This window comes from Oreochromis aureus, linkage group 3 (assembly GCF_013358895.1).
Source record: "Oreochromis aureus strain Israel breed Guangdong linkage group 3, ZZ_aureus, whole genome shotgun sequence".
Lineage (NCBI taxonomy): Eukaryota > Metazoa > Chordata > Actinopteri > Cichliformes > Cichlidae > Oreochromis > Oreochromis aureus.
In genome coordinates, this window is record NC_052944.1 from 104870685 (window position 1) to 104942773 (window position 72089).

The 72089-nt window shown below is 41.1% G+C and overlaps 2 protein-coding genes across 7 annotated transcripts; both read left to right on the forward strand.

The window, feature by feature from the left end:
* The first annotated feature begins 9177 nt into the window (after window positions 1-9177).
* Window positions 9178-20807, forward strand: LOC116332144 (NACHT, LRR and PYD domains-containing protein 12-like). The gene is made up of 8 exons (XM_031754997.2): window positions 9178-9221; window positions 10860-11138; window positions 11226-11279; window positions 13002-14847; window positions 15141-15314; window positions 18489-18662; window positions 19550-19596; window positions 19766-20807. The coding sequence occupies exons 2-8, from the start codon at window positions 10865-10867 to the stop codon at window positions 20314-20316; spliced, it is 3120 nt and encodes a 1039-aa protein (XP_031610857.2). The 5' UTR covers window positions 9178-9221; window positions 10860-10864; the 3' UTR covers window positions 20317-20807.
* Window positions 20808-22951: 2144 nt separating this feature from the next.
* Window positions 22952-39350, forward strand: LOC116332148 (butyrophilin-like protein 2). 6 transcript variants are annotated; one of them, XR_005612021.1, is made up of 10 exons: window positions 22952-23045; window positions 28822-29165; window positions 29253-29390; window positions 29942-30271; window positions 31573-31899; window positions 32235-32401; window positions 32580-32645; window positions 32835-33938; window positions 34939-34983; window positions 39294-39350. XR_005612021.1 is itself a non-coding variant. In XM_039609048.1 (6 exons), the coding sequence occupies exons 1-6, from the start codon at window positions 22972-22974 to the stop codon at window positions 32312-32314; spliced, it is 1293 nt and encodes a 430-aa protein (XP_039464982.1). In that variant the 5' UTR covers window positions 22952-22971; the 3' UTR covers window positions 32315-32822. The 6 variants fall into 6 exon arrangements, 2 of the variants coding, with proteins under 2 accessions (XP_039464982.1, XP_031610860.2); XR_005612019.1 differs by having other exon boundaries at window positions 32235-32645; XR_005612022.1 differs by lacking the exon at window positions 32580-32645 and having other exon boundaries at window positions 33755-33938.
* The last annotated feature ends 32739 nt before the right edge of the window (window positions 39351-72089 follow it).

Here is a 72089-nt window from a genome sequence, read left to right on the forward strand (position 1 = left end):
TAAACATTTGCACATAAATAAGTGACATAATATTCAGTACTTACTTCTGACAGTTTACTCTTTGGCCGCCCCGCTTCCACTTCTTTGAAGTGTCTCCCAGTCCCAGTACACTTGTTAGCATGTTTTGGTTCGTGCAACTGGTCCGTCGGGTTATTGTCTCCCCAGAAACATTTCCGTTGTGTCTTGTGTCCTTTTGCAGGTGTTTTTCTTTTTGCAGGTGTTTTTCTTTTTGCAGCATTTTTCTTTTTGCAAGTGTTTTCTGAAGTTGCAGTCGGTTTGGCCTCTCAGGGCCACCGTAGTCCATGCCTAAAAAAAGGAAAAAAAGACACACAAACACACTTTCTTTTTTTTCAAATGTATTCAAAACTATTTTTTCTCAGACGGCCACACTGCAATACAAACAAATTAAATATAAAAGCAAGGACCAAAACCAAATTAGATCATATTTTTCCCTTCAAGCACATTTTTTAAACACAGCTGCGGTTGAATGACCTATGCCCCGGAAGTAGTCATTGACGAAAAGCCGTGTAGCGTGTATGTAAACATAGAGTGCATTGAACAGAGAAGAAAGCGGCGTTCCATTTTTAGCTGTCAAGGATCGGGTAACGCCACAAACCATCTGCAAATTGTGAGCAAAGAGGAGATTGATGGGAACAGTCACAGGATCGACAAACTGACGGTCAATGGCGAGGCTCCGCAGCGTAGCCTACTATCAGCGCAAAGGTAGGACTCGCCGTGTGCCAAAGTGCGCACACCCATAAATAAACACCCCGCTCCCACTGTCGAGAGTACCCACAAAGTGTGAAAAAGTGAAAAATAAGTATCGTTAATTACCATTCAGTTTGAGGGTTACAACAGAAAATTATATTTTATCTAAGTCTAAGATGGCCCGGTGACGTCATGACGACTTCCTTCCTGTGCCGTTTTAGTTGTTCACTTATTTTTTGCTCTGTTTTACATCCCCAAATCCTCTAGTTTTATAGTCTACGACAGCAGATCACTTCTTAACGTCGGTGACAAGGTTGCATATGTAATTTTGGACACTTTTAAACCCGACCCGTCCAGGCCGACTGAGATAAAATTGACTGAGATATTGTGGTGGACAACGTCCTCAGGCTTTCCAGAGCTCGGGTTACAGAGCCATCGGGTGCTGTGTTATTTGGAATGAAAGTACAACACAAATCCCCAAACATCGTGCAAATGCCCCCTTTTTCTCCCAGCGACATGTCTAACGCCATCAGATTTTGTACTGCCATTAAAGATGTGGACCCAACTGTTCAGCAAGCCCTTCAACTGCATCCCTGGTAAGGTTTGCGATCGTCATTTTCGCTAGGGGTTACTGGAAAGAATGCAGAAATTATTGGGAGATTTTTTAAATCCTCCAGCAATTTGGTCAGCTAACTTGAATTCATTGGGCACACCCCTAGGAACTCTAATGGCATTTATGTATGTTGGTGATCATCTTGTAAGGTTGAACGATCCTGGTGACCATTTGACCGTGCCCACAGGCCTATGTCGGTGCCGTAGTGATGGGTCGTTCGCGAACGAAATGGCTCTTAGAGCCGGATCTTTGAAGTGAACGATGCAAGCCGGCTCCTTATCGCGAGCCGTGGGTTTTTTTTTTTTCCTTCTCTCACCCTCTCTCTCGCACTTTTTTTCCCGCTTCACTCCGCACGCGAGCCTTGTGCTTTGCGCTGGGCAGAGGGGGGAGGGGCGGTAGTTACAGTGGCAGTAGCACAGGAACAGAGTGGGAGGGAGAGAGAGAGAAAGAGAGCCAGGGACAACAACGTCACATTAGAAAGGTGTAGTAATCATCCACAACTATTTTCAGTTGCGGATGATAAAGGATTCAGAAAGTTTATTCATGCAGGCCCATATGACAGAGAATATGCATCTTCTTTTTCATATTTTAATTTATATTTAATTGTGTTGTGGTTTGCAGTGTTTTGTGTTGTTTCATTTTAAATTTGTTTAAAAGGAAAAGCTGAAAATTTAAATAGTTAAAAGTTGAACAGTGACTAGTTGGTTTTTGTATTATATGATTTATTTATTACATTTTACGACGGAGGGAGATACACAGCCGAACCAGCAACACACACGAGAAAACACAGGGCTTAAATACACACAGGGCAATCAGGGAATGGGAAACAGGAGTGAGGCACGGCTGGGAGTAATTGGACATAACGAGACAAGGGGAGGTGAAACTGGAAACACTGACGGGAGACACAGACCTACAAAATAAAACAGGAACTCACAAATGCAAAGACACAGACTAAGAAACACAGACTTGACACAGGAATACACAGGCAGAAATGACACTTACACTAAACTGAGGAAGAACTGAACCAAAAACCAAAGAAATAGAAAACCAGAACCAAAATACATCACAAAAATAGAAAACACAAAACGCTGGTTCCAAAGACCCAGGATCATGACATCCAATCAGCAAGAACCCTGTTATTATGGTTCCGAAAAGGTAGATATCTTCAATGTCCTTAATCAACAGTTCCGCCAGGCACACGACCCTCCAGTTTTGCCACCCGTCCATCGTGTATCTGGCAGGGAAAGTACCTCCAGAACACTCAGGCTCACCCGAGCCCAGGCTTCTCATTGAGTAGAGGGTGTCAATTGTATTCAGGGACCAGTTGATGAAATCCATAATTCCTCTTTTAGGTTTTAGAGAACAGACTGTGAGAGAGTGTTCCAGGGAAAGAGTAAAAAAAGATAGATGAGACTCGACAAGGACACAAGAAGCTAAGCAGAAAAGATAAGGGAAGGGAGAGGAGAAAAGTGTGACTGCCTTCGCCAAGAGCCAGGAGCATTTGCAGCAACAAAAACATAATATTCCAGAAACACGCTTTGCCGATCCGATCAGCTGTTCATAACACTTCCTACATTGGAATAGACGTCAGCGCTAACTATCACATTTCCACCATTACCTTCCCGAAAATAGAAGTGACCTCATATTTCATGAGAAACATAGTTTTTTCCCTAAAGACATTTATAAAGATTTACTGGTGTTTTTAAAAGTCATGTTTGACTTTATGCCTTTCTGTGTATTTTCTGGGATGTTTAGGAAATACTTTTTGATCCACACGAGGGTTTTTTGTTTTTTGTTTTTTTTGGGGGTTTGTTTTTTTTAGCAAATTTGGATTATATTATTGATTTTTGTGTTTCCTTCAGTACATAAAAAGTGGTATATCTCAAAAATAAAACCATGAAGACTCAAAATAAATTTCCTGTGGTTGGAAACTATTTTGTGCAACTTTTTTATATTTACAGTTTTGAGGTATAAACCTCTTAAATTTAGTAACATATATAAAACAAGAAATATGTGCAAAAAAAAATCAATTTTCATTTTTTTTTCGTTTATTGCACTTTTTTTGCAATTTATGTAGATACTATGGACTTAATGCATACATATTATTAAAATTTGGGATATAATGGTTGCATTGATGTACAACAACTTGAAATGCTCCCAAAAATGGCACTACATGCTGTAGTGCCATTTAACGGGTGGTTTGTTTTAGAACGCACTTCTGAACTGATTCTTTGATAATATATGGCGTTTATATCGTGGTAAGATATAAACCAAAAATCAAGTTAAAAATTACTTACAGCTTAAACATAAATGAAAGTTAACTTAATCTGATGTCAGAAGTTCAAAAAGTGGTAAAAAAAAGAACAAAAACAACATTTTATTTCTCATTGTTCCACCTGACATTTGGCAATAAAATAACAAAACATTTCCACCACCAGATTCTTACTCTGGATGGCATTACCTTGGCCTCCAGTAACACTGTGAAAAATCTTGGAGTCATTTTTGACCAGGACATGTCCTTTAATGCACATATTTAACAAATATGTAAGACTGCTTACATCCATTTGCGCAACATCTCTAAAATTAGAAATATCCTGTCTCAGAGTGATGCTGAAAAACTAGTTCATGCATTTAGTACTTCCAGGCTGGACTACTAGCCTGTCCAAATCCAGTTTTGAGATCCTTCCCAGACACCTTAACGCCCACTCACACCCTGGGCCATCTGACCTCAGGAAATCACATGATAGGGTGGGCTAGGTTTCATTATGAGCTCATCCGAAACCCTGGCTGATTGTGACCCACACCCATTTTCACACCTTGGCTCATGTGATTAGGTAGAGGATCATCAGGGGGTTCTTTGGTCCCTCCTTTGGGGGATACACCCACGGGATTTAAATCTGCCCTGAAGGAGCTACCCCAGGACCATGATTATTTTTAGCAGGCAAGGTTTCTGTTAGTAGTGCATTTTTTAGGGATTAGATCTTTATTGACAGGATTGTTTTCACCACTTGTTTTGCATCTTTCTGAATACATCTTAGTGACATGGCAGCGGTCAGTTACATCAGCCCTGCAAACCCAGGTGACAGATGATGCGGTGGACAGTGGAAACGAGCATCCCTAGACCTTATGGAAATCACCCTGCATGATGCTCCACTGGAAATACAAACCAAGGTCTTGCTTGTGGCACCTCCTCCATCTCTCTGGTGCTGGTCCAGCACATTCAGCAGCACTGCCCGAGACTTCCTGCTCAGCCAAAGATCAGGCCTGGTTAAAAGTACCTGTGCTTACTGGGACACTCAGGTTAATCCTGGACTGTAATAATAAAAATGTTTTTTGTTTTTTTTCCCATTGTTACTCTTTTCAGACATTTTAATTAATTGTGTTAAGAAAATTTATGTTGTAAAAAGAAAAACAATGCAAATAAAGGTGAAACATTTACATTTTTATTTACAGAAATTTAATCTATTTTTTTTCCAACAAGTTTCTCAAGCAAACCAAACAGTCTGTCCATTCTCTCTTGCCTCCTGTGCTCTTCTTTCCTCCATTTCCCTCTGCAATCTCATGTCCTCTCTGATTAAATCCAACAACTCATCATCCCTGTCCTTCTTTCTTTTTGTCTCTCTTATTGCTCCACCTGGCCCTCATCCTCCTGCTCTTCTTCATCCAACACTTGGTTGCCCACTGCTGGGTCCTGGAGTGTCCTCATGGATGGAGGCAATTAGCACTGGAGGCCTGGTAGAAGGCCTCTGTCCTAACGCCTCATGCATGGGAGCAAACCAGGGCCATGTAGCAGCAGTGGGCTTCCTGCTACTCCCTTGCCTGACCCTGGATACTTGAAATCCTAAAGGCAGAGGAAATAAAGTGGCAGTTGACAAAAAAAGCAACTGTATAGGTTTACATGAATAAGTTAATAACTAGTTAAAAAACCGTATTTGAATACAGCTGTACATACTTTGTATTTCTTTTTTAATTGTCCCATTTTTTTGGGCCTGCAAAGGGGTGACTTTTCCCTGCAGACCCATCTTCTCAAGAATCGCCTAACAGACAGAAAGCAATAAAACATATCGCTCTTGTTAATTCCTGAACAGCATCCACAGCAAAATGTACAAACTTCGGACTAAAAGAAAGAATAAGCACGCTCCCTTATGCCTAACGCCACGCCATCAGACTGTTTAACTCCTCTCTGGAGGGGAGAGGGAGGGGAAACAGGAGGACAAAGGAGGGGGGAACAACTAAGCTGTAGTGCCTCTTCACTTCACTGTGCAATACTTTTGTGCAATACTTTTGTTAATTGTCAATGGTGCAATAGACTTCAATACTGGAAATGTGCAATTCACTTGTATTTTTATTTTTATTTTTATTTTTTATTCCTATTTATTCTATTATCCCCTTCGTATATTTTATTTATATATGTCTCTGTATTTATATGTGTGTATATATAATATTCTGCTCACGCTCTGTAACTTCTGTCGGTGCTGTGCTTTTGGAAACCGAATTTCCCAGAGGAACCCACCCGAGGGATTAATAAAGTTTTATCTTATCTTATCTCTTATCTTAACAGATTAAAAACGGCACACTGTTGCTGTACCTCCAACCCACAGTGGCACCGGTAAACAGGTGCTTATTGTCGCTCTGGAGTTCAATGAACTCAGTTGTCTGCTCTTTGCTCCCTAAAACATAACAGGACATTGGAGTACAATCAACCATATCACATTTCTGTTTAATGGATTTTCTGTTTGATGTTCATTCAGCTGAGTGAAAACTACTATAACTTTAATCTCAGCCAAACCGATTTACTGAGGAACAAATAAAACACTGAACATAGAAGTTATGTGAAGTCACTTAGAAGTTATTTAAGTGACTTATATATCATGTTTAAAATAGTAGCGAAAGATAGAGCGGGGTCGGAAAACTGACAACTAGCCAGTGTTCTCGCCGGCTCCCGGCTAGCTATCGAGCTGGTGGGTAACAGACGTGTCCAAAAACGTCGGAGCACTTTTGCAATTATGTGATGTCTTGATAAACCTTTATATTATTTTGTGACACAGAAAGAGTAATATTAACTAACCTTTTAATGTTAAAAATGAGCGGAACTGTACGTCTACGTGATTGATGTACATGTCATAAGTTTAACGACTGTAAAAATTACTTCCATTGAACTGCCTTATTAACTTTAACATCAAAGTGGTAACATTTGTGTCGCTACTTCAAAAACAACTTACATTTAAAAATGTAGTTGTCCTCGACCACTGTTTCTACCACCTCCATAGCTGCCGCCATTGCTGGAAACTGGAATCGGCAGAGCATATGAATTCTGGGATATGGTGGGCCACGAAGGACACACCCGACCCATCCTTCAAATTCGGGGAAGGACGCATTTGTCGGCCGCATTTGAAGGAGTCGACGAATTGGGACAGCCTTTGTCACCTGGCTATGATGTAATCCGCCTTCAAATGCGACCTCCAAAGGATTCAGCCTGCGTTTTGGGACACAGCTCATGTCTTTATCCTGTTTTCCTTCTCTCACCCCAACCGGTCGCAGCAGATGGCCCCGCCCCTACCTGAGCCTGGTACTGCTGCAGGTTTCTTCCTGTTAAAAGGGAGTTTTTCCTTCCCACTGTCGCCAAAGTTCTTGCTCATAGGAGGTCATATGATTGTTGGGATTTTCTCTGTATGTATTATTGTAGGGTCTACCTACAATATAAAGCACCGTGAGGCGACTGTTGTTATGATTTGGCGCTATGTAAATTGATTTGATTTGAAAAGCAGTGCCTCTAGAGCCTCAAAAGGAGATTTGAAAAGGATGCTCGCTATAAAGACGAATACACCGCATGTGTAAACAACATGCTGGAAGGATATGCTGAATTTGTGTCTGCAGAACGTACGAGTTCTCATCCGATTTAGACAAGAGCCTGTTGCACTAATGGCTGACATTGATGCCATGTTTCACCAAGTTTACATATTAGAGAAACATGTCAAGTGTCTCTTGCCTGTGGTGGCAACATGGTGACACTACAAGGCCTGCACAGGAGTATAGGATGAAAGTGCATTTTTTTTGGAGGAGTATCTTCACCAAGCTGTCCAAATTATGCTCTGCAGAGAACTGCAAATGATAATGCACAACAGTTTTCAGCTGAAGTGGTGAATACAGTCAAAAATAAGTTTTATGTTGATGAAATCTATTGCTTCATAAGAAGAAAAAGTACATATGGCGAAGAGCCTGACTGATATTTGTACTAATGGATCAGCAATAGTCGCACAGTGCTCATGTCAATCCCACAGGAAAGGAGAGCAAAGGAAATCAAGGATCTGGATTTGGACACAGATCAACTTCCAAGTGAGAGAGCCATGGGTTTACAGTGGTGCATAGAAACAGATGAGTTCACCTTTGTGCAGGACCATCCACCAACCAGAAGGCGCATTTAGTCTGTGGTCAGCTCATTGTATGGACCTTTGGGAATCTTGTCTCCCTACAGTATGCTATCTAAACTGTTGCTTCAGGAGATTGGTTGACAAAATTTGAAGTGGGATGAAGTTATTCCCCACTCTATCCCAGCGGTGGTGTGATTGGCTGGAAGATCTCCAGCTGATTTAAAAGTGAAACGCTGCATTAAACTGAGTTTCTATGGAAGACCAGATAAGGCACAGCTTCATCATTCTTCTGATGCAAGTCAAGATGGTTATGGAACAGTGTCATATTTAAAACTGAAAAAGAATAACATCTCACATGTTGCCTTTATCCTGGGAAAAGCTAGAGTTGCTCCTCTTAAGAAAACTACAATTCCCAGGCTGGAATTCACTGCTGCAGTTCTTTCAGTTCCAGTGAACATGCTTCTGCAAAAAGAGTTGCAGATAAGGTTGGACAAATCATTTTTCTGGACTAATACAATGCATCTCCAATGAAAACCGAACATTTAGTATCTTTGTTGCAAACAGAATTTCTGTCATTCGAGAAGCAACAGATGGGAATCAGTGGAGAGATGTTTCCTCCAAGGAGAACCTTGCAGAGATGACCCATCCAGAAGTATGAAAGCTGGGGATTTCCTCAAATGTGCAGATGGTTAAATGGTCCAGAATTTCCCTACAAGAAGAGTAGGAATGCCCTAAACTGGATATGTATCACAGTGTGATTCCTGCAGATGACCCGGGGATCAAAAAGGACCTGACAGACTACCTTTTCAGTCAGCTGTCTTAGATAATTATGGGCTATCATTGACCAGTTTTAGGTTAATTATGGAGTTCCATGCAGGGGGTGTGTGTGTGTGTGTGTGTGTGTGTGTGTGTGTGTGTGAGAGAGAGAGAGAGAGAGAGAGAGAGAGAGAGCGAGAGAGCGCGAGAGAGAGAGAGAGAGAGAGAGAGCGAGAGAGACATGACATGAGAGTCTGTGGGACTGACTCACTGCTGCCTGTGCAGCAGAGGAACTGCTTGATTTCTCAGCTCGGGTTGGTGAGCATGTTTTTGTTTTTTTGCTTCAGACTACGCAGTATTTTAATCAGCAGATTAAAATGCTGATTTCTGAATTTTCACACTGACATAAAGAGCTGCTTTGACTCGTATGTGAGGGTTTGCTGCCCCCTTGAGGACAGATTATGTTCTTATGGTTTAGGACAGAAAGTCCTGCTTTTTCCTCTGTTTGTGTTCACACTGAGAAATTAAGCCTGTTAAAGTCCTGATGTCCTTTGATTGATTATAAAAGGCTTCAGAGCAGGTGGAGTAATTCTTCAGTCTCAGTCATTAGAGCTGCAGTTGGATCTGTTTTAAGGCTTCATGTGTAATAGTCAGCAAGGATGTGAGCACATTTCACACTTGCCTCATATTACCCAGTCTTCCTCTTCCTGCCGTCTTTCACAGCTGCTCGGATCAGAAACCCTCCAAAGCATCAACAGCGCTCCTGTTTCTGTGTAAGTCTGAAATACATTCCCACCTTCTGCTCACGGCTTTAACTGACCTGACGACAGCTTATTCTAGTTAGTAGTAGTAGTTAGTAGTATTATTAGTTACTAGTTAGTAGTAATAGTGTTTGAGGTTTTTTTATCTGATTTATCTGCTTTTATGGGGAATTAAACACACTTCCTGCGATTTACTGTGAAGAAATATGAGGCTAAACAGGAAATTTCACAAGTCCAGAACTTTCCCTTCAGCTGTAACCTCAGAGCAGCACAATGAAAGGGAGAAGTCCTCTGTTCTATTTATCAGTGTATATATATGTACTCTATAAATTAATCATATACACTTAGAACCGTTTATATTTAAAGGTGATTACATTATTATTGATGCTGTATTTATGGTGACATAATTAGCTTACAGCGACACCCTGTTGTTTTTTTCATATTGTATTTTTCAACCATGAAGTTGTTTCAGATTAAAATCTATTATTCGACAGAGAATTGGCCAATGATTTTCTTACATTTGTGTTTAGGCATTACAAAACAGATGAAAAATTAGATAATTTAGTTTAAACATTTAAGACAGTCCCAGCAGGTGGGCAACATAGCCAGGTCACCAGGCACTGAGGAGGATCCGGGGGCTGTTTTTGATGGCGGTCATACTCTGAGTTAGATTGATGCTATTGAACTATTTTGCTAATAGTTTGGCAAAATAGCGGCTACTAAACTATTCTACAGACTATACTACTGTGCTAATATATTGTGTTTGTTATTGTAAGGTTTATTTTACTGAGGGAACTGTTGTTGTTAATTGGGGCAATATAAATAAAGTTGAATTTAATTGAATAAAGCCAAGCCAACTTTATTTATAAAGCAAAACAGCCAGCACTGAAAAAAGTGCTGAACATACAATGAGATAATGTCACAGTCCTCGGTCAGTGACTGAGTGTTTTGTGTATTGTTATTGTAATTTGTTATCTGTAGTGTTTTATAAGTTTAGTTCTGTGCCTCTGAGATTTGCCTATGGATTTCCTGTTTTTACTTTTAAAGTCTGTGTCTTCTGTTGGTGTATTCTGTCTTCCGCACCTTGTCCAATTGGTTCCAGCTGTTATTTCACCTGTTCCTCGTTCTCCCCCGTTCCTGTCTGTGTATTTATGGTGCGTGTCCTTCGGTGCTTGTTGTCGCGTCATACCATCATTTCTGCTTGTTTGTTCCGTTCTTATGTTATTTCAGTTTTGTATTTTAGCCAGCAATAAAGCTGTGGTTCTGTTAAGTTCACTTTTGCCTCCATAAGTCCTGCACTTGGGTTCTCCTCCAGCCTGCCTGCACACAGACCATGACAGAAAACATATAAATACTAAAAACATAAATACAATACCAGTGAAAATATAGAACACCAACATCAAGAATTAAGTATTGTACTTAGCTCAACATAACTGTGGCTCCACTGGGCCATGCAACAATACTCATTATTAATACAATCGTTAACATCACTCTATTACAACCAGAAATTATGTCAGTTACATAGTTATAATTTTAACATTTTATGTATGAGTGTTATACTAATAATATATAGAAGGGCGGAAAACTCAGATCTGTCTAGCTGTTCCATACTTGCTGGCTTAACTTAACAGCTAATCTATCTTCATTCAGCTGTGATGATGTCAGAGGACCTTTTAAACACTCTGGAAGATCTGGGAGATGAAGAGTTTAATAAATTCAAGTGGTTCCTACAGCAGACCGATGTCATTCAAGGCCCCATGACCATCAAGAAGAGCCGACTGGAAACAACAAGCAGGTGGGACACCGTGGACCTGATGGTGCAGACCTACAGACTTTCTGGAGCTGTTGAGGTGACCAGAAGGGTTTTAGAGAGGATCAGCAGGAATGACCTGCTGCTCAGTTTGTCTGTTATCAGGTCCAGACCCGAAGGTGAGTCACAGCAAGGGACAAACAGGAAGTCAGTGCAGACTGAGAAAGTTTTATAGAGCTTTAATACTTTCAACATCTGTTTGTCAGTGAATGTCAGTGATTTGACCTCTCAGACTCAGGCTCCTCTTCCTCAGACTGAAGGTAAGTCACTGCTTTGTTTTTCATACATTCCAGGTTTCTTTACTCCAAACATCTCAATGTGAAGATCACATTGTGGACATAGAGGAAAAAAAGATCACTTAACATATACTAGCAGTAACTGTGTGAGCAGGATATTGAACTGTCACCTGGTTTTACCCATAATTCTTTGTTGTTTTATAGTCATTTATAATGTTGAACTCCACTGTCCACTGTAAAGGAACTTGTTAAAAATTCCAGTGTTAGCCCTTTGAGGTGCACAGCTCTAAACCTTTATAATAATGGATTGCATTTATATAGCGCTTTTCGAGACCTCAAAGCGCTTTACAATTCCACTGTTCATTCACTCTCACATTCACACACTGGTGGAGGCAAGCTACAGTTGTAGCCACAGCTGTCCTGGGGCAAACTGACAGAAGCGAGGCTGCACCATATCTGGCCATCACCAGTAGGCGGTAGGTGAAGTGTCTTGCCCAAGGACACAACGACCAAGAGAGACAGAGCTGGGGATCGAACCAGCAACCTTCCGGTTACAAGTCGAACTTCCCAACCGCCTGAACCATGGTCGCCCCATGTATATTGGTATCCTCCAAGTTTATTTAAAAATGTTTTTTTCAGTGTTGCTATTGTCTTTAGAATTGTTTAGCTCACTGCAGTAGTAAATTCAGTTACTGCAGTACATTATTACAGCCTCAGTTAGTGCAGTTCTTTAATGATAGCTTGTGTTGGGAATAAATAAATTTTCTGTGCCTCAATAAAGCTATGCTTTTTATTAATACGTGTTATAAAGTTATGTAGTGTAGTATTAAGCTGACACAGCCCTGAAAAATAAAGGCAAGAGACCATGTGTCCTTGGGGAGTAGAAAGCTGCAGACTCTCGCTCACACATGCCTGGGAAAAATGTAGATAAGAGGAGACTATCTCTAGTGGAAGGTTACTGAGACACTGTTGTTTAGACTAGAATGAGAGAGCTTCGGTAATAAAACAGGTTCCAGCAGGTTTTAGATCTCACCTTGGGTCAACACACCTGAATCACATGATTAGTTTGTTACCAGGCCTCTGGAGAACATCAGGACATGTTGAGGAGATAATTTAGCCATTTAAATCAGCTGTGTTGGTTCAAGGACACATGTAAAACCTGCAGGGACACCGGCCCTCGGTGCCCACCCCTGCTCTATGGCCACCACATGCTATATCAGGGGTGTCAAACTCCAGGCCTCGAGGGCCGGTGTCCTGCAGGTTTTAGATCTCACCCTGGGTCAACACAACTGAATCAAATGATTAGTTCATTATTAGGCCTCTGGAGAACTTCAAGCTAATTAAATCAGCTGTGTTGGATCAAGGACACATCCAAAACCTGCAGGACACCGTCCTTCGAGGCCTGGAGTTCCCCACGCCTGTGCTAAATGCTTCCCATTTTCAGGAGTTGTCCTGTTCTTTCTCCAGTTCACCAAATCAGCTGATATGGATTCACTGTGGCTCGCTAGACATTGTGATCCCTCAAGTTCATGATGATCAAGTGAGATTCATACCATTCACATTTATTCATTTGAGTTCAAAAGATGCAGACCACTAATAGACGTGCATAAAATCACTCCAGAAAAAATGGTCAGCTGCAGATGGCCAATACATCTCCAGTAGTCCAGTCATAGTTTTGCATTTTAGAGAATGACATGACAGCACTATGAGTTGTACACAATATTTTTATTACCCTGTTTGACACAGATGTGATGGTTCCAGTACCAGAGCCTCAACCCATCACGCATTACCAACAGATGCTTCAATCAAACTTCCAGGACAAGTTTATGTGTGCACAAGAAGGGTGGGCAGAAGATATACAGCGTCTGGCTGATATCTACACAGAACTATACATCACAGCTGGGTATGACATACATATCAACATACAGCATGAGGTCCGGCAGATTGAAAAGGCATGGAAGCCGGAAGAAACAGAGAAAGCTGTTAAACCCACAGACATATTCAAACATCCTTCTGGAGAATACAGACCCATTAAAACAGTGATGACCAATGGAATCGCAGGAATTGGAAAAACTTTCCTTGTTCACAAGTTTGTGTTGGACTGGGCTGAACAAAGATCCAATCAAGATGTGCATCTGGTTTTCCCCTTCACCTTCCGTCAGCTGAATCGACTGAAGGGAGAAAAGTTCAGTTTGGCAGAGCTCATTCATGAATGTATCCCAGAAACTGTAGGCATCACAGAGGAGGCTCTTAATTACATCTTTAAAGATATTCAGTCATCGGGAATCACCAACTATGACAAAAGTAAATTCAAACTTCTGTTTGTGTTTGATGGGCTGGATGAGAGCCGCCTTCATCTCGACTTTCATTCTGAAGATATTCGCTCTGTCGATGTAACAAAGTCAACTAAAACAGATGTCTTGTTGAGAAAACTCATCAATGGAAAATTACTACGCTCTGCTCACATCTGGATAACCACACGGCCTGCAGCAGCCAATCAGATCCCTCGAGAGTTTATCAGCAGCACAACAGAGGTCAGAGGGTTCACTGACCCACAGAAGGAGGAGTACTTCAGGAAGAGATTCAAAGGTAAGGAGCAAGCTGTCAAAATCATCTCCCACATCAAGACAACAGGAAGCCTCCACATCATGTGCCATATCCCAGTCTTCTGCTGGATCACTGCTACAGTTCTAGAAGATGTGCTGAAAACCAGAGGAGGACAGCTGCCCAAGACCCTGACTGAGATGTATGCAGAGTTCCTGGTGTTTCAGATTGATCGGACAAAAGAAAAGTATGGCCCACAGAAAAGCATTGAATACATTAAGTCATTAGCAAAACTTGCCTTTCAGCAACTGGACAAGGGCAACCTGATCTTCTATGAAAAAGATCTGAGAAAGAGCAGCACTGATGTTAGTGAAGCCTCGGTATGCTCAGGAGTGTTCACAGAGATCTTCAAAGAAGAGCGAGGAAGGAAAGGGAAAGATGAGATGTTCAGCTTTGTCCATCTGAGTGTTCAGGAGTTTCTGGCTGCTCTTTATGTAAGGATGTCACTTAATAACAGCAACATAAATGTCATGCCTTTACCACAACCATCACTGAAAAACCTTCGACTGCTTTTAAGTAAGACATCTTCAAAGAAGATCCACAGGATTTCCATTGACAGGGCCTTGCAGAGTCCAAATGGACACCTGGACTTATTCCTTCGCTTCCTCCTGGGTCTATCACTGCAGACCAATCAGGATAAACTGCAGGACCTGTTAATGACGAAAGATAGTGGCACAGAGACCAATCGGAAAACAGTCCAATACATCAAGAAGAAGCTCAATGAGAATCTGTCTCCAGACAGATGCATCAATCTGTTCCACTGTCTGAATGAGCTAAATGATCGTTCTCTGGTGGAGGAGATCCAACAGTCCCTGAGTTCAGGAAGTCTCTCCACAGATCAACTGTCTTCTGCTCAGTGGTCAGCTCTGGTCTTCATCTTACTGTCATCAGAAAAAGATCTGGATGTGTTTGACCTGAAGAAATACTCTGCTTCAGAGGAGGCTCTTCTGAGGCTGTTGCCAGTTGTCAAAGCCTCCCACAGAGCTCTGTGAGTGCACGAAAAACTGTGACACAGGGCTGTTATCAACTAGTAATTCTCAGTCAGCAGATCTTCATATAACTACATGCTAACATTAATTATGGCTTTAGATTTAGTATAAAGCTTACTTTAAGTTTAATATTTGAATTATAGCTGAGATTATCCTGTGAAATAGCACCATAAAAGCACTACTCAACTACCATCTTTTTTTCCTCATGAAACTTTAACTGAAATAACCTGACAGCGTTTTACACTGTCTATCATAGAATCAGTTTCACTGTGTGTCTTTATCTGTTCTCCAGGCTAAGTGGCTGCAATCTGTCAGAAAGAAGTTGTGGAGCTATGTTATCAGTCATCAGCTCACGGTCGACTAATCTAAGAGAACTGGACCTGAATAACAATGACCTGTGGGATTCTGGAGTGAAGCTGCTGTCTGTGGGATTGGAGAGTCTACACTGTACACTGGAGGCTCTGAGGTTAGGGTTCGGCTTATCTTTAGTGAATGACCAGCAGATGACTTTCTTGATATGTAGCTTTATATACACATTAATTAACTACTTAAGCGGTATTTGATGATGCAGTCATAATAAGCCCTCTTTTATTTGTGTATTTAGATAAATGGCATATAAAATTCATAGCCACATTGATGTCAATCATTGGTTTGTGGTGCAGAATTATGAACCTTTTTGGTTTGCATTTTGGGCATGCCAACAAGGCACATTCATACAATGTATAGATACAAGGTACAAATACAGATACCCACTAATTATTGCAAATATGTTAAATAATATTTTCATTTTACTACCAAAAAAGTAATGTGCCTTTATTGTCATTGATGTAGAACTTACAATTAAATCAGGAAATTTGCTCCACTATCAGGTGCATTAAAAAGTCACAATCACACACATTCACACAAGATGACTAAAATATATGTATATAGAAGGGCGTAGATTTGGCATGGACGAAAGGGACATGTCCAAACCAATATCCAGCCATTATTGAATTGTCCCCACCAATAATTTGATCTCTTCAAGTGAAGAAAAACAAACCCGATAGAAAGAGAAAAAAAACGATCTGTCAACATCTCATTCACCCAGCGGTGCAGAAAGTTCTCTACTGGAGTCCTACGTCATGTGACAATTATGGCAAATGTGATTGGCTACGCCTTTCAGGGAGCTCTGTTTAGTTTTAGCAGCGGCAAGCCTGCGCTGCGAGGACCTGAAAGGAGGAGAGGAGGATGGCAGCAAAAAGGAAGAACCTGGATATAAGAAAGTATTTTTCAAAGAAACCTGTAAGTCACTTAAAGTCAAGTTCACTCATAGAATGTGTCCGTCATAATAACGTTACAGGCTATGCTAGGCTTTGGCCCACATCAGTCTAAAATTGTATGTAACCATGAATAACGTGTTTTGGAAACTAAATGCACGACATGCAGCACTATTAGTTATCTCAGTCTCAGAGCAGCATTTCTAATTTTGATTGAAACTGTCAGAGAAAACGGAGCCTCGAGCAAGCCAGGATATTAGTTTACAGAGGCTGTTAAAATTATATGTCTAACGTTAAAATGTTGGTGACACAATAATTTCATCCTAATGGTACTGACATATTCATAGGGTTAATGTTTGAGACAAAATATCATGAGGTAGTCATGATTGTGCAAATATTCCACCTTGTAGTGCAGTTTGCACAAATTGTTTTAAAAATGCACTCACCCTACAAACATTACTGATGAGTCAAGATCTGCACAGACAGAAACACTGAAGCAGCTATTTTATTCTTATTGTCATGTATGTCCTATTTGTCAGGTGACAGAAGAACCAACACAAAGCTCAGAGAGTAATGGTGATACAAGATCAGAGGTGAAATTGGATGATGACTTGTTGGTTCATGACTGTATTTGAAGCACATGTGTGACTGCATGTATTTGGAATGTCTCACTGTTATTTATCAGGTGACGGAGGCAGCTCTGCCATGTTGTAGCTCGGACAGAGGTGAAGAGGCGAGGTCACAGGAGACTGACTGATGATTTGGTGCTATAGATTAACGAGAGGAGAAAGCATGTGTTTGGCTCCTTCACATAGTGGACATTGAGTTGTTGTGTGGGGCACCAGTAGTCCATGTCTGTTGCTGTAACAGTAGTTCATGTTTAGAATAAAAAAATCCCAGCTCACTGAACTGATTGGGTCAATAATGTGCCTAAGATGTTGGATAATTTTGCTGACAGATCTTTCACTTTGTGGTAATCTTAGATTAGTTTTATGTAGAAAAACCACCAGGTCATTCAGTGTTCCCTTAGTGTATTAGAGATGTTGGTGTACTGTAACTGAAGTAATGTTGTTAAGTCCTTAAAGTCATATTCTTTTATTGTCATGACTGTATTTGAAGCTATTTTTATTTTTGTATGATACCTGATTTATATGGAATATGGCTGAAGTAAACTAAAGTCTAAAATACTTTTTAATAGTAATTTAACATTATATAATTCACATATAAAAGTATGAATTGTAATTTTAAATGGTTTAAAAGCATGTAGAATAGCACATGTAGGCAAGTATATTTCTCCTTTTTTATCAAGAAGCAAAGACAAAAAGGAAAAAAATAAGAAACAGGGCAGGGTTTGGTGGTTGAATCATCCGTCCCCACCAATGCCAAAACCAAATCTACGCCCTTGTGTATATATAACTAACCATATAAAATGAGAACCTGTTAAACAGAATTGTATAAAGTGCACTGTAATGTCAAGGTTGTCAAAAAGGACTTAGTGGGTCAGTGACTGTTGATAGCAACAGGAAGTGTTTACGGCCAAAGTGTGAGGAGCCTTTTATGATATGCCTGGCTCTGGTGAGGTAGTGGGATGTGACAATATTCAGTGCTATTTATTTTTTCATTCAACTTTAGTGCCAAATCACAACAATAGTTGACTTCATATTGTAAGGTAAAGACCTAAAATAATAGATTGAAGACAATACAAAGAGATGCAGTGGATGAGAGCCAGAGATTAATAATAATGAAAGATTATACACATAGTACGCTGGACCTCAACATGGAAACCAAAACAAACAGAAAAACGGCCAAGCTGGAGTACACACAAGCCATAGCACTAACACACATCACCATAAAAAAGGCATGATCACGAACTTTAGATAAACACATTTAAAGTGCTACAAAAAGCACAAATATGTTAGCTGAGTCACAACCAAACAAATGGCTAGCAACAGGGATGTCCTCGATCATTTAAAACTTTAAATCTTAGCCCAGTCTTAGTCCCTTCTCCTGTCCCTTTACACCTGAAACAAAAGGAAAAACTGTTTCTAGAGAGCAATGCTAATTTGTACGATGCTGGAAACATGCCGTTGCTACACTTTTCAACCCTGAAACAAATCACGCAAACAGTGAATCTACACTGTAATAGAAGCATGTTGTATTTACAGTGCTCTCAAATCCAGCTTCCTCAAGTATTATAGATCTGTGTGATTCAATACATTTTCTGGAGACAATGGTTCAGTAAAGAATCCATGTGCCATAGAGTGAATCAGTATCTCTGAAAAAATAAAAGCATATTTTTTTGGAACCAAGTTTAAAGATACATATCAAAATAAAATACATAATTCTCTTTGCTTTACGTTTTATATCTTTGTGTTTGTCCTCAGGCTCTCAGGCTGTCTGATCACTCAGGATGGTTGTACTTCTCTGGTATTAGCTCTGAACTCCAACCCCTCACATTTGAGAGAGCTAGACCTGAGCTACAATCATCCAGGAGACTCAGGCATGAAGCTGCTGTCTAGCTTACTGGATGATCCACGCTGGAGACTGAACACTCTTAGGTATGATAGTTTCAGTATTTATTAATGCTCGTCATCGATTAATCACATTGCTACATGTAATATTATATTAGTTTATTACATGCTTATTTTAAAAGTGCTGTTTTATGAGTAGTATAATATTCAGTTTTAAAGCTTTTAAACAAATAGCGTGCTTTTTAACAGCAGTATTCTCTTAACACAGTAGCAGTTACAATATTTGTTGTAGGTAACTCTCACCTGAAACATTAATCTGATCATCAATCAATCCGACTTGAGGGAGGAGTATTTATCTGACAAAAATGCTCTAATCTAAACCATCACCAACAAAATAGCAATTCACCTTGTTTGTTAGATGGGTCACATGTTCTCCTGGTTCTTTGTACTTTCCTTGAAATAAAAAGCTGTGAACCTTTTTTCCAATCTCCTGCGCTTTCATCCAGTTTCTTAGTGAACCATGAAACCTCAGCCTCTCACTTCATCATTCCAATTTTTCATTTACTCAGTGCTGTTCCGGTGTCAGTGGAAGGTGGGGACTGGGACAGTACACCTGTTAAAGTGTAACATAGACGTACTAACAAAAGCTCAGGACAGACAGAAACCTCCCATAGAGCAGAAGGCCAGGAGCTCATTGATCTTGATTTTCCATGATGTAGAGGATCAGAAACATGTATTGATATTCTGGTTGTTTCATATATTTTCATACGATCAACTAGTTTCCATGTTCCTGCCTCAGCGTCTCTGTTGGATCCAGGGTTACCCATGGCTGTTGGTACCATACAGCAGAATTGCAATTTGAAAGTCTTTTAAATGAGTAGAAGCATTTTAAGGCCTTTCATGTCTTTCTTCCATGTCCCTGTGTCTCTTTGTCTCTGCTTTAAAGATGAATTCAAATTTGTTTCTTCTTCCAGGCTGGACCATGGTGGACAGCACAGGCTGAAACCTGGTCTGAGGAAGTGTGAGTGTGTGCTCACTTATATTTATGAAAATAACACTAGTTTAAATCACACTAAAGATTCTAAAGGGATGAATCACTGTGAAGTTGTCTCCATCAGTCTGTGGATAAGGCAGCAGATGAAGTCTTCAGGTGATAAACTGCTGTTGTTGTTTCTTCTTCTCTCCGTCAGATTCCTGTGATCTTAAACTGGACACAAACTCAGTGCACAGAAAACTTAAACTGTCCGACAACAACAGAAGAGTGACGGCAGTAACAGAGGAGCAGCCTTATCCTGATCACCCAGAGAGGTTTGAGTACTGGCTTCAGCTGCTGTGTACAAATGGTCTGACTGGTCGCTGTTACTGGGAGGTTGAGTGGAGCGGAGAGGTTCACATTTCAGTGACTTACAGAGGAGTCACAGGGAGAGGAGGCAGCAATGACAGCAGGTTTGGAGTAAACAGTCAGTCGTGGAGTTTGAGGTGCTCCGGTGCTGATCAGTACTCTGTGTGTCACAATAACAGGAGAACAGACCTCTCCTTCTCCTCCTCCTCCTCCTCCTCCTCTGTCTCTAACAGAGTAGCAGTGTATGTGGACTGTCCTGCTGGCACTCTGTCCTTCTACAGAGTCTCCTCTGACACTCTGATCCACCTCCACACCTTCAACACCACATTCACTCAAACTCTTTATCCTGGGTTCTGGTTATTGTCATATGGTTCTTCAGTGTCTCTTTGCTCTCTGTAGTGGGGGAAGCCTCCACAGAAACACTTCAGCTCAGGGTGGTACTCAAAAATCAGTAATCCTAGTAAACTTGGTGTGTCATGGGTCTGGGTCATTTGACCCAGGACTATGACTTTCTTGTGTTTTGGTGATTGTTATGTATAATGATTTTAGGTTCATTAGTTAGTCTTGAGGTTATTCTGTGTTCTGAGTTCCTTGTGTTTCCTGTTTACTTTCTTGTGTGTTAGGTTCCCCTTACATTTTGGTCTCTCCTCCGTGTTTCCAGTATGTGTCTGTTGTGACATCTGTTGTAAGAGCCAATTAAAGGCTAGTTTCTTGGTACTGGTAAAATGATTATAATGAGAAATATAACTTTTTGTTGTTAAATATATAATTTCCAGTTAATTTCCAAATGCGGTTATGGTAAAAACATAGGATATGGAAATGTGAAGTTCTGGTGTGCTTACGTAGTTGGGGAGTCAGATAGGCTGGAAGCAATGCAGTTTTTTGACCAAGTCTTTCCATGTTAATTTAAAGTCTCATTAAACATCTTTTTTGAAAGAAAAGTACCTGGTCTTCCTTGCGCTTCAAAAGCTTGCTGCTGGACTGACTCCTAAAGGTGGTACAGAAGAGTGAAACAGAGACAAAGTGCCACTGTTACATCTGTGTTTACGTCTGCCCCCCTCATTGTCTCTCACTTCCTCATTCCCTGGGTCCCAGTCATGCCTTTGTGTTTGGTCTCCCCTTTTTGCTCACATGTTTCCTCACTCCATGAAACACATGTGTATCAAGTGTGTTCTCCCCAGCCTATCATGTCCCTCTTAACGTGTCTCTCTGTCTCTCTCCTCTCCCATGACTGTTTCCATGTTTCCCACCATTCACACTCACATTCACACTTACAGCCGATATAGAATCACCAATTAAGTCCATGCATGTGTTGGGACTGTGGGAGGAAGCCAGAGAGAACCCACATAGACAGGCAGAACATGCAAACTCCACACAGAAGGAACCTAGACTGGATTCAAACCTAGGACCTTCTTGCTGAGAGGCAACAGAGCTAAACTCCTGCACATTGTATTACATAATTGCAAAGATGTGGATTTGACTGATCCGCAGAGGTGGGAAGTAACAAAGTGCAAATACTTTTTTTTTACTGTATTTAAGTAGAATTTTCAGGTACCTGAGTAATTCTCTTTTTTTAAGCACTTTAAATGTACTTTCTACTTACATTTTCAAAACAGGCTCCTTACATTTGCTTTAATACATTTGGGTTGTTTCACGTCACTGCGAGTCTCTAAACATCAAAACGATCTGAGCCTAAACAGGAACACCCGTTTGCTTATTAATTACCAAATGATCCTGTTGCGTACAGACAAATCAGAACCAAGCTCCACATGCAGTAGGATAACTTGCAGTGATATTAATAATAATGATAATAAAGTGTAATAAGGTCTTTTTTTTACTATTTGTAAAAGGAGAGAGTCTAAACTTTGTTGTTCCTGTATGAAAACAAAAAAGATTACTCTATTCTACTCTATTGTGGGCTAACAGCGAGCAAGACAGACAATGCTGGATCACTGCTGGATTATATGTGAGATCAGGATTTTCACCCGGAAGTCTCCTCCTCTTTTTTCAGCAGCTTCTTCCTCTTCTTCTTGCTCAGGTTCTGCTGATCCATGACCTTGTTGTAGTTGAAGTGTTTGTGTTTGGCGTCAGCGCCGTCGTCCTCCATCAGCAGAGCTAAATCAGCCTGGAAACACACAGACGGGTTTATGTGGAGCACCCTGACAGAATCTGATCCAGGACCAGCCTGGCTGTGGCACAACCTCTGACCTTCTTTTTCTGCAGCTACTTGTCTTTCTTCACTTTCTGTTTCTTTCTTCAGGTCTGTATCAGAGCAGTCAGCTGATCCAGGTGTTGTGCATTGATCATTGTTACAGGGGTCAGAGGTGAACAGCTAAGAGCTGACATCAGTGATGTTTGTCTCTGAACAGGGAGCTTAGGACACACTCGGTCTGATGGACAACCTTCACTCTGCTCCTCTTCTTCTTCTCTTTGTTTCTCAGTTATTTAAGGGATTTTAATTTGTTAGTGCAAAGCTGAGAGAAATAAACCTGACTTATGTTTTCACTCGTGTCTAATCCAAGTGACTTCTGAGTGACGAAACGTTTCTCCCACTGAAAACGCTACATCCAGATGAACAGAATCAACTTTTGGAGATTTACTTACCTGGATGATTGAGAATGCATCTAGACTCCTATCTAATGTGTATTTATCCTACAGCTACATAAACTATGTGATGTAACTAAGCCATGGCACAGGATGAGACTCAGTCCACTGACTCTGAGGTATTACATGTAATATTACCATGCTCTGGTACTTCCTGCTTCTACTCCTTCATATCTGAGACAATATTATCACTCGTGATTTTTGAGGTGTGTTTTGTTACGTGTGAGCTGCTTCAGTGTGATTATATATTTTATTTTGTTTCCACTTTATGAAAATGAATCTACCACAGAATTCCTCTACAGTCTAAATCAGCCCCACCTTTCCTCCACCCCGCATACCTGTAACTCCTGCCCCATATTTACTCACACACACGCGTGATCCCCGGGAACTCCCCTGAAACCGAAAGTAAAAAGCCACGTCACAGTGGGCGTGGCACGACAAAGTACCGCTATGAGAGCTGTCGGTGTTTTGCTGTGCTTTTCTGTGTTTACGGGAGTCTTCATGGAGGATAAAGAAGCCCCACGGTAAGAAACCCACTCCTATCCTCTCTGAATGGGCGCGCGCGCGAAGACCGGCGTAACTAAAAAGTTCAAAGGTGAGAAAGCCGACAGGAAAACACGGACCGCTCTAGCTAACCGACCCACGGCAGCGCACACCCGCCGACAGACTGGCCTGTCGTGTCTGTCTGTGCAGGAGCCTCCTGACACACACAGACAGGCCGTACAGAGTGAGGTACAGACGGGTTACAGACAGCGGTGCAGTGATTTGTGCCGTCTGTAGCTCCCTGTGCGGCCTTCATACCGGGCGGATCCCGCTGATACAATCAGCTCCCCGTGACACATGTGAAAGCCCGAAACACAGACACGTCTCTGAGCCCACGAGACATCACTGACGGGGGAGGAGACCTTTATGTGGGGAGGCTTCATTGATGGATGTATGCAGCATGTAGTTAGCAATGTTAGCAGCATGTGAGAGTAATGGTTTGGCTGTTTCTAATAAAGCTTTTACAAACGGTTGCTGTGGCTTCATTAGTGATGTGAGGCTGTAATGAGGAAACATGCTTATAAGTCCTGGTGAAACAGGTTGTTCGTGTTCATGTTTGTGGCTGCTGTGGTATGTGTGGTTAAAGCAGGGCGTGACGTTAGGTGATAACAGATGTTTCTCTCTGTTGTAAAACCTAAGAACACACCGTCCCTGCTCTCATGATAAATATCAGCTGTGAGGTTATTATTAGCATCAGACTATTTAAAGTATAGTTCATTAGATACAAGGGTGTGACTTTGTGTCTTTGTGTTGTGAGGTTTGTGCTGCATTCATGATGACTGGAGCTCCAGCTTTGTGCTATTTAGGTCATTCCAGTGTCTCCAGTTCATGGTTTCTGGCTCGATGTTTCAGTTTCCTGTTTCCTGTCTCTTTGTCCTCAGCGTCTCCTGTGGAAGTCAGTCCTCTCTCTGTCCCCAGTCGTGTCTCCTCTCTCTCTCTGTGCTTCGTCTCTGTGGTTGTTCGCCTTGTCCAGTGTCAGGTTTATATGCCTGAAGTCTTTGTCTCTGAGCGGTGTTTCCTGTTTTATTTTGAAAGTCCCTGGTCCAGTATGTTATGTTACCTTGTTGTCGTGTCTTCCCTCTGTGCTGTGTGCTCTCTGTTCCTGATCCTAGCCACAGTACTTCTTACTTTGTATTCGGTTCCTAAATTTCTCAGCTTTGTTAGTTTTGTGTCCGGAGTGCTGCACTCGTGTCCTCACAGCCGGCTCAGGACACAGGCAGTTCTTCCCAGGCGAGGGAAAGGGACCCAGCAGCCTATTAAAGCCCCTCTGCTGTAATGGGCTGTCATAAAAGTATAATGTGTGGTTAATACTGCAGTCCACTGTTACATGTGTTGCCATTTAAAATACGCTGTATTTAAAGTACTGGCACCCCTCAGCTTCCCAGTAGATGCATCTATCGTACGAATGGGAAAATCCTAAGCTGACCTCTGACCTTGGGATGGTCATGATGGTCACTGAGATTCAAACTGATCCAAGATGAAGCTGCGCCATGGTATCAGTTTGGGAATCCCACGACTGGACCGTCAGTCTTTTATGGCTGATGAGTAAAAAGGGTGGGTGCACTAAGCCAAAGGTCCTACACTTTTCTCAGCTTGCTTGAGTTCTTTGAAGTCCCATTTCTGTGGGTCAGTTTCAAAAATCTGCTAATAGTGACTAAAATAAGAAAGAAAAACATTACATATGCACTTTACTTGGAAAATTCAAAGGACTTCATGGATTTGCATGGTGCTGGTTCTCTTAGGGCTGCCTGTTTAATTGTAGCTGCATGCAGCTGTCAGGGTTTTTCTCTCCCTGGTGGTTTTTAAGGCAGAGAAGCAGCAGCATGAAGACTGGGCTCGGTCTTTGTAAGTTTCTGGGTTGTTTTTTTTTTATATGGCTGTAGTTGCCAGCTTTATTCAGCCGGCCAGAGGAACCCTTGAATAGTTACACAAAGAAACAACTTTGAAACTTGGTGAACATTAATTCATCATCATCATCATCATCATCATCATCATCATCATCATCATCGTTTATTTATATAGCACTTTAAAAACACACAAGGCTGACCAAAGTGCTGAACAATAGAAACATAATAGATACCATAAGAATAATAAATACGATAAAAATAATAAACATAATAAACATAGCAAAAACAATAAAATATAAGTAAATACAAGTCAGTCAACCACTGAGTCAAAAGCCAGTGAATAAAAATGCGTTTTCAATCTGGATTTAAAACCAGCACTGATGTCGATTGCCTAATGTGAAGAGGAAGGTTATTCCAAAGCTTAGGAGCCACAATAGAGAACGCTCGGTCTCCTCTCAGTTTCAGCCGTGATTTGGGGACTGAGAGCAACAGCTGCTCAGCTGACCGGAGCGAACGAGTGGGGACATAGGGCTTCAGCAAATCAGACATATATGCAGGTGCCAGACCATTTAAAGATTTAAAACCAATAAAAGAACTTTAAAATGAATCCTAAATTCAATTGGAAGCCAGTGCAGGAGGCCAGAACTGGAGTAATGTGCTCAAATTTCCTTTTACCAGATAAAAACCGTGCCGCAGCATTCTGTACTAATTGCAGGCGTGTCAGAGTGCCCAGTCCAACCCCAATTAAAAGGGAGTTACAATGATCCAAGCGTGAGGTTATAAAAGCGTGGATGACAGTCTCCAAATCACGCCTTGAAAGGAAAGGTTTAACCTTCGACAGACGCCTGAGGTGATAGAATGACGATTTCACCACCCCATTCACGTGGCCATCAAAGGTAAGAGCAGAGTCGATTTTAACCCAAGATTGGTAATCGAGCTCTTCAGGTGAGGGGTCAGAGCAGCAAGGTCAACATCAGGGATATCAGAGGAACGATTCGGGCCAAACACAATTGCTTCCGCTTTTACGCTCATTAAAATTTAAAAGTTTTGAGCCATCCATGACTTAACATCACTAAGGCAATCAAGCAGGAGTCTAATTGAGGAGCTATCAGAATGACTGAAAGGAAAATAGAGCTGGCAATCATCAGCATATAGATGAAATGAAACATTGTGTTTCTGAAAGATCGCACCCAGTGGCAGGAGATACAATGAAAACAGTAATGGCCCAAGAATAGATCCCTGTGGTACACCCCATGACAGAGGGGCCACAGAGGACGATGACGAGCCCAACTTAACACAGAAGCTCCTGTTTGACAGATATGATTTTATCCACAGGAGTGCCAAGCCAGAAATGCCCACACAATGCTGTAATCGAGAGATCAGCAGGTTGTGATCCACTGTATCAAATGCAGCAGTCATATCTAGTAGTATAAGCACTACGTGTTTACCACAGTCTGTCGCTACCAGAATATCATTCATAACCTTTATGAGAGCTGTCTCTGTGCTATGAAGCTGCCTAAAGTCGGACTGGAAAACTTCAAAGATTTGAAAGTTGTTTAGATAATCCATCAGCTGAGTGTGAACAACCTTTTCCAAGATCTTACTCAGAAAAGGAAGTTTAGAGATGGGTCTAAAATTTGACATTACTGAAATATCTGAGCCTGGTTTCTTAAGTAAGGGATGAATAACTGCATGCTTAAACTCACTTGGTACTTGACCTGACAAGAGGCTGGTATTGATTATGTTCAGAATATGTGGTCCAACAGTAGGAAACACCTCTTTCAGAAAAACGGGATGAACAACATCATTCGGAGAACCACACGGTTTAGCAGTTAACACAAGCTTCTCTAGTTCAGGTAGAACAACCGGTTGGAAAGCAATAAGCAAACTTAAACAGGGAACATGCACAGCCGGGTCAACAGAAGCTACAGTGGAGGGTCTCAAACTAGCAACCTTATCCACAAAGAAATTGAGAAACCTATTACACATAACCTCAGAAGATTGCAAAAGAACATGATCCTCTGCATTCAGTACAGAATTAATGGTATTATACAGAACACGAGGGTTATGTGAATTAGCAGCAATAAGTTGTGAAAATAGGAGTTTTTGGCGGTCTTTACTGCCCTCTGGTAAGCTTTCCAGCTCGTCTTAAGAGCTTCCAAAGAGACGCACAGCCTGTCCTTTTTCCATCGTCTTTCACATCTCCTACATTCTCTTCTAATGGCTCGAGTAAAATCGGTTAGCCAAGGGCTGGCCTTGGGTTTACACTGCCTGAGTCTTAGAGGTGCAACAACATCAAGGGCAGATTTACAAACAGAGTCCAGATGAGAGAGTAATCCATCTCACGGAGGACGACTCAGAGGGACTGGACATAAGTTGTTCAAATAGTGTTGAAAAATCTTCAGCAGTATCTGAGCCGAAGGCACGATAGCATCAGCGTCGGTGCAGCCCGCTTAACAACAGGACTAAGAGGAACAACGTCAAATAAAATGGGCATATGATCAGAGAATACAGCATCCTCCACATGTAAGTTACAGACAGATAACCCATATGACAACACCAAATCCAATGTGTGACCACGTTCTTGAGTGGCACATTTAACAGATTGAACAAGATTAAAAGAGTTCACCAGGTCCATGAAGTCCTTAGCCAGGGGCTTCCCTGGGCAACATACGTGTATATTAAAATCACCGAGTAGCAGGACCTGGTCATACCGGGATGCACAGTCAGCGAGAAACTCCGAAAACTCAGATAAAAACTCCTTTTTATATTTAGGAGGCCGATAAACTATTGCACACAGCAATGAAGGCGAGTGGCCCAGTTCACACAGGCAAAGTTCAAAACTGGTGTGGCGTGTCCATGAGGATAGTTGCTTAAACTCAAAGTGTGATTTAAAACAACAGCTAACCCCCGCCACGACCAGAAACTCTCGAGCGCTAAAATAAGCACAGCCCGGCGGGCAGCAGTTCAGAAAAACGCTTAACTCACCGGGTGAAGTCCAGGTTTCAGTCAAACAGAGGAAATCCAATGCATGGAAGAAAAGAAATCCTTCAGGATGAAGGTCTTATTCGCCACCGATCTGGCATTTATTAAGCCCAACCTGAGGGAGCTGGTTCGGAGACCTCCGGGTAGTGACAACCAGATCCACCGATCGAAGGTTTGATCGGTCGATTCCCTCCAACGCAGATGCCGAAGAGGGAATGATTTAACAGGGCTGCTCCCGATAGAGCCGACAACGGAACCAACCAAGAATCCACAGGATCCAGAGCGCTAATGGTACCAGGAGTCGTGGGAAAGATTGACGAACGGAGCGTAGATCGTGAGGAAGGTAAGAAATCCGGATTCTCAGCTTAACGAGGCGACCTCCACGGGTACCCCGTCTCCTGCGTCGCTTCCGCATATCTGGTGGCGGTGGTAGGGGATGCCAGCGCAATGGTACTGCTTCCAGGTAGGGAGGCAGAAAACCCTGGCTATCTTTACCAAACCAAACTGAAACTTTGGTGGATGAGCCGATTTCCAATAAAGTCTGGCGATCATACGACAGTATTGAACTGACATGTTGCACAACATTAGCTAAAAACAATAAAATCAAACAGGTAAAAAAGAGCGGTTGACGGCATGCCAAACACACAGGCGCCATCTTTCATTGATATTAGAGAGACCTTCAGTAATGGAAAAAAAAAAAAGAAGTAAATGTGTTTTCCAGCTTAAAACCAGAGTCTGGGTGAGAGTTTTTGGATCATTTCTATTCCCAGTTTTTTCCCGCTCTAGTTCTTTTGGTTTTGCCTGCTGAGCTGGATCGGTCATTTGTGCGCACATCTTTACATTAGTAAAGTGTTTGAAGTCATTCTCTGTTTCACGGGCCTTAAAAACATCACAGCTCTCATCTGTTTCCTGTTTCTCCTCTCAGTTTTCAAGCATGTCTCGGGCTTGAGGTGTATGAGGGGGCAGAGTCTGTCATGCTGCCCTGTCAGGTACCAGAGGATGTTTACCGGGACGCCACAGCAGTGGTTTGGGACCGCAAGGACCTCAGCATCCCAACAGTCCATCTGCGTCTGCTGAGCGGGGATGATCTCACGAAACAGAATGTTATTTACTTCAACCGAACATCGATGAGAGCCAACGCTCTGCAGACTGGAGACCTCAGCCTCACTCTGAGGAACCCCATAGTCAATGACACCGGCACCTACACCTGCACCATCCGCAAATATGGACAAGATCAGAGCAAGACCCATTTGCAACTGAAGGTGGCAGGTCAGTGCTGTCGATAAAGGTCAGAGGTCAGAGTCATACTCTGAGAATCTGTTGGGTGATGTTCAGGTTGTTTGTTTGTGTGGACAGAACGTCCTCCTCCTGGTCCCACTCCTCCTCCAGTCTGGCCCAAAGTTGTCTCGGGTGTCCTGGTTCCTGTGGTTCTCCTGGCTGTTGGCTTTGGTGTCTTCATGTATTTTAGATATAAAAAGTTAAAGAACAAAGAAGGTATGTGTGTTATTAGACCACTCCATGAACATCAGTCAGTGATTACCACTCATTCATTCACTCATTACAAAACCTTATGATGACCTACAGCACTTTAGATTGTTAATGATCTAACCTATGTTCTGAGTTACAGGCCCTGATAGTACATTTAAATTTGTATTATTTCTGGTACTGAACACTGAATATGCAATGACATGGAAATCCTTTTTTTTTTAAAGAAATACTATTTTACCTCAGACACAGCAGAACTATACTCCAGCTGAAATGGTTTCTCCTCATATGTGGTCACAGCTCTGCTAACAAGAGTTCAGATGTATGTAGGTTACAAGTCAAGTTCGGATCCGTACAAATCAGAACTTAGTGTTGTTTTTATGCCACACACTCTGTGTCTAATGGCCATTACTCTTACTGTAAGCCAGTGTATTATTCCTATTGCAAAGACAGGCTTGAACCTTTCAAATATCTTTCATTACAAGACAAGTCAAAGAAAATTTCCTCAGTGCTGCTGATGGCGTCTGTATAGGTCATGTTGTGCTTTGTTCTCTTCTCAGTCGTTCAGGTCACAGCAGAACCAGGTGATGAGTCCGTTGTGCTGACCTGCAGAAGCACAGTTCAGCCCCTGCCTGATGGTGCTAAAGTGGAGTGGAAGGACAGAAATGAGAGGAAGGTCCACATATATCAGAAAGACTCTGAGCAGGCTGAAAAACTGCACAGACGTTACAGAAACCGAACAGAGATGAAGAAAGACCCGCAGAAGACTGGAGACCTCAGTCTGACCCTGAAATACCCCACAAACACAGATAGAGACACCTACACCTGCACCGTCTACGGCAGGGAGGGAAAAGAACTAATGGAGAAACAGGTGGAGCTGAAAATCAAAGGTCAGTGCTGCAGATACAGGTCTGAGGTTTGGATATTATTTTCTGTTTCAATAGATGTGGTCATTATTGACAGGTTTTATCAGCAGTCTCTATATTTTCTCACAGAGTGTGTCTTTGACTTTGCCTGTCACACACTTACCAATGAAAGAGGCTACAGAGACTTTCCAAACAAATACCCTCACACATCTGCTCTGCAGCAGCTCTGTTATACTGACAAACACAGAGGCCATCTTTGTTCTTCCTGTCAGAGGAGGGGCTTCATTAGGTCTTCCTGTTTGCTCACTGTTAGAAATATGGCCAGTAGTGGACTTTGTCTTTGATGGGATGTTACAGTGCAGGTTTGAACAGCTGCTGAACAGATGTGAGTTCAGGGGAACATTCACGTGTTCTCTGAGAAACAGCAGTGAGTCTTTGAGGAACATGATGCTGTTGTCTGTCATTTGGCTGATGAGCACTGTTCTATCAGTGATGGAAACAAGAGACTACTGCTGATATGCGAAGAAAGCAGGAACAGCTGATACTGGACGCTCCTGCCTTCATGTGGTGCAAAGTAGGACTGCACTCTACTCTGAATCTTAAACATGTGTAGTGTACACTGTGAAAGCAATTAGAAACAAATCAGTAAATAAATAATGACAGTTTTATAAAGGCCAAGTGAGGCACCAGCATCAAACAACAAGGACTCTAATCAGATAGATTTAAAAACAACTATATAACAATATCATTTCCATTTGTCATGATTATTCATTGTTTAGAGTGAAAGATGTAATTACACTTCCATGTATATACAACAGGGCTTTTTCAGCCATGTTTGTGCTGCATTTCTGCTGATGTACAAATCTTTATAAAAGTTATAAAATCAACCCTCCTTATAGAACAATTCAGTGCATTTGTGTGAAGAAAAACTATAAAGATTGTAGCAAACCTAGTGTTGGACAGACCTCTTTAATGAGTATGTTTGTGACTTCAATGCATTTTTATTTAGACTGATATGTAGATGAACTGCAAACATTATGGCTTTTTTAGTAACAATGTAACTGCATTTCTGAACTAAGTCACTGATCAGACATCTTCAGGCCCCTTGCCTTCAAATGACTGACTTGATCAGTCTAACAGAGCAGCTGGGACCAGCATATAGAGATGAACCTGATGACTTAGTGATGTTGCTGCTGAGACTTCGATGTGATGATTCTGTGGCTTCATGATGAACGTGTGTTTCAAATGCTGCATAAATTAAAATTAATTGACAAACATGAATGCTGTGTCTTCGTACAGCTCATGTTGTGTTGTTGTCCTCTCAGAGTGTCAGGTGGAGGTGGTGGAGGGGGTGGAGTCTGTCCTGCTGCCCTTCAAAACCACAGAAAACCTGCCTGAGGACAGTGATGTGGAGTGGAAACGCCATGAACCCGAATACATGAAGGTCTATGTGTATGAGAACGGCTCTGACCGGCCCGACAAACAGGACGACCATTACAGAGGTCGCACTGAGATGAAGAAAGACCTGCTGAACACTGGAGACCTCAGTCTGACCCTGGGACACCCCACAGTGGGAGATAGTGGGAGATACGCCTGTGAGGTCAACAGCAAGGGGGCCTGGAGATACAAGAGGGTGTGGCTCACAGTTAAAGGTTAGTTGTAATCTGTATGAATGTGTCTAATGTACTGTCCTATCTTTATATCTAATCTGTTCTGTCTGTTTGTCAGCAGTTTAGTTAACTTTAAAAAGTTAACTAAAGTGCAACACACTTTTTGTTTTTTCACTATGATGCCCTACAAGGTCACAATGATGCTACATAGTTTCACTAAGTCAGACACACACACAGCTTATAGAAGCCAAAGATTTCAGTACACTGTTTTAGTCTGTAATGCTTCAGGGTCAAAGGTCAGCATGTAGTAATTAAAACATCAAAGTGTTAGTTTAGCTCTGAGTGTTTTTTTGTGACTTCTTGTGTCTCCTCTGCAGAGAGAGATCAGGTCCAGGATCAAGCCGAGGACAACAACACTATTGAAATGACTCCTCTGATGGACCAACAATCAGCTTAATCTGACTGGTCTGTGAGTCAGAGAGAAAACACCAGTAATGGACTGAAGGGGATGAAGAGGGAACGATGCTGAGTTCCTCCACGTTCTGTGAGGATGTTTTCTGAGCTGTTCACACAGCTGAACCCTGCAGTGACCGTAGCTCAGCTCACTCATGTAGCATCAGCTGTTTGATTTGTTACCACATTACCTTAGCACAAACAACACTCATGATGTGCATTTTATTGTTACTTTATATTTTACTTACCCATAATGCCTTGATGTTCAGGTCTCAGCTGTGATCTGGGTGCTGTTTAGTTGATGTTTGGACCTCATGTCTGCACGTTCTGAGCAGGTAGATTACAGAGCTCCTACATGTGTGTTGGCTGTCTCTGTGAAACTGCACAAAATATAAGACAACTAACACTTTAATATACATGTAGCTAATGAAGTGTACAAAGAAAAAGAACAAAGTGTTTTTGTTAAATGCTGCTGAAGAGAAAAGAAATAAACTCCATCTGTCTCTTTCTGATGTATGAATCAGGTTTGGGTGGAGGTCATAGAAGAAACTAATCCTCAGTACTCACAGAGGACCACCTCCCTCCAACAGTCTGTCTGGGCGCTCTCTGACACATTTAGCTCCTCACAACACCTCAAAGTGTGAAGGAAGCAGTGACTCAGATAACCAATCATTACAACCAAGGTGTGGAGTTCATCTTCAGACAGTCTGAAGACACGTGTGTGAGGTTATCTGTGGATTCTGAATATGCTGTGGATGTTGGGATTGTAGCTCTGAGCTCACACTGGCTGATAACGTCTCACCTTCCAGGACTGCTGACTAACAGCTAACGCTGCATGAACTCCTGCACAAGGTGATGTGATGGCACTGCTGACGTGTTCATCCCATAATGACCTCAGTGCATCATCCTGTGATTCCAGCAGGAAAACAAACCTAATATCAGACATAACGATTAGTTCACTGCACTCAGACGCCTCCACAGTCACAGGTCTCTCCAGCAGAGCATCTTTGGTAGAGTGACATCATAAATGTGCAGCCTGTGTGTGATGACATCACATTAGCATGGACCCAAACCCCTGAGGATGTCTCCAGCACTGATGAATCTGTGTCATTAACAAACAAGGGACCAGGCACGGTGTACCTAATAAAGTGGCCATCGAGAATGCCTCTACGCGATGTCTCCATCTCAAGTGTCTCCAGCAGGGGGAGACGTCTGATCATTTATTGTCACAGTGGCATGCCACTGCACACACTCATGGCCACTTTATTAGGCACACCTGTTCCGCTGCATGGCAGCAGCTCTGTGCTTGTGTACCTAATAAAGTGGCCCTGTGTGTGTATTTACTTGTGCAAATAAGAGTTCAACGTGCTTTAAAGTTCTATGAGATACAGAACCCACAGTCACAGGAAAGGAGCTGAGTGTCTGACACTGTTTTGTTTTACAGATGAGAGAGAGCACAGAGGGAGAACATTGTAGTGAATCTGTGAAGTCAACATCGAGGCCCCACTGAGATGAGAGCCACTGACAACCACAGACCTCAGTCTGACCCTGAAACACCCCCATCCCGACCACAGTGGTGCCTACATCCTTAGACAGAGAAAACTGTCTTTTCTCAGACTTTGTCAGAGGTCAGTAAACACATCACAGAGGTCATTAAGAAGCAGTGCATGATGGGAAGATGAGTAACACAAACTAGAAGCTCTCTCACTGTCACAATATAGTCCTTATAGTGCGGCTCCGCGTGGTTTGGGAAAATAAGAAGTATTTAGCTGAAGTGTATTTTATTTATGTTAGTTCTTTTTTAACTTGTAGTTCTGAAAATTATTCTGATATTGAAATATAAAAATAAAATTATATTCTATTATTTTTTCATCGCTCAAAATAAGAGTCAAACTCACGGAAGCCGGTGTACCCGCCGAAACGCGTGCATTTATCGAGACTTTCAAGCCCAGGTAGGTCAATTATGGATCTTCGGATCCACATTATGTCAGCAGCTGTTTTCCACCGTGAACTATGTTAAAAACAAACACCGCTCATGCCTCACAGACGACAGCTTACAGTCCTGCTTAAAGATAAAAGTGACTTCGTACAACCCTGATTTACAGACGCTGTGCGCAGAGGTTCAGGAGCAGAAGTCCCATTGTAAACATATCACGGCAGACCCGACGATGTTTGCATGAACATGCTTTTCAGCATCTCTTTATTGACCACTTTTCACGCTGGGTTGCTGTACGCATACAGCAAGCTCTAATTCGTCATCACCTATAGAATCATTACTCTGCATGATCTGCTGCGCTATTTCATTGGGAAACAGATCTGCATTGTACTCTTCTTCAGCATTTAAAACAGCCTGTACATCAGAAGCCAAAAAGCCAAGAAAGTGCAGTTAATACATAATTTTTTTTAAAAGAACTTGTATTTAAACAACTGTAATTCTGTACACACCTTGTGCTTCTTAGAGGGTCTCTAACAGGACGTCACTGTCATTTGGTCTGTTCTTATACCGGTCTAAAATATGAGTCGGCCACTTGTCCTCTGCTGTCAAATCCTGTTATTCTGCTTTTTGTCTCAGACTTGTCCTAACTACACTGTTGGCACTAACACAACTTTCCTTGAACATTCTTTCAGATTCATACACTCAGCCTCCTGAACGCTAACATCTCTGTTATGAAGGTAAACACTGCCTAAAGACTTCAAAGCCTCCCGGTCACTAACATTCCCATCTTTATATGCTTCCTTTTGGGCGTTACCGACCAACAATCTCTCATTCAGATTCTGACAAGTATGAAATCACAAACGCAACAGGAATTAGCATCAATTACAAATTAAATATCCAGATTAGCATTATAACATTTCTGATTTATACCGAAACACACTATCAAAGCTCCTGCTCTCATCTGAAAGAGCCTTCTTGATTCCTAAGATATTACACCCCTGCTTTCTTTTCATCTTCCTATAGTCCTCCTGACTCGCACAAGCACACTGTTGTAAATCATCATCTCTCTTATCGACCTGCACATTTGCTCAGAAACTTCACTTTTTCTACGACATAAATGTTCGACTGGATGCTGGTCTGGGAAAATTAAAACTGCAAGCCATGTTCTTCTTCTCGCAAGTTTTCGAATGCTGCTGGACAGATGAGACTATGTTCAATAAAGTCTCATCTTGTGAAGGTAATTCACGTGTTGCTTACTAATCAATAATCTGAATTATCCCTTCATCTGTATTTTTAGCAATCTGTGGAGCATTCTCAATCCAAAACAGAACTTTTCCAGCAGCGACATTCACTTGATGTGTCTAAGTAGTGCTAATTTTACCAGTCAGATGCAAAGGAGACACGAGTACCTCCTTCCAAAACAAATGCCACTGAGAGTCAGACATACTTGCTGCAGTTACAGATTTCAGCGCAGCAGATAACACCTGTCTGCCCACTCTCACTGCTCGACTGTACCTGCTCTACCTACCTGTTTCAAAATACACTAAAGAAGATTACTCCATTGCATGTCAGCTGACAAAAATGAACAAAATCAAGTAGAGATACCAAGCTGATGAACACAAGATGTCACACTGTGCTGCCTGCTAAAAAGCAGGAGTACATCTAATAGGCTTAAGGAAAAGGTAACTATCATCAAACTCCAACTTCTTCAAAGACTTCTCATCTTTCAGTAACTCATGGCTAACTTTCTGAGATGTACAATCACCTTTTCCTTTTAGTAACGCTATCAAAATATTTGAGACAACCCGTTCAATCACAGACACGTACTGAGCAAAAGTTATATTCCACATGTTGTGCAAACCTGCATTCAGCATGTGAAATCCAGCTTTAAAATAACAGGAGAATGTCAAACGCCTCTATTTTCATGATAACTCCTTTGGAAACAACACTGAGAAGCATTTGGCTTAATTTGCATGATCAGAAAACAGTTTAAGACCATCATTCCTTTCTGCCGGAGCCAGATTTAATATGTCAACAAAATACTGATCTAGTGCTTCCTTACCAATGCTTACAGGCATGTCACACGTGTCCTGAAACATACAGTGCTGCTGTATCATGCAAAAACTCATCAATATTTTAAGATTTATCGCTTATTATATTTGTATCGCTCTCCTTTTCCAAAGCTTCATCTTGTTCCATGCAAAACTGATTTTGCCAACATTCATTGAACTCTACATCTTTTATAATGCATGTTTGTCTTTTTAAATACTACAAAGCCTGCTGTATGTGCATAGTATCAACAAACTGGCATTCATAATGACCTTTAAAGGTTACCTTGTGCTTTAGTTTTACTGGTAATAAAGATCCCTCCATGGAGTAAGACATTGCTGGTTTCTACAATGTTTCCTGGAACACATGTCACTGATTCATGCACTCCATTTAGAATTAGAATTGAACTAAACAACTCAGCACATGTCACAATTACAAGGCAACGAAATGCAGTTTACATTCATCCAGAAAGTGCTTTGGCAATAATAGATATATTACAAAAATATGGATTTATTATAGATATGTTACAATGTACATGGTATGAAGGTATATTATGTATATGGTATAAATATGTAGAGGCTGTAATGAGTGTACAAGCTTCCAGAAAGAATACCGGGACTCAGTAGTCAATTCACAACACTTTTATTCATCCACGCTTATTGATACAGCTTCTAGAAGGGAAGATGTACAGGACCCCGGAATTCCTCTGCAGATCTCAACTCATTTATCTGTGAAACACAATATTGTATAAGTGACTCCCCTTCAAAGCCCGCTACGATGTGCCATAAAACTAAGCACTGTGTTTACATGTTTGTGTGGGTGCGAGTACGTGAGTGCCTGCGTGTGCATATATGTTTATGTACCTCTGCGAACGTGACTTCCTGGAGTCATAAAAGTCCATCTCCCTTCCACACCAGAGTTGTCCAATTACAACCTTCACAGCTCTAAGTATACTAATCTACTGCTACGTTTATGACACACTGTCAAGAGATTTATTCTAAATAACACTTCTTGAGCTGAGAGTCTAAGAGTGCAGACACACACACACGCTGCAGGCAAAGGAATTTGCAAAGAAAAGCATCTCGACTTCTTTGAGTTGCTTGAAGACGTTTCACCTCTCATCCGAGAAGCTTCTTCAGTTCTAAGGTCAAATGGCCGAGAGTCCCAGATTTAAACCCAGTGGGAGTATCCCCCCAAAGAGGGACAAAGGACCCCCTGGTGATCCTCTAATCACATGAGCCAAGGTGTGAAAGTGGGTGTGGGACCTAATCAGCCAGGGTTTCAGGTGAGCTCACTGTGAAACCTGGCCCCACCTTGTCATGTGATTTCCTGAGGTCAGATGGCCCAGGATGTGAGTGGGCATTAAGGCGTCTGGGAAGGGATCTCAAAACTGGATTATAGATGGCAGACAGTTGGTGTCTATAGATATTTTAGTAATTTAGGATAAATTTGTACTTTATCATTAACAGGAACACGGTGGAAAGAAACTTTAACATTCGGATTATCTACATTCAACGAAACTACTTCCTCTTCCATAGTGATGTGCGAAATACAGCTGTATAAATGTCTCGCAGCCCCTTGGCGTGCACACTCACAACAATGGCTGAGCGTAATTGTGAGGACGTATTTTATATCCACAAACAGCTGAGACGTGGTTTGCAATACATGTGGCAAAAAAGTGAGGTGTTGTGGCCATACTTGCCAACCTTGAGACCTCAGAATTAGGGAGACATTCAAAAGGGCCGTTGGGAGGGGGGGTGATAAATACAGTGTTGATTTATCAGATAAAATACAGCGGGGGTGTCCAAATTCGGAGGCTGCTTCCACTTGAGGACCCGGCCTTCGCAGTCTAAAGAAAGCCGGGTAGTACATCATGAGCTCCCTCGGTCGAGTGAAACTCTGCTGTCTGCTCCTTGCTATCTAAAATATAACCGGGTGCTGACTTAAACTCTCGACTGTCTCACACTTTTTTTAAATTAGTTTTCTGTTTGACCTTTATTAAAACCCCGGAGGAACCCTCCCGTGGGATTAATAAAGTTAAATTTAATCTAATCTAATAACTTTAATCTTAGCCAAATCGATTTACTTACGAACAAATAAAACACTAAAAAAGCCAAACAACAACATTTTTAAGTTATCAAAGTGACTTATATATCATATTAAACCCGAGTAGTGAAAGACCGCGGGGGTTTGAAAATGATCTGTCGGTCGACTCAGATATTTGAAGTTTACACAGCTACATTCTCACCTGAAAATATGTTAAAAGTTTTTTTTGTGACCCAGAAAGAGAAATAAGAGTAATAATAAAACTAAGTGGCTGCCACCATTGTTGGAAAATGAAATTGGCGCTATAAATTCTGCCTTATGATTTTTCAATTTTGTTGTGCAGGTGGAAAATCAGGAGAAATTCGGGAGAATGGTGGTTCCGGGAGATTTTCGGGCGGGGCACTGAAATTCTCCCGGAAAAATCAGGAGGGTTGGCATGTATGGTTGTGGCAACATCACTAACCTTGTCAAACATATAGGGACAGGTGCTGCTAGGGCGAGTCAGACGTCTCTCAGGGAGTACTTTAGTGCTGCAGGCAGGCAAGGTGTTCAAATAGCGCACAACATCAGTTTTTTCATTTCTGTATGATGAACTCTGTATTACTAAGTGATAAGAACAAGTAATCTGATGTCCTGTAATCACTATGACGCTATAATTTGAGATACGTGTGTTTGAACGAGCTGACGGTTCACTTGTTAAGCTGAAAGAAAGATGCTTTAATCACAGGAGTCACACATGTGTCCACTGGACCATCTGGAACTCTTCTTGTTTAGCACTCGTAATAACACAAACACTAAATCCTCCTTCTCTTGTGCTGTTTTGTAGCAGTGTATACACCTGAGACTGTCACCTGTCTGTCTGTCCTGCACTCTCTCTGTTTCTTTCTCTCTGATTGTGGAATAAAAGTATGAACATGTATTTATAAGTTACACTTGTGTTTGAATCCTGCAGCTTATCACACATTTGATTTCCATGTGTGACGACTGCAAGTGTCCAGAGTGAGGACAGACTGAGGGACCCACTGCTGCACATCATCTGTGAGGCTTTGCACCCCTGATGATCCACCAGGACAAACAGCAGTGTGTGAGGAAGAGGAGGAGGAAGAGCCAGCAGCAGCTGACAGATGGAGAGAATAGACAGACTGTTCCCTGTTTGTGAAGGACTGCTAGGAAAGTTTAACATAACTAATTGTCTGTCCTGAATCAGTCTTATTAGGTAATGTTGAAATAATGTTATCATCCCAGTGTTTTCAGTGTGGGAGAAAGTACTCAGGGCCTTCAAGTTACACACTATGAAAGGCAGCAACAAGTTTAATATTCAGAAACCTAAAGTATGTATCAGCAGCAGAATGGAGCTAAAAATAAATGTTTGTTTCAGTTCTATGAAGCTTTGAGTATTTTGGATTAGTAGCACTACTGTGTTTGTTGCATCATATTGCTGTAATTGTTTATATGCTTTATATATTCTGAGGTAAGTTGATCTATAGTGTTACATCATATTCTATAAGGATGTTATGTGTTTGTTTACTTTCTGCCCAGTTTGACCCATTTAGCAGAAGTCAGCCTGTTTAAGGCTCTGATATCTATTCTGTATGACTTAAAGCAGTTATGACATTTGTCTGATTTTCTCACCCAATAAAGGAATATTTAATATATTGGTCTACTCTATATTCTATCAGAAACACATATATGTAAGCACTGAGCCAAATTTTGTAATGCCAACATGATAAAATAACAATATTTGTCTCTCATATATAATACATCTATACATCTTCACTCAAAGACAAGAAATACTTGTCTTTGAGTGAAGATATAAATTTATAGGACATATAAATAACTTTGAGATATGATATAAACAATGAAAGGTGGTGGATTGGCCAGATGCTGGCCGATGTGTAAAAATAACTCAGTTGTTTGGTGGTGGCGGAGCTTCCACAGAGGCCAGCAGGTGGATGAGTGAGAGGGGAGGCAGGAGGAGGAGAGACCCGAGGCGGCCGCCGGTCCGAGTGTCAGGTGAACTGAACTTATTTAAGTTATGACCTGCAGTCTATCTGGGTCAGATATAAACCAAGTTTAGGTGGAGTTTTTCGTTATGCTGACTCGTACTGCGTACTAGCATGACAGAGTTTCTATACAGCTGGGTGGGTGCTATGATATTAGTGATAGTGAACTTTATTTTATTCATAAGGTTAGTTAGTAGAGTTGCCAACTGTCCAATAAAAAACGGAATTGTCTCGTATTCAGAGAAAATATTAAGAAAATATATCATTCGCATTGAGGTGAAAAGGAACACAGTTTGTCCCATACTAGAATGAAAAAAAGACACAAAGCTGGAGTTATTCTGTGTTTACGCTGCACAGCTGCCTCTTCTTCTCTCATTCTCTCCCCTCTCTCTCCTGTTGCTACTTCAATCATGAAACTGATCAATGATCAGCTGATCGGCTTTTCTCTCTTGTTTGTTTGTTTATCTCCCACTTTGCGCCAGAAAGAAGAAACCAGCGGATGTGGCGCAAAAACAACAGCAGCACCTTTAAGCTTGATCAGCTGTTGTTAGAATTGATTGAATATTAATTTCTAGTATCAGCTGATGTTTGCTGGAGCCACGGTCGTAAAGCTGCTGGTCATGATATCGGTTTGGATATCTGGTGAGAGGGAAACATGAAGATGAAACCAGGAGATGTCCTTACTGAGTCATCAGAGCTGAACAGGTGATGGAGAAACAGGTTTACCTTTTAGGTGACATGAATGAGTTGAAGAGAAGTTATGAACTGTTTCTGAGATACAAATAACATCAGGATCCTTTTTTTACGTAGCTGACAGCTGGTAACTGTGCAGGGCGGGTCTAGCAAAGTGTTGCCAGGGGACCAGGTAGGGCATTAACAGGGAAAGGGGGCACAAAGAAATACTTTTCTTTCTTATTCTCATTTAATAAGAAAGATTAACAAGATTACAACCAAGATTATCTGAATCTTGGTTGTAAGATTCAGATAAATAGATATCTGAATCTTACAACCAAAGTATTTAATCTAATGTAAAATGTATAGAAATCATAGATATACCAAGAAGACAGTGTACATCACTGTCATAACAGCGTTTGTTTTCATTCAAAGGCTTTATGGCTTTTCCTATAATATCTGGTGGGCCAGTCTCTAGTCAAAATGCCTGGGCTGATCTTTTGTCCCAGTCCAGACAGGGCTGTCTCTGAGCCAGAGAGATGGAGGTCCATGGAGCCGTGGAAAACTCATCTGAAATTCTGTTTGATCATAAAGTGTAAAAACGTATCATTGGAGCATATTTGTCTTCTCTCTCTTATATAAAAAAGCGAACACAAGCTAAGCTGGTAACCCAACAAAAACTCCTCAGTATTTGAAGAACACAAAGTTAGTGTGTTAGTTTGTTTGCAGGACATCTAACAGTGTGATACATCATTTATCAAACACACCATATACTAATCCAATATGTCAATAAAACCATAAGGTTACATTAGTGGAATATTTTTGTGAGCCTGTTGAGCTAATATGATGAAATCATAACTATATGTTGATTAAAGTCTAATATAAGCACAGTGCTGGTGTGCAGGGCTGTTATATGCTGTTATTTGCTGCTGACATATTATAAACTGTTGTGTATATCAAGCTTTTAGGAATTCAGGGAATAAACAAATAGCCTGATTAGCTTCTCTACAAAACCAAGGAGAGTTTCATGTTGTGCTTGAATATGTCTGTTACTCTAGTGATAAACTGTGTTTTCTTTAAAGCTCAGATGGAACTTGGTGGACTAACATGCAAACTGGGACTGTATTCAGGACTTTGTCACACTGGTACAACGGTCACTTCCTGCTTGCTCTTCTCCAGCCTCTGGTGTCACTTTGTCCTCACTTGTGTTGTTATTGTCTTATTTGTTGTGACTGAGGCTCTGTGAGCACAAACAGAGGTTTTTGTGGGGAAGTAACCATCAGCTGGTTTTCAGAGGCTTCTCTAACATTTAATGGTGCTGAAATATGTCAAACTTTTCTCCTCGACTTTAACAGCTGAGAGCATTTTGAGCACAGCGGAGAAAAAGGTGTGCATGAAGGATTTTGATGTTTAAGTGTTGTCACTGCTGAGGATTGGAGAACAGAGATCTTTATTCACTTAACTGCTGTTTACAGGTTCAAAGTCTTCATCAGAACAAGCTCTTCTAATTGGACTTTGCTCTTAACTGTCTTTGAAAAGCAACAAATCCAGTAAATGTACTTTGATCTTGATTTTTGGTATAAAAACATCCTGTCAGCCCTGTCTTGAGAGGGCTGTGCTCATCCATCCATCTTGTTCTAATAGAGCCACATTTCAGGAACACCTTCTTTAAATGTGTTCAGCTTTACCCTTAGGTAAAGCTGTGTTCAGCTGTGTTCAGCTTTCCCCATCTTACAATGCTGTGATTGCAGCCATTCCCCAACTCTCTGTGATTGGTAATCATGGCCATTGATCAGTGTTCTTTGAATAGTGCGTTTTGGTCAGTGATTGTTGATCAATGGTCATGGGAATTTGCATAATTATGATTAAGGAACTGACCTCACAGCCCATTGTTCCTTCAGTGGGCTGGTTTCAGTCATTATGCAAATGTACTGTTTATAAGGTTTGGAGAAACCTGCAGTCAGCTGAGACTGAAGAAGTCACTTGGATGAGTGACGAAACGTTTCTCCCACAAAACGCTACGTCCAGATGAACAGATTCAACTTTTGGAGACAACTTGAAATTTGATTTGGTTTAGTAATTAGGGTTTGATCTGACTTCAACTTTTGGACCATATTACAAATTTGCTGTTTCCCGAGTCTTATTGCCAGCAATCTACTAGCCCTACTACTGTGTTCACAGTACTTTTTTTTAATGAATCTTAAATTGCCCTCAATTTTTTCATTTATTAAACTATTAAGCTCACTACGTAACACTTTAAGATCGGAAAGCAAATTGGCTGTCTGTGCTTTTTTTGTGTTGTTGCTCTAGGTGTTTTATTTTGGTTTCCAATTCACACCGCCTAGCCTCTTTTCTTTTTTCCTGGCACTTGCAAATGATATTATGCGACCTCTAATGTATGCCTTGGCGCAATCCCAGAGAGTTAAAGGCAATATCTCCGGAGTTGTATTCAACTCCAAGTAAGTATTTAGTTCAATATGTATGAACTCACAAAACTGGCTATCATTTAGGAGTGAGGCATTTAATCGCCAAAGTTTTAGTTTTGGTGTCAATCCTAAGTCCCATGAGAGTGCATGGTCCGATGGTGTAATTGGTAAGATTTCAATATTGTCAATTCTATGCTCTTCTGTTTTAGAGGTAAAAAAAATCTATCCTGGAGTAAGATGCATGTCTATGAGAGTAAAAAGTATAATCTCTGACTCTACACAGTAAAAAACAGAGTGTCAATTTTACACTTAGAGAGTTGATTTTAACTCAGTTTCAGATAACATTTGGTCCCACTCAAAATTAGAGTAAAATTTACTCTATGGCCAGTGTTAACTTTTTAGTGTTAATTCTACTCAGTTTAGTGTCAAAATTAACAACAAAATGTGTAAATTTCTCCAGACATCAATTAGTCCCAGTTCAGTTGTTAAATGTTTTAGAGCTTTGCTTATTTGCGACGCATGACTTTTAGAACTTGGTTGTATATCCATATAAGTTGGCAAGACAGAATTAAAATCCCCTCCAAGCAATAAAACACCAGAACACTTTTGAAGCGCTAGATTAGAAATTGCATGTATGAAATTGGGCTCATTCTCATTAGGGGCGTAGATATTGATGAGGGAAACCAGTACTCCATCAATAGAGCCATTGACCATAATGTACCTTCCATGTGGGTCTCTATATGTAGCGAGTGGGGTGAAGTTTATTTGTCTGTGTACTAGGATAGCCACACCTCGTTTCCTGCCAGATTTGTGAGATGAATAAAACACTTGTTGTGCCCACGACCTTTTTAGCTTGTCATGCTCAACGTCAGATAAATGTGTCTCCTGCTATATGACAATTAACTTTTTAACTAGTGTTACGGGTTCGAATATTGAGGATGAGAGTAGAAACAACCATGGTCCACGCGTGGGGAGATGTACACTGCAAAACATCAGCTGTAGATCTCCGCCCAACAATACACCAGCAGTTGTCTTTATAGCATCAGGGTATTATTTATGACGCCCCCTCATGCGTCATTACATGCATAAGTTAAAACCACAAATGTTCTGTTAATGACTTTTAACACAGTTAGAAAAGAACATTCTCTTCGCCTCCAAGCCAGGTGCATCCTGTGGCTGGTCATGCCCTCGCATAGCTCTGGAACATCAGCAGCACGTCTTAAAGCACACGGTCACTTGTACAGACACAATTTTGCAGTCACAAGCAAAAGATGATTAAACTTTCACCTATAAATGAGTCTATCTACTGTGTGTGTGTGTCTCGAACTTAAATGCTCTCTGGTTAGTTTCACTTTCACAAGCACGCTCAAAAGCCTGCGTGTCCTGTCTACTTTAGCACAGAGTATACTCAGAGTTAGGCCTTTCTTTTATACTGCAATGTAATCTGCATATAAACATTTAAGATTACAAAAAGCATTCAAAAGCATTTAAGATTATAAATTCAACTCAAAGGTTAATATGATACCAGTATGTTTAAACATCTGAATGCGATATCAATGCAATGGTAATGATGATGTTCACGAACAATAGCAGCAAAATACCTCCCTGATCTCCATACTGGCCTACAATTTTTTTTTCCCTTTTAATAGGGCCGTGGAGGTCTTTGACATTATAACTTATGTCTTTAAGCAAATCCTGGCTGCCCAAAGTGCCCTTTTGTTGAGGAAATTTTTTTTTAATTAAAAAGCATTTTTTTTAAATGTCTGTGTGCGTGTGGAGTCCTGTCTGTGCCCCTCAACAATAATATTTAACTATTAATCACAGTTTTGCTAAATAAAATGATCTGGCTTGCATGAGTCACATGATGACCATTAACCTTTGATTGCCCTTGACTTCAGAGCGTGATGGTTATGAGCTGGGAACGAGCTGACAAAGAGCACATGCATTTTTTGCTGCCTGACTGCCTGCTGCGGTCTGGAGCTGTAGGAGAAACACAAATTAACAGACTGATGCAACCAAACCAGTAAGTAGGTGTACAGCGTACACTGTAGTGTATAGCGCACAGGAGTATTAGCTTATTATCTACACGTTGGTAAGCTGTCTTGTGGCAACTGATGAATTGAAACAAATGAGCGTGCTGTGTGTGTAACAGTGCCAAAAACATTACCTATCCTTTTATTAACTGCACAAGTAGTGCTGGTCATAGCAAGCAAGTGGAGAGTGATATATGAAATGAAGAGATGAAGGAGGAAGACAAGCAAAGATGGTTCCAAGCACTGTCACCAGTCTTTGCAGTTTGTAATTATTACATAACACTTGTTTAATCAGCTACCATCTCTCCTATGTACTTTTTACTGTCTACAGTCTCAGATCAGCACAGTCCTGCCCTCCTGCTCTATCAGCAGCAGAAACCCCTAATCAGCAACATTGTACCCCATCAGGTAAAACATAGGCCACGGTTGCATTGCCTTGTCGCCACCTCACAACAGGATATAGTACAATGCGATACCATATTAGATTCTGAATGTCTGTTGTTGTTATTCAGCCTGGTTCAGTGTGCCCCTTTTAACTTTGAGCACGCACCCCTTTAAAATTCACCTGATTTGACTTTGTCTTTCAGTTAAAACTTTGAATTCAAACAGTGTAAAATGAATTGTGGACACAAAACTGACTAACACACACTACAAGAATTCCACCAGGTTCTTCATCATTACCCTTCGTGATAGTTTTTATGTTTTATACAAACTTAAATGATACACGACATATGTAATGTTTTACAGACATATTTCTAAGAATATTATAAATATACCAACATACACGATATTCTTGTTTAAGTGTCTGTGAAAACGACAAGACTAGTTTCAAATGGTTAATGCAGTGTTGCTATTTATTAGATGACTCACATGCATTAAGATACCACAAATACAATCATATTATGCTTATAATTCCTTAAAAAAAAACAAGTCAATTTTTCCAACTTACATGGCTGAAGCATTTTTAAATGTGTAACTTACAAAAAAGGTGTGAAACATTAAGTGGAGAGTTTGGAAAATACATTAAGAAAGAGAAATCAAACATTTGGATTCATTTTAACGAGCTCAGACTTGTTGAAAATGCAGAGGAGCTGGTTGTGAACTGAGCTTCAGAGACACACAACATACTGATATTCACTGTGAAGCTTTGAGTGGAAAAAGGAAAACAACATGTGGATCCTGGAATAATGGGAGCTTCCATCCTTAAAGGACTAAAGAGGAAGAAGTTTACAAGGAATCATTTAGAACAGTTTAAAACATCAACTGATTGGATCCATGAATCTGAAAACGTGTTTCTGAGTGAAAGAGACAGACATGTACAGACCAATGTTCCCTCTAAGCTGCACACGTGCGCAATTGCACACTGCTGGCACGATCTCTGTACACAGAAAATCTATGTTGCGCACAAAAAAATATATATAACCTGAATTGAAATTAAAGTAAATACGTTAACAATTCTGTTTTGCAGTGTTAGTCAGTAAGTGACTGGCTGCTCCTGTATGGCATTAGAACGATGCCACCTTATCCTATAGTCCTGCTAATGATGTGATTCACATTCGTATATACGCAGCTAATCAACATCGCTGACAGGCTATGACAGCGTCCTTATGTGCCGACACCGGTGTTTTAGCTGGCAAAGCGGCGTGGCTGATGTGGAGTGAAGCCAATGACAACGTGTACAACCATTGGAGATGTGAGCAGGACAGACGGAACAATTGACGGAAAAAGTGTGGACTTTATACCAGTTTTTAAATTGTGTTGATAGGCCACGTAAAAACAGAGTTATGATAAAAAATTTCTGCAATGTTTGGTTTTCTTCCTAAATAATATCGTTGTTTATATTTACTGCGGGAAGAAACGGTAAAAACATGTACCATGTCGACCAATCAAAAAAAAGATATAGCATTTAGTTGTTTGGGGGATTGCAGCGGTGTTTTGAGATGTGAGAGATTTGAGACGTTTAGCGCAAATCTTGTGTAGTTAGTGTGTAGTGTAGTCGGTAGTTTTGTTGTGTGTGTCAGAACTATGAGGCGACTGCTGAATGTTACAGGTGTTACAGGAGTGATACATCTCCTGCTGTCAGGCCTGCAGGTATGAACCTGTTGTTCTCCTTTACAAATAATTTGTGTGGCATCAAATTTGATGCAGAACAGCTGATTGTTCTGTAAATAGTTTGAAATGTTTATTTAAAAAAAATGCCTTGGTTGCATTTTTAGGTAAACAGCTGCAAAAAAACTTTACTTTTTTGAAGAAGTAACTATATAATTAATTGCCCAACATTGGTCATTATATACTGTATTTTGCTGACAGAGAGTTACAGGACTCTCTCTCAGACCACAGACTCATAATACAAGTCAGAGCTTTATATAAAAAAAAAGAAAGTTGTGTTTTCAAAATTGGAGTTCAAGTTATTTTTACTTCCAATAGTGTTAACATGCTACACAGGTCATGAACAAGATTTTTTTTTTTAAATTTTCATTGTAAGTGGGCTAAAGCAGTTTAAAAGTAGACTAACATAAATGTAAATGCTGTAATTTGATTATTTTAATAAACCATGTAACTTGGATGGATTCGATGCTGCTGTGACCACAGTGCACACGTCTGTTGTTGCTCACAGTGGTCCAAGGGACGCTCAGGGAGTTTGTGTGTTCGCTCAGACACATGAAAAATTAGAGGGAACATTGGTACAGACTGAACTATCTGTTCAAGAGTCAGAGTGTTTTTCTAACGGGAAGACACTCTTTACACTCAACTCAGCACAGACGCACTGAGGCACCAGGAGGATAAGAATAGAGTCTAAACCCAGGATAAAGAGTTTCAGTGAAGGTGGTGTTGAAGGTGTGGAGGTGGATCAGAGTGTCAGAGGAGACTCTGTAGAAGGACAGAGTGCCAGCAGGACAGTCCACATACACTGCTACTCTGTTAGAGACAGAGGAAGAGGAGGAGGAGGGGGAGATGGGGGCTGATATCTTATTATGAGTGGTGGAATAAGGACCATCTTCAGAGCAGATCAGACTCCAGGACTGATCATTGTTTCCAAACAAACAGTCATAACTGTCTCCTTTTCTTCTGATTCTTCTGTAACTCACTGATATATAAACGTGTCCGCTCCATTCGACCTCCCAGTAACAGCGACCAGTCAGACCATTTCTACACAGCAGCTGAGACCAAACTTCAAATCTGTCTGGATGATCAGGATATGACTGAACCTCCTTCACACCTGTTACCTCCCTGTTGTTGTCAGACAGTTTGAGGTTTGTGTGTACTGTGTTTGTGTCGATTGTGAGTTGACAGGAATCTGATGGAGAGAACAAACACAATCCAGCTGCAGTTATTGATCCATCATCTGTTTATTGATTGACACTTTGATGATGACTCCTGACATCAGAGATGTGAATGAGTGATGTTGTTGGATTTGTATTGTGATTGTCATTTATGCTTAGAAATATTTAACCATATATGCTTAGAGGTGTATAATAGATTGTGTAGTGATAGGATGTGTGATCTTAAGTAGGCTGTAAAAGGCTTTGTGTGCATTCCAGAGCACTCTGGAATTCTTGGAGCATGGGAGAGGCCGTGCCTTGTCTTATTTTTTTATGGTATAGGAGGACAGCCACTCTGTATCTGGTTAAGCATAAGAGCCTTTTGTTTAGATGGACTGCTAGACTCCTGGGTCACATCTTGACCCCACACACAGGTACAGTGTCAGGTCAAATGTCCATCCATACCACATAGACGCACGCACACACACACACACACACACACACACACACACACACACACACACAGACACGGTATTCTTTGTTCACATGTATACCTATGTAAGATGTTATATGTTAATGAACCTATGCATATTCATGTAACCACAATAAAAGGAGTGCTATGGGGAACCTGGCTGAGAGTCTGACGGAGGTCAAGTGGGTGGAACGACACTTGGCTCCAGACAGGCCTCCTCATGCATGAGTAACACAAAGAACGTTGCCTACTTGTGTCTTGTTCTTGCTGTGTAATTACATTGCCTTCAACGTTCCAGCGAATAGGTTTAAGCAACAAACCTATCAGATGTGACAGTTTGAAGATGGTTGAATGTGTGCTGCTTTGTTTTCATGAATCACATTAAAAACACACTTACACTTCCTCAGACCTGGTCTCAACCATCGGACTCCAGCAGGCTCCACCCTGAAAGGAGGAGGGGGGTCAGACCAACACAGCCTCTTTCAGCATGCACACATGGACATTACATGGCTCTCATACACATACTGTTAGACACTGATAAAGGAACAGTCCAACATTTTCACAAAAAGACTTCAATATATATGTGGATCAAACTGCCCTTGTTAATAGCAAATGATAATTTGAAGAGTTTCCCCTGTTCTTTCAGCAGGTAAACCTCCTGCCTCCTTGTCACACACACACAGACAAATGATTCACAGCCTTGTTTTTTTCTCTGTTTTCAGTTTATCTAAAGCTGTTCATGCAGCATGCAAAACACATTAAAACATTTAACATGGCCACACTTTACTAGCCCACACACCTGGCTGATGTTGTCAGGAATTCATATAAGCTTGTTGGAGCCATATATACTTGTAAGGGCAATTATGATTTTTTTTTTTTTTATTGTTTCTGCCAAACACCCAACTTATTACTTGCAAATTTTACTTAATTACCGGGCACTTACACCTGCAGGTCATGTTATAAAATGTTACCAGAATTTTTGTTACAAAGCAAATGAACAAAGTTACTGTATGTGACTGTTCATGTCACATCTGCATTAAACAAACAGGAAGTGAGTGAAGGACACAGGAAATGTTTCCAGCTCTTCCTCCTCTATCAGACATTCTCTCCATACCTGAGAGTGTCCAGTCTCCAGCCTGGATCCTTCAGTCCAGCCAACAGCTGCTTCATTCCTGAGTCGCCTGGATGATTGTAGCTCAGGTCCAGCTCTCTCAGATGGGAGGGGTTGAAGCTCAGAGCTGAGGCCAGAGCAGTACAGCCTTCCTCTGTGATCAGACAGCCTGACAGACTGCAGACACACAAAACAACAATCCATCTGTAAAGACTGCACAGAACATCGTTTTATTTGATATTGTTTTTTGTTATTGTTATTGCTGATTTATTCTCTGATGCAGAAATGTGCTAGTCAATGACTTAAACCTTTCTATGCCCATAGTTGTGTAGTGATGTTGAATGCTGTATGTGATGACTAGGAATTGAATATGAAATTCAATTCCTATTCAATCGAAGAGGATAAAACATGTTAATCGGGTATAAGAAAGTGTGGTGAGGGAAGGGGTGAGAAGGACGGGAAAAAGCAACAAACAGCACATTGTCATGAAACGGCTGTGTGCAGGCAGGGGAAGGACCCAAATACAGACTCTCGGACACAAGGAATAGCCTCAAAGAACCACAGCCTTATTTGTCGGCAGGGGAAAAGCATACAAAACCGAAAACTACACTGGGATATACTAAACTGACACAAAGAAACACCAGGGGAGGAACACAGCCATGAGGGAGATCATGACACTGACTAAAGAGAAATACAGGGCTTAAATACACTGAGGGATAACGAGGGAATGAGACACAGAAGGAGAGAACAGCTGGGAGTAATCAGGCTAGATGAGACAAGGGAAGCAAAACTAGAAACATTGACATGAGACACGGACCTTCAAAGTAAAACAGGAAACACACAGACTGAACTCTAGACATGTAAACTTAACAGAGAGTGGGGAGACAGAACAAACAGTCCTGAAATGTGGGACAAAAAGACACAGTAGACACTGTGAGACCGAATAACAAAACCTAAGAACTAGAAGTATTACAGAACTAGGGAGCTAGAAATACTAGGACAGAAACCAAAACACAAAGTCATAGACCATGATAAAATCAAAAGGAAAGGTACAAAACTCAGAACACTGGGTCACCGACGCAGTGCCATGAAATGCATAATCTCCCAAATAAGTTGTTTGTGACTTAGCAGGAAAACATGAAAAGGGGTAAGATTGGGGGTTGAGAGATAAAAACTAGAAAACTAATCACCAACATTATGCAGTGGAGACTGATTTATCTATTGTGACATGACTGAATTTATGAAATGACATGGATAAGACAAGATAGATGTTGGAGGGAAGAGCAGGAGAAAAACATGTAGTAGAAAGAAAACTGGTAAATCTAGTAAAACTAGAAACTAGAAAACTGGTCAGTTATGCTAAAGTCAGTTACTTTTAGTTCCTTCTCTTAAAATGTATCCATTTGGTCACAATAAGTATGCACTCTTTAGATGTCAGTCATCCTGGTTCCCATCTGGTGGATTCTTTTCGAAGCAGATGTTTTTCACAGCATCCTCTAGAAACTTCAGGTGGGTCTTAATGAAGGCCTGAAATGCCTGAAAACACCAGCTTGTCTCTCGTGCTACGAGACTGGAGATCGATGACAGTCTCTTTTATTTTTTTGGTATCTTTACTGAGCTGGGTGACATTCTCAGTTAGAGACTTGACCGAGCCCCATAGCAAGGCATTTTCAGCAGTGAGTGTTTCCACCTGCTTGGAGGATTATAAAGATCTCTTCATGGATTCGAATTTCCTGTATAGAGTCAACCCAGCATTATTACTGGAAAATTACTTAGCGATTGATTCCAGGATGTCTTTACTGGTCTGCCATGTTGTTCCGGCAACTTCTCTTGGAAAACATCTCATTCTTGGCTGGGAAAGACAAAATCTGGGTCTTTTTCATGACTATAGCGTTGAAGAAAAAAATAAATAAAAATACCTGCCCCAATTCCCTTTGGGGTCAACCTTTGGGATCGATAAAATTTTTGAATTGAATTGAATTGAATTGAAGCAGTCAGTGTATTATTGGAACCCTTCCAAATTCTTCTCACTGTCCTCCAGGGTATTATTGGGCGATCGTGGCTCAAGAGTTGGCAGTTCGTCTTGTAATAGGAAGGTTGCCGGTTCGAGCCCTGGCTCGGACAGTCTCGGTCGTTGTGTCCGTGGGCAAGACACTTCACCTACTTCCCACCTACTGGTGTTGGCCAGGGAGGCCGATGGCGCGATATGGCAGCCTCACTTCTGTCAATCTGCCCCAGTACAGCTGTGGCTACAACTGTAGCTTGCCTCCACCAGTGTGTGAATGAATAGTGGAATTTTAAAGTGCTTTGAGGGTCTCAAAAAGCACTATATAAAAATGCAATCCATTAGAAATTATTTTGCAGATGTGGTCAGTTGTCCATCAATTGTTTTGCATAATTTAAGCTTTAAAAAAATGTCTTGATGCATCAATCATCTAGGTAAATTATTTCAAAAGGTTGATTCTGTTCATCTAGATGTAGTGTTTTCAGTGGGAGAAATGTTTTGTCAAGTGACTTCTTCAGTCTCAGCTGACAGCAAGTTTCCCCAACCTTATAAACAGTACATTTGCACAATAAATAAAACCAGTCCACTGAATGGCCTGTGAGGTCAGTTTCTTGATCATTAGTAGTATCAACAACAAATGATGAAAGACCACTGATCAATGGCCATGAGTACCATTCACAGAGAGTTGGGGAATGGCTGCAATCAAAGCATTGTAAGATGGAAACAGATGTACCCTTAGGCCCCCTCCTTGATTCAGAGATGGTCTTTCCCTTTTCACGTAAATCGCCTCCTTGACTCCGCGTTCAAACCAGCGTTCCTCCTTGTCCAGGATGTGTACATCCTCATCATTTAACGAGTGTCCACTGGCCTGTAGGTGTAAATAGACTGCAGAGTCCTTGCCTGACAAGTTAGCTCTTCTGTCTTGTGTCATCTGCTTAGGCAGACCTTGTTTGGTTTCCCCAATGCATAAATCATAGCAATACTCCTGGCACTTAACAGCGTACATAATATCATAATAATGATAAACACAAAACGCTGGGTCAAATGACCCAGGACCCTGACACATGTTCATGCTCATCAGTAATTTAAAAAATAATGGACAGGCGGTCTGCTTGCCTCCACCCCAGGGGAAAGGGTAACATCTCCTGGGTCTAAGTGCTGTTTCCCCCTCTGGACCCGGGGTATAGAGTTTGTTTGGGGAGTGTGATTGTGTGTACAATGTCCATTTGTATCTATCTTTACGTTGGGTGAGTGCTGAATATTTGTATATGTGTGCATGAGGCTGGGAATGCATGTTTGTGTCTGTCTGTGCCTGTGTCTATATGTCAGGTCTGGTCTTAGACTCCACCTCTCTGGGAACTCCCAGGCCCTCCAAAGTATGGAGGCCTATCTCCCCTCACCACACTCCCTGCCGGTGGCTGATGCCCTCAGGGGTTGGTGCATTGGTGGTTCTTCGTGTCCGGGGCTGGGCGCTCAGGTATGTACCAGCTCACTCCCGGTGGCTACTTGGCAGGGCGTGGCGCCTGTAGCTCGGTCAGGCCTCTTCCGGGGCGTGGGGGGCCCTCGGGCCTCCGGCCTCTGGGCCTGCGGCTCAGTTCACTCTGGCACTGCTGGCTGCCAGCAGAGCTGGCGGGCACACCAGTGCAGCCCCCTCTGGCTTCTGCTCCGTGGCTTCTAGGTGACCCCTCATCTGGGGCTCTCCTCAGCTCTTCCCAGGTGGGTGGCATGGATGCCCCTCCAGTGGTCCTCCTTGGGCTCTCGCGCTCTGGGGCCTGGATCTCCTCCATGCCTGCTTCATGCCCTGGGGATGGGGCTATGGCTCCCTACACCCTCTAGCAGATCATTACATGGGGAAACCTTTTGAATACAAGCGCGCTGATCCACACAGATGTCACACGGATGTTCACTGTCCATAGACATAAACTACACCTTTCTTGGCTACCTCAAAGCACATTGTGCGCTGTCGGTCCTGCGTGCTGCTCCACAACATTCAATATTTAGTATTTACTGCTGTTTACACTTAGCTAGATTAATGTGATGGTGTTGTATTTATTATGTTGCTTTCTTTTGTTACTTGTTTTCTCTTCTGTTTCTCTCAACAGGTGATTCAGGAGGTTTTTTTTCTCTCTCTTTCTCTTTTTAAGTGCCCCTTCTCACTGTCTCTCTTCCCTTCTGTTTTTCTTTTCCTTCATATTTCTTTCTCCCTTTCCTATCCCTCAGTCATGTCTTTCCCATCTGTAACAACTGAAAATAAAATAAAATAAAATAAATATTAACAACAAAGGTCGATCAAATGGACCAATACGGCAAGGTCGTGATGATCCACTTGGTAAAGCAAATCCATTGGGTATCCTTGTTGGCGTTTAGACAACAATTTTGACGGCTAAAGAACCAAATGGGACAGGCAAAAAAAACCTGAAACAAAAATGGACAGGAAAATCAGATTTTCAAATATAGATTAAAAAAACCCAAAACAATCCTGACCTGAGACTTTTTAGTGTACAAGTTGGACTCTTCAATCCAGCAGATAGAAGCTTTACTCCCGAATCTTGGAGGTCATTGTTACTCAAGTCCAGCTCTTCCAGGCTAAAAGACTGAGAGCTGAGAGTTGAGCGCAGAGCTTCACAGCTTCTCTCACAGAGGTTACATCCTGACAATCTGAACAAATGAAATGGCTTATATTCAAGTGGTACAAAAAACACAAACATTTGCATGTGCACTTCATAAATAAGAATACAACTGTATTCTTATTTATGAACCACCATGGTGGTGGGCTAAGGCGGGGGGGGGACACAACAACAACACCAGACAACCTAAATCAATGAAGGAGGAGGACAACAGCAAGGTTAACAATTATGCAGGATTTATTGAATCCCACATCTCTTGGCATGTAACAACTTAAAATGCAAGTGTTGAAAAATAAACATTTTGAACTTGCTTTGTAAACAAGTGAGGAGCTAGTACTTGTAATGATAACAGATCAACACTCACTGACACAGGTGAACATAATTTCCAAATTAGAATATCTATGACTTTTGTTCCTAGATATAGTTTAAAAATAATGTATATTTCACTACAAACTGAACGTTGTTGCATCTTCTATTTGATACAAGCTGCCTTCCAGTAGTTACAGTTTGCTGACTAAATTAAATGCATTGTAAAGAAAGAATGGAACTCTTAAACAAGATTACGAGTGAACAACTTGAGTCGTGTACACCTGGAAGGAGGAACTGAAGAATCAGGCTAATGTTGTTATTTTGATTAACTGGAGGTACTTGTTGTTGACAGCTCAATTATGCTGTTAGTGCAGATAGATTCTGGGTGACAATGTTACACCAAAAACACTCATTTAAAACTGGAAAAATGCAATCAATATTAAGTGTGTGGAGAAAGATTTTTTTTCCAGAATCAGTACGAATTTTCTTAGAACCAATAACAGAAAATCAAAAGCTAGGGTATATGATACCTATCCGGTCTTGAAGTGATGACGTACCTGAACCCTGCTTCCGGGCAAAAACTACTCTGTATTTATTATAGCTGTTGTGTTTTTAACATGTTTTATATTCTGTTCTATTTCATCTGAACAACACCCTAAATAAAGTCAGTGATCACTGTGGGCCTCTCTCTGTTTGTATCGCCACTATTCATCAGCAGCATGTTTTAAAGCTCAGTTTAAAAACCTTATGATGTATCTACAGCCCAGCCCATGCAGCAGTATATTAATGACTAACCTTGTATTGTGAACAGAGTCAGGAGAATGTTCTCCTGACTCTGTTTACAGCATCCTGCCATGCAATTGCATTTGTCCCAAACAATCGGGACAATCACTTATGGACCTGTTGTTATGGCTGCCTTCTCTATTCCACTTTTATCAAGTGGAAAAAAGTTAGCGTTCATCCTCCAGCTTCACTGTGATTATATAATGTTTCAGTGGAAACTAGCGAGCTAAGTCTATGGTAACTTCTAATTCAGTTGAATTTTATAAATTCTGTTTCCACGGATGCCTGGATTTTAAAGTAAATTGTTACACCTGGTAGAGCAGCCTCATTGATCATTTGATTAAAGATGAAAGGATTTAGGCAGTTTTTAACTCTCAGTGATGCTACGGTGTTCAATTGGATTTGGGACCTGAAGCGGAGTTTGGGCCTAGAAACAGCTAATGACGTGAGACTTAAAGACTGGATTACATTGTAGTATATCAGCAAGGCTGGCATACTTTTTATACTGGCTTTTATAACATACAAAGAACAAAGTTAGAACTCTGTGTGTAATGATAGAGATAATTTAGTTGACAGCATCAGACAGTGAGAACTAATGAGAGAAGTTTGCAGGAGCAGAACATTCATTCATATTTTTGAGGAGTTAAAGAAAAGCTGTGGGTCCATTTTATGGGTCTGGTTGGTATGTTTACTTACAGAGCTTTGTAGGAGGCTTTGGCCAATGGCAGCAGCTTCAGAAGAGCCTCCTCTGATGCAGAGTATTTTTTCAGGTCAAACACATCCAGATCTTTTTCTGATGACAGTAAGATGAAGACCAGAGCTGACCACTGAGCAGGAGACAGTTTATCTGTGGAGAGACTTCCTGAACTCAGGGACTGTTGGATCTCCTCCACTAGAGAACAATCATTCAGTTCATTCAAACAGTGGAACAGATTGATGCTTTTCTCTGCAGACAGATTCTCACTGAGCTTTTTCTTGATGTACTGGACTGTTTTCTGATTGGTCTGTGAGCTACTTCCTGTCTGTGGCAGCAGGCCATGTAGGATAGCTTGATTGGTCTGGAGTGAAAGACCCAGGAGGAAGCGGAGGAACAAGTCCAGGTGTCCATTTGGACTCTGTAAAGCCTTGTTCACAGCACTCTGGTAGAAGTGTTTCTCTGCAGATTCTCTTGTTTGAGACTTCTTGGAGGTTCTTTGTTGTTCTTCCAGCAGATTGAGTCCAGAGTTGATGAAGGTCAGATGGACATGAAGAGCAGCCAGAAACTCCTGCACACTCAGATGGATGAAGCAGAACACCTTGTCCTGGTACAGTCCTCTCTCCTCTTTAAAGATCTGTGTGAACACTCCTGAGTACACTGAGGCTGCTCTGATATCGATGCCACACTCTGTCAGGTCTGATTCATAGAAGATCAGGTTTCCTTTCTGCAGCTGATCAAAAGCCAGTTTTCCCAGTGACTCAATCATCTTCCTGCTCTCTGGGCTCCAGTGTGGATCTGTCTCAGCTCCTCCATCATACTTGACCTTCTTCACTTTGGCCTGAACCACCAGGAAGAGGATGTACATCTCAGTTGGGGTCTTGGGCAGCTGTCCTCCCTCTCTGGCTTTCAGCACATCCCCCAGAACTGTAGCAGTGATCCAGCAGAAGACTGGGATGTGGCACATGATGTGGAGGCTTCGTGATGTCTTGATGTGGGAGATGATCCAGCTGGCCTGCGTCTTATCTCTGAATCTTTTTTTGAAGTACTCCTCCTTCTGTGGGTCAGTGAACCCTCTGACCTCTGTCACCATGCCAACACAGTCAGGAGGGATCTGATTGGCTGCTGCAGGTCGTGTGGTTATCCACAGGCGAGCAGAGGGAAGCAGTTTCCCCCTGATGAGGTTTATCAGCAGCACATCCACTGAGGTGGACTTTCTAGGGTCAGTTAGGATTGTAGTTTTGTGGAAGTTCAGAGGAAGTCGACACTCATCCAGACCATCAAAGATGAACACAACCTGGAAGTCTTCAAAGCTGCAGATTCCTGCTTCTTTGGTTTCAGTAAAGAAGTGATGAACAAGTTCCACCAAGCTGAACTTTTCCTCTTTAAGCACATTCAGCTCTCTGAAAGTGAATGGAAATATGAATTGGATGTCCTGGTTGGCTTTGTCTTCAGCCCAGTCCAGGGTGTATTTCTGTGTCAAGACTGTTTTCCCAATGCCAGCCACTCCCTTTGTCAGCACTGTTCTGATTGGTTCATCTCTTCGAGGTGAGGCTTTAAAGATGTCTTCTTTTCTTATTGTTGTTTCTGGTCTGTCTGGTTTCCTGGATGCTGTTTCAATCTGTCTGACCTCATGTTCATCATTGACCTCTGCAGTCCCTCCCTCTGTGATGTAGAGCTCTGTGTAGATCTGATTCAGAGGGTTTGGGTTTCCTGCTTTAGCGATGCCCTCAAAGACACACTGGAACTTCTTCTTTAGCTTAAATTTAAGCATGGGCTGACACCATTGGAAATTTCTTGTTGTGGTTCCTAAAATAACCATTAGTGAAAATACATAAATAAAGGATTTCTAACTCTACACATTTTGAATTTGAATTTTTGTATATTTCTTCAGTCATTTTCTATTGTTCCAGCAGCATAAATATTTAGATAAATAATCTCACTGTTCTGCAGGCCCTCAACCAGCTCCTTCTGATTCATTCTCTTCAGGAAGTCGACTGTGATCTTCACAAATGCTTCTCTGCTGCTCTTACTCTGCTCCTCATCCTCACCCTGTAATACCTCATCCTCACATTGGTCAGGTGAACAGCTTTCTAGGCCCTTGGACCTGAGATCTCTCTGAATCTTCTTCAGCTCGTTTTTCACAAAAGAGATGATTTTATCCTCAAGTATCTGGAACAGAATACTGTATGAATTACCCAGAAGCAAGAAAGAAAGAGTATAAGAAAAGCTACCTTACATCGAACGAGTTTATTTATGTGCAATAAACACAATCCCCCAATAAATTTAAACCTTAAAAAAAGAAATTCAGACATTTTTCTGTATCAGAGCTACACTGTCCAAAGGAGGAAATGGGAAATGCACAATTCCAGAATATTGTTCATATGTCTCTCTTCCGCTCTCTCTCCCTCCTTCTCGTTCTCTCTCTCTCTCCCTCCTAGAGCTAGGGCCAGTAGTGCTAGCATCAATGCCTCCCCTTCTGATGGCCCGGTCTACAGCCATCTCTCAGCAGCATTGTACAGCTTCGGGCCCACGCGAACCATCATCTGACTGTTTCGGAACCAGTGGTGATGGTCTTCCGGGAAGAATCCCAAGTGAATCCAATACTTGGGCGTTGATGCTAGCACTACTGGTCCTCGAACAGTTCGCGGATGACCATAGAAAACTGTGTGTGTTCCAGTTCTGTCCTCAAAGATTATATACTGAGCAGTGTAATACTTCTAAGGACTTTTTAAGTACTATGATTACTGTGAGATTATTATATTATCTTATGCCACGTTATAATTAAAGATTGTGAAATCATTATGTAGTTTTAGGTTGCATTATTCTCCTGACTTAGCAGAAGGTGACAACTATTACATTTATTAAACCGATTTGCATTGTTATATTATTATACTGCTGATTCATAAGAAATACTGTTTTCAGAGAATCATGGCCTTATTTGTCTAAATAGAAAAGAACAGAACATACTGCACAGGAAGCCAAGGTCATAACTTAGGCTCACTGAGAGAGAGAAGGAATGTGGATGTTTAGGTTTTATGACTGTGGAAGGGGGGCCAAAGCTATAATAATGTGAGAAACAGTCAAACATTTCGAGATCTGCTGTGACCCTCTTCATGCACATCTCCCCATTGTTTTTTTCCATACAAATTGTTTGTATTGAAAAATAAGAATTGTATGAAATAAAGAGATTGTTGATTGAGCATTTATATACCGAGTGTTGTTCTTCAGCCCAGAGATCAAAGAATTGGAATTTAACATTACTAATATACATCAGCAGCTCTCTCAATGTAATCTATATAAATATAGTACATATTCTTTCCTTACTTTCTATTTCCTTTCAGACACTCCAATTGCTGAAGAAATATATTGATTTATTAATTAATCTAAACCTTCTACCTGATGCCTTGACCCATTTCCAACACAGTTGGTTTAACACTGTTAATTGTCCCTCTTCTTTAAAAATTGAGATTATTCACATTTCCCTAACATGCATCTTTTCCCCTCTACCTCTTAAAATAGCAATAATGCCAGTTATCTATCCAAATGCATATTTACCTCTTCTTTCGAAAATTATTGAAAGATTTTGATGTACAGATTTACTGTTACTACCAATCATCCATTTGAACAATTTCAGTCTATTTTTTAGGCCACTTCACAGTGCAGAGACAGCCTGGTCACAATAACAAGTTATTTATTAATAATGGCTTACTCTGGGTGTTAGTGATACTTGCATTCCTCGATCTGGGCTCTCTCTGCCTGTGATACAGTGGCCTTCCTATGCCTGGTTTACATTGTATCTCTCAGATCATAATTAGTATGTGCAGTTCAAAACTTCCAGATCACAAGCTTGCAGAGTTGTCAGTGTTGTTCCTTTACTACAGAAACTTCTCCACAGACTTCAGCTCGTGCAAATTGCAAATGCTCGTGTAATTGCCACAATGCTTTCCATGGAGCATATTACTCCTGTCCTTCAACAGCTGAGTTCCTGTAAAATATCTCATTCATTTTAAGATTCTGCTTTTTACTTTTAAGTAAATCAAAAAAAAAATATCACCCTTCTATATCTCTCTGATGTTCTGCATATTGCCACACCTTGCTGTTCTCTGAGATCCTCCTCTTTTGCTACTGTTATTTTACCATCTGCTCACCTGATCATGATGGGTTTTGACGCTTTCAGCTCATTGGCCACTTGTCTTTGGGATACACCATTGCAGCAAATTGACAACATTATTTTTCTCCTTGTCTTCTAAGCTAGCCTTACAACATATCCATTCTGACCATGAACATCCAACATTATGTTCTGAGTCAGAACCCAGCATGGAGAGGACTGTGAACAGAATAGATGTAAAAGTAGTTGTTGTACATATACAGACCATAAATATAGAGTCCAGGTGTGTGTGATGCTGCTGGGCAGACTGAGCACTGGGAAGCTCTGTGGACTCTGTGACTCTGTGGAGGAATTAAAGAGTCAGAATAGTACAATAAAACGTAAAAACCTAAACACATTGCTAGTCCTTTGGTCTGACATGAAGGCTAGGCATGAGCACTAACTGAGCACTTAACGAGCATTAAAATCATGACCAATGTTGGATAATAGTCTTGATGTCTTGATGTCTTGAGAAAAAGAGAACAGAGCCCCCCTCCTCTGCTTTTATTAAACTCAATGACTCGGTCCTGCCCAAAGCTAGTGCAGGCTGGTGGCTGTACTGCAACGTAAAGGATGAGTTGATGTAACCAGCTTTCCTTTATGAACATCTGATAATGAATAAAGAAAAAAGAAAAAAAATTTCAAATTAAACAAAGAGTGTGAAACCTATGTTAGACTTGTATTTGTTAACTAATGCTGTGTAGCTTTGTGGATTTTATACTTATTGGGGTACATACATATTTATTATATGAACTATATTTTTTACATAACTGTAATGTTTAATAATGTGGGCTAAAGAAAATCAGAAACTTATAGACTATGATATATATAAACACCCAGCACGCCCCTGCGGGCGGTTTATCCTTCAAGCTCGGGTCCTCTACCAGAGGCCTTGGAGCTTGAGGGTCCTGCGCAGTATCTTAGCTGTTCCCAGGACTGCGCTCTTCTGGACAGAGATCTCCGATGTTGTTCCCGGGATCTGCTGGAGCCACTCGCCTAGCTTGGGAGTCACCGCACCTAGTGCTCCGATTACCACGGGGACCACCGTTACCTTCACCCTCCACATCCTCTCGAGCTCTTCTCTGAGCCCTTGGTATTTCTCCAGCTTCTCGTGTTCCTTTCGGAACAGCAATGACATTGGAATGTCATTCGGACTGGAGAAGTGTAGTCGGATGGTAACAAAGAGAGGGAAGGTAGTCAGAACTGAGGGGATTGAACTACCAGAAGGCAACATTGCAGACATAGAGGACAGTTACAAGTACCTGGGGATCCCGCAAGCGAATGGGAACCATGAAGAGGCCGCTAGGAAAGCTGCAACCACCAAGTACCTGCAGAGGGTCAGGCAAGTCCTGAGGAGCCAGCTGAACGGTAAGAACAAGATCCGGGCCATCAACACCTACGCCCTGCCCGTGATCAGGTACCCTGCTGGGGTAATAGGCTGGCCAAAGGAGGAGATAGAAGCCACTGACATAAAAACAAGAAAGCTCCTTACCATGCATGGAGGGTTTCACCCCAAGTCCAGCACCCTGAGGCTGTACGCTAAGCGGAAGGAAGGGGCCGGGACTGGTGAGTGTCAGCACCACAGTCCAGGATGAGACAAGAAACATCCACGAATACATCACGAAGATGGCCCCAACTGACAGCGTGCTCAGTGAATACCTCAGGCAGCAGAAACCCAAGAAAGAGGAGGAAGGCGAGGAACCATCATGGAAGGACAGGCCCCTGCATGGTATGTACCACCGGCAGATAGAGGAGGTGGCTGATATCCAGAAATCCTACCAGTGGCTGGACAAAGCTGGACTGAAAGACAGCACAGAGGCACTAATCATGGCAGCACAAGAACAAGCTCTGAGCACAAGATCCATAGAGGCTGGGGTCTATCACACCAGGCAAGACCCCAGGTGCAGGCTGTGTAAAGATGCCCCAGAGACAATCCAGCACATAACAGCAGGGTGCAAGATGCTAGCAGGCAAGGCATACATGGAACGCCATAACCAAGTGGCCGGCATAGTGTACAGGAACATCTGTGCCGAGTATAACCTGGAAGTCCCGAGGTCAAAATGGGAGATGCCCCCAAGGGTGATGGAGAATGACCGAGCTAAGATCCTGTGGGACTTCCAGATGCAGACGGACAAAATGGTGGTGGCTAACCAACCGGACATAGTGGTGGTAGACAAACAGAAGAAGACGGCCGTAGTGATCGATGTAGCAGTTCGAATGACAGCAATATCAGGAAGAAGGAACACGAGAAGCTGGAGAAATACCAAGGGCTCAGAGAAGAGCTCGAGAGGATGTGGAGGGTGAAGGTAACGGTGGTCCCCGTGGTAATCGGAGCACTAGGTGCGGTGACTCCCAAGCTAGGCGAGTGGCTCCAGCAGATCCCGGGAACAACATCGGAGATCTCTGTCCAGAAGAGCGCAGTCCTGGGAACAGCTAAGATACTGCGCAGGACCCTCAAGCTCCCAGGCCTCTGGTAGAGGACCCGAGCTTGAAGGATAAACCGCCCGCAGGGGCGTGCTGGGTGTTTTTCATATATATATATATATATATATATATATATGTCAGTTGGTTACCTTCTGCTTTAATACATGTTAGAATAAAATGTTTTTACATATTTCACTTCCTGTTTGCTGAAGTGGATTTTTAGTTTAAATGGGATTGAAACAATGACGTGTTTGCACTGCAGTTTATCCAACAACATCAAGCAGTTAAATTAAAGAGTTCATGTTACTAACAGCTCACCTCTCTGCAGCAGACAGAGGCTGGACTTTAAAAGAAATGTAGCCATCTTTAGACCGGTCACTCTGTAAGGACACAGAGCTGGGTGGAGGTCCAGGTTGGTTCCTGTGAATAATGATGGAGCAGTGATGTAAGTGCTGAGCTGTGACATGGAGAAGAGTCATGGACAGTTAGAGATGGTCATCTCACCTCTGAGCTTTGGTCTGAGTCTCATGTTCCCCACACAGAGTGGTTTTAGAGGGAGGGACTCCCTCCTCTCTGTCCTCACACTGATCCATGCTGCTCAGCTCACACACACTTTCTACCTTCACCTGCACAGGAAACACAAATCATTCATGTGCACATCAACTGAAATCCTCCTTTCCATCATGTGTGCTGTCCAAATGCTTCTTTCCTGCTTCATCTCAGTGTCATCTGAATGCAGTCAGACAGCAGTGTGAGGCAGAGGAGGCTGCCATCAGCTGCTCTACTTCTACTATCAGTCCACTAGATGGAGCCATGAAGCACACATAATGCATTCACTGACACACACCGATTCACTGTTTATAAGAAAAATAACACATGGTCTTTTGTCTCTGTTAGTTCAGGATTAATATGGACAGCAAGCCAAAGGAAGGTTGAGGAGGCAGATTTTGACAGTAAGAGGAGTCAATGCCACGCTGGTGCTTTCTGACTGTGCAGGTTTAATTTAGACCAGAGGAGTTTAGAAGTTACAGGTCTTTGTTCAGTACCACCTCCCCCTATGAAAGCTGGGGGTGTTAGAGTTAGAAATGCTAAGATTTTCATTGGGAGAGACCTAAAGGGACACAATTTGAAATGAGAACATCAGAGGGACAGCTGGGGTCAAAGACCTTGGATGTGGAAAGTGTTAGGGTCCCTGGGTCTGGTGACCCAGTGGTTTTGAATTTGTATGTTATATTCCTTGACTTAGTATTTCTATTATTTAGTATCTGTATTTCTTGCTCTCTAAGTTCTTTATTATCTCCTGTTTTCTATCTCAGGTTTTGTTTATATGCCCTCTCTGTGTTCTTTGTTATGCTTTTTCACGTCTGTCTCAGTGTCAGGTTCGCGCTGCTGTGTTATACTTCCTGTTTTATTTTGATAGTCTGTGTCCTATGTTTTTGTGTCTGGTTTTGCATTCCTTGTCTCGTTAGTCCCGATTTGACCCAGCTGTCTCCCCCCCCCCTATCCCATTCCCTGATTGCTCCCTCTGTGTACTTAAGCCCTGTGTTTTCCTTTGTGTTGCAATCTGCTGTCTACTATGCTGTATGTTATGTCTTCCTTCATGCCAGTTCAGTTTTTTGGTATTTTCAGTTTAGGTATTTTATGTTTGAGCAATAAAGCTGTTTTGAATGCACTATTTCATCTGCGTGAGTCTGCACTTTGGGTCCTCCTTACCACCACTCCTACATGCACACAGCCTTCTCATGAGAGAGAGAGACTAACATCTGCACTTTTGTCTTAAATCATAGCTATGTCTCTACAAACAGAAACTGTAACTGTTAACTGGCATTGTTATATAGCATCTGTCATAGCTACTTCCTGTTGAAGCAGATCCAACATTTGTTCTCAAGCCTCATTCAGTGTGTCAGTGAGAGTAGCATTTTCTCTCCACCTCCTACACAAAGGCAGGAAAATCACTCTGGATTCAAATGATAACAGATCAGTCCTGCCTTTACAACTGTGAAGCTCAGCTGTGTCATATCTACTGAATCCTGAAATCACATGAATTAATGCGACCTGACGTTCAAACAGCAGTTGCTTTCTAAAACATCAGATATGTATCGGATTCAGTACCACATACGAAAGTGACCCAGATCGGATTTGAAAATATCGGATTTGTGCCGTTCACACTGTCATACCATGATCGGATATGGGTCGCATAGGGTCAAAAAGTCGGATTTGATACGCTTTCGCCTGCAGTGTGAACGTAGTCTATGTGTCTCACATCAAACTGGATTTGTGTGCGAGTGTGCCACACCTCCATGTGTTGATTCCATTTTTACTTAAAAGTGATAAGATAAGAACCTTTATTAGTCCCACACGTGGGAAATTTGTTTTGTCACAGCAAGAAGTGGACAGTGCAAAAGTTATGAAGCAAAAATTAGAATACAATAAGAATAAATACAGTACACAACTGTACAGAATAGAATAAAATAAAATACTATATGCAGTAGAATAAAATAGAATAAAATATACAATAAGATAAAAATAGAATACAAATGCTATATATGCAGTACATTATGGAGTAAATTATTTAATTACTTAAGTAAGTAGTTTGTTGCAATACCTGTTATATTATATTCATAGACTTATACATTGCTCTTGTACATTCTTCAATCCTGATCCTGATGAAGGTTCCTGATCTTTACACTTTCACATAAGAGCTGCTCAATCTGCCAATAATTTAAAATGTCTTTAAAAAAACGCTGTTCAATCTCACTGGTGTTCAGTTCTTTCTGAGCAGACTATTGTTGCCTTTATTCTGGAGTCTTATTTACTTCTGAATTTGTTTGATGATGTTGAATTTTTAATCAAGGTTTATTTCATATTTCAGTGTGTATTATTTGTCAGTTTTTGATTATTAATTAAGCATAGTTTGTTTAGTCTGTGCAGTTTTTAGTCAACTGCGGTTATTTTAAATGTGCTAAAGACACACATTTTTGACTTGTTTCACTCACATATGCTGTGAAATTAAATATGTGACATTTAAATGTTAAAAATAATCTCTAATACTGAGTTTTATTCCTGCACTTTGAATGATTGAAAGCTTTAAAAAATCCTTTCTATTCTCTCTAAAAAAAAAAAAAAAAAAAAAAATCTTTATTTAACCCAGTTCATCCTCTGTCTGAAAGTCTCCTCCTTTTAAGATTCTTTCTTTTTGAAAACAGTCTGATGGAGACATCTCCTCCACCTGCTGCTGATTCAGACAAAATAATCTGCCCCCCGAAAAAGAAAAGAAACAGATTTTCTCTTTTGTTATTGGATGTCTCTGTTTGTGACATATTCTAGTTATTCCCCATGTTTTTTCCATGAATGCTGCAGATATGAACATTAAAGAAAAATGTTGATATGGAGAACATCAGCAACAGATTTGGAATTTTGTTTGTATGTGGTGTTGATGCCTGTGTGAACAAAATCTAAACAGTTATTTCACTGGTGTCAAATCTGATTTTAGCTTTCACATGCAGAAGAAAACTAACAGCAGTGATCTGGTTTTGGATCTCAGAGTTGAGCCTCACATGTTTAGCACAACAGACAAAAACTGTCACAATAACAGACAGCTCAACGCGTGATATTAGGTTACTAACAGACAGATGTAGGTTTAATATAGTTGTTTTTGTTTAGCCAGTCTGAGAAATGTAAAACCTGTTTAACAACCTTCCTCTTTGTTTTGGCCTGAACAGTCCGTTGGAGCAGAGTCAATAATTTGTGTCGCAGTATTTTTAACAGAGGCCAACATGCTGAATCAAGGCAACATCTGTTTTAAATAGTACTTGAGACAGTCTCCTGTGAACCTCTGCCCTCCCATCTGCTGCCTCTGTAAGCATAAAAACCCTGAACCTGTTAATTAACATTGTGGCAGATATGTAACCATCTTTAAATGATCTGAGTGATTAACAGACAAATGTAAGTTTATTACAATAATGTTGGTCTAATTCACTCAATCTGACTAAAGCAAAGTTCATCAGAGGCAGTGTCTTCACATTTGGTGGCACAGAGCTCTGTTGTTAGTGGAGGCAGTTTTCCAAAGACCAGCTGTACCACATATTTTGTAGAGTCTTGGTTGTGTTGAACTCTAACTCACAAAGAACTGAAGTGAAACTGAGTGTTTGAAATTATGAAACGTTTTACTACAGCCTGTCTGTGCTGATCATGTTTTTTTGTTTTTTTGTTTTTTCCCTGAACTCAGCTTTGTCTCCACTATTCCAGTCAGCTCCAATCACAATTGGTTGACATCCGTACATCTGTACTCATCTGTTTCCAGCAACATGCAGTCAGGATCTTGGATGATTACACAAGAAAAACCACCCACGCAGAGTAATTATAGTTTTGTATATTCTATTTTTTTTTTTTTTTTATTTTGTTTGACTTTTTGTTTTTAATCCTGTTTAGTTTCAGTTACTTTCCAGAGGCAATTGGGAGGTTTCTGTTTAGGTTTTATTTTTTGATTATTGATTTAACAAAGAAAAAACTAAAACTAAGGATATTTCCCCCATTTTTTTTATTTTAGTTAGTTTAATTAGTTGTACTTATTTTTAGTGTTATTGTAATTTTAGCTGGTTAAAAATGTTTTTTCCAACCTAGTTTTACCTTTTAGTTTCGTTTCAGTGACTAACTTGACATTGTGTGTTTTGTGTGTTCCTGTTGGAACAGAGCCAACAGTTTGTGGCGCAGTATTTTTAATCAGAAGCTGACATGTTCAATCTTTATCTCAGATACACCTGTAAGAAATAATCATTGAAAAAGTCTGCTCTCTATCTCTTTGTGTCCTGTAAATATAAAGGCTCAGAGCTCAGGACACATTCAGTGTGTTTAGTTTAGGACTCTGATCACACACTAACAGAAAATGGCGGACACACCTCGTTGGTCCAGCTGTGAGTCTGTTACCGTGAACTATGGAGCAGCAGATTTGTGCTGACACAAAGCACAAACACAGCTGATGTTAGCCAGGAAGACATTACACACTGACTTTAATGGAGAGACCCGAAATACAAACACACACAGTTTGTTGTGTGAAGAAATCAAACATGAGCTGTTCATCAAACTGTTTGATTCCACTAAACAATCTAAGGATGATACAAGAGACCCTTACAGTTTCTTCAAACAGTTCAGAAAGAGAATCACCACTCCTGTGAGTTTTAAGCATGATGCTTTCTTAACTTGTTATTCTTGTTTGGAATACCACTTTATTTATAGAGCACTTAAAAACAGCAACAGTGCTCTACAGTAACATAAAGAAAGATACAGCTACACAAGTGTTGTCGAGCACTAAAAGGCAAAATAAAAAGTAACTTAAGATCATAGACAACAACTCTTACCGAGTCAATGGTGGGGAGTAAAAGTGTGTTTTTAAATTAGATTTAAAAACAGCGAGCGAAGGAGTTGGACATCAACGGCAAATTATTCCGCTATTTTTGTGCCACAGCTGTGAAACCTCTCCGAGTTTACGTGGCATCTTTGAAACAAGCAAAAGCAGCTGATCTGCTGACCTGAGAGAACGAGGTGGGACATACAGGTGCAGCAGCTCACACAGATAAAATGAGCACAACCATTAAGAGACTTAAAGACCAACAGAAAGGATTTTAAAATGCATTCACAAACAAACTTTAAAAAGTCTTTAAAAGTAAGCTGACACTGAACGCCAGATAAAAATCGAGCAGCAGTGTTTTGCATCAATTGTAGATGAGCAACAGAGGCCAGGCTGATTCTGATAAAAAGGGCACTATTCTAGACAAGAAGTTAAAAAAGAATTTGGGTAATATTTAAAGGTTGCTTTTGTTCTTTCTTTAAACTTTTTTTCACCACAGTGTTCACATGAGCATTAAGCTGCAGAGAAGAATCCATTTTCCAACCAAATATTAAGGCGGAGCGTGTAATAGACACCATGGTGTCTATTACACGCTTTGCTATGATACTGGGTTCTATTTTTACACCTAAATCAGTAGTAATGGATTTCTGATAAGGGACCAGACAGGAAAGATGCAGTGGATGCTGTTGGTGCAACTGGGTCTGGACAACTTCAATTCTGTCTTTTTCTCATTAAAATTCAAAATATTTAACATGCCATCCTTCTCCTGATGTCGATGAAGCTGTTCAGGAGAGACTGGACAGAGGATGTAGCAGGGTGCTTCAAAGGAAAATAAACTACTATAAATATTTTGGTCTTGTGAGTTTGGTTGATTATTGTGAGAGAGGAAAACAAGAGACTGATATCTCCAAACATGCACAGAAAATTAAAATTCTTAGTATTTATATTTCTAAATGTTACACTGACAGCAGCAATTTAGTAATGAATAAAGGACTTCATAGTCTGTGGACCCTGAATCATTTAACTGCAAGTTCTTGCCCCCGTGTGTGTGTGTGTGTGTGTGTGTGTGTGTGTGTGTGTGTGTGTGTGTGTGTGTGTGTGTGTGTGTGTGTGTGTGTGTGTGTGTGTGTGTGGGCCACACCTTCATGTGTTCACTCCTAAAATATGCCGTCTGACTGAATCCCAGTCAGAGTAAAGTTCACATGATGTGTCAGGGTGGGATCTCAAAAACAAAAGTCATGTACTACATAGTACTGACTACTTTTCTTTAAAGTAATGCAGAATGTTGCCTAAATACTCACTGGAGTATTTTGCCGCTGTTGTACTATTTTCCCATTTCACCATAAATGACCTGAAACTGTCTCATAATCACCATTAATCAATATAAACCTATAAACTACAGTCCGACACACCAACACAGATCTCTTTACTAATGAGGACACACATCTTTTTCATATGAACAGAAAGATTGCAGCACAAAGACAGTTTAAAGCGATCACCACAGTGTTTCTACTTTAGAAACATTAGGAGGTAGAAAAGGATGCTGCGGCCTGACTGGTCATCACTTGATGTTCTGGCTCTAGCTGCTGTGCTCGGATCTGCAGAGACTCAGCTTTGACATCACTCTGTGTTCCTGATTTTGCAGTTATAGATCTGGGCTCAAAAGCAGTGAGTCTTTTCAGTGGCGGTTCCTAATATTTAGCCTGCTCTTTCACATAAGAGCTCCCTAATCTGACAGTAACTTGATAACCTATTCTCATTGGCTTTCAGCTCTTGTTGAGCAAATACAAGATTTTATTGTGGAATTGAAAATCACTTAAAAAATGTTTATTTTCAAAGTATATTTCAGAGTGTACACTGGGTACAAAAATCCCATCAGGATCTCTCTGTTTGGGAAATATTACCCTCATTCCTCTGAACCTGTTTAGTGAACTGATTCAGTGTTACACTGTAGAAATGCTGTTTCAATGGATGCTACAGACACTAACAAGAAAACATGTTCAGCAGCTTTACATTTTCTAAAATGAAGAACAGACACCAGATATAGAAGGAAAAAAAAACAAAATGGGAGTTGCTTCATGAGGGAAGTAGAAACAGCTTGATACTACTACGATCTACTACCAACACAGTGTCAATCCTAACTCAAACAATGAACTCTCTGATCTCTGGAGTGAGGGGAAAAAGCTGAACAGACAGACCAAGAGTACCTATAATACTATCAGAATTAACAGTCTAGACTTTATTAATAGACCATAATTCATGTGTAGACAACAAGTTCTTCACGTGAGAATCAAATTAATTCAGGAACACAGGCATAAAGGAATATAAACTAAAGCAGTTTCTATAATATCCCTATAAAGTTTATAACAGGAACACAGCCACGTCAGAAGAAGTGGATCCTGAGCTGTTCCATTCAGCATTAGTTGCCTCCTCTGTCTTCCATCATTTTCGTGAGAAACAAAAATGCTTTGCATGATGTTTGGTGTTTTCAGTTAAGGTAATAATCTTCATGGACGTTTAAACTAGTAAAACAGGTATTTCCAGTTTGCGACACACCTGACCTTTAGGATGTATCAACAACAGGTTATTTAACAGAGCTGTATAAAGACTAAAATACATCAGGAGTAATTGACTCATTAATTCAGATCATACATCAGATTTATTTTATGGAAAGTAAATGATAAATGTCTCCCTGCCTCATTCAGCTCTATCAGCTCCATCAGTTTCTGTGGCGCCTCAATCATCAGCTGCCAATAGAGGGATGTTTAACTGACACTTCCTCATGTCTGAGTGAGTCACAGTATGTGTTTGTGTTTGAACATTACCCAAGTTATTAAAACTATATTAAATCCATTCTTCTGTTTTCATTAACAAACCTGAGTCATTGTTAAAGTAAAGCGCTCTGTAGGTCCTCAGCTCTGCTGACTACAAGGTCTCACACAGACTCAGACCTGATCTTCTGAACACAACTGTGTAGTCTTTGTTAAAGTGGTTTAGATCTTCACATATGAACATCCGCAGCTGAATTTGAACAGAGTTCCCTGAGTGCCTGACATATAAGGACTCTTGTGTTCTCATGGTGATCTTTAAATTAGTTTAGCTGTTCTAAAACTGTCTTTTTACAGAATAATGAGGTTGCCCACAGAGCACAGACTGAGGGTGCAAAGAGTCAGGGGGTGTCTCGTTTCATTAGACTTTTTGTTTAAAAAGTATCACGGTTAGGTTCTACTTTACATCTTACACGTTCTTCAGTTCTGGAGGAACAGGGATAAATGTGTTTGAGACTTTACTCCAAGAGTAAAGTCTGATTCACTAAGAATATTTCAAAACAACAAACAGAAGTTTAACATGCATCAGTTCCACTGAAGATCAGGTTCATTTAGATGAAATTGTATTCAAATTCATCTAAATGTACCATTAAGGAACTAT

Bases quoted from the DNA above. Each gene is read 5' to 3' on its own strand.
- LOC116332144 (XM_031754997.2), top strand. From the start codon at position 10,865: ATGATGTCAGAGGACCTTTTAAACACTCTGGAAGATCTGGGAGATGAA. The intron at 18,663-19,549 runs GTATGATAGTTT...TTCTTCTTCCAG, and splicing joins TGGAGACTGAACACTCTTAG to GCTGGACCATGGTGGACAGC. The intron at 19,597-19,765 runs GTGAGTGTGTGC...TCTCTCCGTCAG, and splicing joins GAAACCTGGTCTGAGGAAGT to ATTCCTGTGATCTTAAACTG.
- LOC116332148 (XM_039609048.1), top strand. From the start codon at position 22,972: ATGAGAGCTGTCGGTGTTTTGCTGTGCTTTTCTGTGTTTACGGGAGTC. The intron at 29,166-29,252 runs GTCAGTGCTGTC...TTGTGTGGACAG, and splicing joins TTTGCAACTGAAGGTGGCAG to AACGTCCTCCTCCTGGTCCC. The intron at 31,900-32,234 runs GTTAGTTGTAAT...TCTCCTCTGCAG, and splicing joins GGTGTGGCTCACAGTTAAAG to AGAGAGATCAGGTCCAGGAT.